The sequence below is a fragment of the Apteryx mantelli genome, unplaced genomic scaffold (genome assembly GCF_036417845.1).
Source record: "Apteryx mantelli isolate bAptMan1 unplaced genomic scaffold, bAptMan1.hap1 HAP1_SCAFFOLD_132, whole genome shotgun sequence".
NCBI classification, from domain to species: domain Eukaryota; kingdom Metazoa; phylum Chordata; class Aves; order Apterygiformes; family Apterygidae; genus Apteryx; species Apteryx mantelli.
The window spans coordinates 122,421-194,509 of NW_027118487.1; the positions used below are offsets into that span (position 1 = coordinate 122,421).

The following is a 72,089-nucleotide window of genomic DNA, read 5'->3' on the forward strand; positions in this document are numbered from 1 at the left end:
ACACTGAACTCTGTGGGAGGCTCTGTAGCATCATGGTTTTGATATGGAAGAACCATTGCTTTCCTGGAGAAAGTCTTATGTAGGCTGTTTGAACAGTGGTCACCAGCTGACTTGTGGAACGGTCACCTGCCAGACTTTTCTGCTGTGACAGCTTAGTACACTATTGTTCAGACTCGTGGGAAGAGCAAAATAGTCTTTTGAATTTGTCCCTAATGGCACAAACTGTTGGGAAGTACAGACATGGTCCCTTCAACAGCGGGGATGTAATATCTCTGAATATTGATTTCAGTCTTCTTTCTCTATATTGTCAGGAGGCAGACACCTGTGGTGCAGGATGAGCACAGGAATAGTGTGCCCCTCTCTACAATCAACTTAGATGTTGCAGATGAAGTTGAATGGGTATGATGTACAAGGCAGCAGCTGAAGCACTTCCTTGAAGCCATCAAGTTAAATTTGACAAAATTTAGGCTCTTGCTTAAAATGCAATCTGTTTCAAGTGTGAAGAGAAATACTTGAATGAGCAGCTGGAATGCATGGAGCTCTCCGTGGGGACAGGTGAGGGACCAGCTGAGAGCTCATGGGTCAGGACTGGGGGGCAGACCAGCATGGGTGACCATGTAATGGGTGTCTGCTGTAGACAATCTCTTCAGGAAGAAGAAACAGGTGAGGCGATGCAGTCATATCAGATACTGTAGATAATTCAACACGAAAAATTGTAATATCTATAAGCATGTCCATTTTTGAGGGGGTTAAATATTAACCCAGGGGACTAATGACAATATAACTACTGGCTCTTAATTATTTCACTTGTTGATATCAGCATGCAAGAGGAAAGACTTGTTTACTAATTTGTTGGGAGGCGTCTTGTTCTGGTGCCCCTGGAGGGTAAATGCTTTTTTTTTTTTTTTTTTTTTTTTTGCCAAAATGTGAGAGAGAACCATCAACAGTTATTCTGTATGCGACCATTTATAACAGTTATATACGAAAGAACTGGAAGAGAAAAAAAAACCATTTCTGAATTAGCATCTTATGCTCAAACTGTTTTGTGAAGAGAAATACATTTATCAAAAATAGCACTGAAGGAAATAATCTTGGTTAGACGTTTTTTCCCAAATTAAACAGTTTTGAAGACTAGATTCAATAGTCCCTTGCCCATGTCCCTTACACTGAAGTACAACAGAAGTGTTTAAAAATGGAAATCAAAACTGATCAATCTATTTCCCTTGTTCATACTGAATAAAATAAAACGAGTAAACAAACAGCATTTACCATGGTCAGCACAGCACTGTTTGTAGGCCCACTGCTTTTGCCAGTGATCAAGGTTTTGGTTACTTTTTAAGAGATGGAAAATAAGGGAAGAATTTTCTTAAGACTAGATGAAAATTTCAGCACTTAGTAGAACTCAGCTTGGGGTACCAAAGCCATCCTAACAACAGAAAAAACATGGAAAATGAGAGAGAGAGAGAGAGAGAGAGAGAGAAATGTAGGTACATTTCTGCAGAATTATCTAGGTTATAGAATCAATTTTCCTAATTTTTGAAAGGAAAGTACATTTGATTTAATTCCCGGGTTCCAAGGAGCACAGCAGGAAGGCCAGGTGCAAAGTGGAAAGAATTAGGATGTCACTAGAAAGCCAAAGACACTCCAGCTTCTATTTTTTACAGAAACAAGCCTTCTGGCTTACAGGCCTAAGCAGTAGAAAAGTTGTTGCTTTCTGCGGGCATGACTTGAATACATTCATGCCCCAAGTCTGTTAACTACTGGCACTGTGGCTATTCCAAGTCTCATTCTGACTGCTCAAAGCATACTCCAGACAGCAATACTGTGCCAAATACCATCCTTCAGACAAGAAATGACAAGCTAAAGGGGAGTCTCAACCCAGCTTCCATTTTAAGCATATATGAATGATAAATTTGCTGCCGAGTCTAACTCTGACTCCATATGCACCTCCAAAGATCATCAGACCATCAAAGATCCTGCACATAATGTTTATGTTCTTTTAATAAAAATCCCTGTAAATAAACAGCAGTACTTTAATAGGCATCTGATCACAACTTTTTGCAAAACTTGTCCCCATTACTGCTTTTTCTTTCAATCCAGCTGCACTCTTTCCTTCCTATCTCAGTTAAGCAATTCCCCTTTCTTTCTGAGTATCTATGTTTGTACCAGTAGGAATTCAAAACTCCTCACTATTCAGATCAAGCACATGAAACTACAAAAATGCTAAGTTCCAAGCTGAGGGAACAAAACAAACCTTTGTCTCCAGTGCATGGTCAATGTTGCAAGACTGTAACACTCACGGCTGACCAAGAAATGCTTATTAAAGGTGGGAGAAGAACAGGCAAAGGAAGACTGGAGAAAATGAAACAGAGTTACTGATATAATGAAGTGGGAAGGTTTTTTGGTTCAGTTAGAACTCCTGATTGCCACAGGCTTCTTATATGAACTTAGAACTATAAGACACAATCGCATTGCACTTCATGTCTCTTTCGTCAAATAGGAATAAATACCACCTTTTTTACGAGGCTTTGAAGAGATGCATCAGCTCCAATATAATGGATTGGTATCAGTGGACAGCAAGGCCTGGCTGCTCTGCAAGGGATGGAGAGCCAGGACCTGAGCGTGCTAACAAGGTAGGCAGCAGTGACCTCATCTCTAAGGAGTTCGGTGCTGAGCCAGCAAGTTCAGGTCAGGATCAGCTCTGGAGACAGTGACCAGGGTCAGTCGTAGCCCAGCGATCACCCAGCAAGTCACAGACGAGACGGGTCTGAGGTCAAGCCAGGAAGCCAAGCCAGTGAGTTCGGATCAGGGCCAGAACCAAGGAGGTAAGAGACTGGGCACAGACATAGCTGCTGCACAGCTAGGATGTAGCACAGCCGAGGGCCAGTGATAAAGCTTCAGCTTAAACAGCAGCTCACAAAAGAAAGACGGTGCAGGCCCCTGCATCTAGCTTTCTTCACAACAGCTCTTAGCAGTGAAGGAGCAGCTAGCTAAACTCCTCAACTCGGCCAACAAAACTGGAAGGGAGGAATGTGCTCAGAGCCCTGTCAGTTGGGGCCAGCTCCAACCATTACGAAAATGGCAGTCCCTCTCAGATTATTGTTTTTAAAAGTCTTAACATTAGTACACACAATTTAATGGATTTTTTCCTAAAGCTGTGGTCATCTGTTTTTCCATTTTGTATGAGACATCATGGATTATATATAAAGGATTAAACATTCATCCTGACACTTCAAATAATCTAGTTTCCCATCAGCTCAAAGAATCTAATAAACAACTAAACATCAGAATTTTATTACATTGTGCAAAAAACTTTCATGGTAAATTATAGATTCACTGTTAATGTAACTTTGCTGATGTATTCACCTATAACTGTAAGTATAATTATTCCCAAGGAACATTACTCCTCACCATTTCAAGGCTTAAAATATTATTTTATTTTGTTGGGTTTAAAAAAAATAATTTTTTTTTACATGACAAGAAGGATGCACAGTTTCTAGTAAACCTATAGGTGTAACTACATACTGATGTATAGAATCAAATTTCTAAAGTATAGAAACATAGCTAGATGTTGACAGAGGAAAGCTCTTAACTTATGTACTTAAATTCAGAGAATTTAAGGACAGACTGAAAATAAGTCTGTGCTTAAATGCTCTACTGAATAAGAATTAAGGAAAATATCCGTTAGCCTTTCAGTTCTTCTGCTTTGAAGTTCAACTTCTGATGGTTATTGACTGTTATCTACCATGTGCAAGACTTCAGGCTTTGCCTTTACCTCTGTACTTAGGAAAGTTAGTGGGAATTTGCAAGTGATGTATTAGGAATAGAAAAGAACATACAGCTTTATTTTGGAGTGGAAGCAATTTCACATAAATTGACTTTTAATCTTTTTATTGTCAGCAAGAGTGGGGCTGCTCTACGACGGGAAGCAATCCAGGAGCCAAGGGTGACCATGCACAGAGAGGGGCAGTGACCTTGCCAACAGGGGTGCAGTCCCACAGCACCGAGGCAGGCAAGCAGAACAGGGCTGGCGACAGTGACAGGTTCTGTTGACAGTCCAGTGATCATCAGAGAAATGAGAGGTGACAAGTCAGGTCCATGGTCAGTCAGGGAAGTCCAGTCAACAACTGCGGGACAGGGCTGAGCACGGGTTCAGGGCTGCCCACAACGTAGGTGAGGACTGGGGGCACAGGCCAGAGCTTAAATAGAGCTCCCTGGTAGAGGTCCCAGACAAAGCTGCTCAGGGTAGTTAAGGCCTACTGGTGCACACAGGGCCCTGGCATTTCTTGATGGATTAACATTAGATTTCACTACTTTGATATTTTAAGAATTCACAGAAAGAAAAATAAATCTCATGTTAGATACAAGAACAAGCCTCAGGCTCTTGTGCAAACATCCTAGTCACAGGAATTTATTGCTTTTAGACAACCATTTCTATTGACATATGCGATATATATGTTTACAAAGGATCTTAGAAAGAACGCAAATTACTTAGTGAAAGGAAGAGAAGAAATGGTTAACAAACAGGAAAGAGCAATGGCTTAGTGTTCTGTCAACAATTCTTTTTCACAGATTTCAAAGTGCTTCTCAAAGAAGCTGAAGAAACTGAAACAGAGCAAATCAAGGAACTGTGACTAAGCCACCCAGTAGATCAAGATCAGAGAACACAGATCTCTTGAATTTACAGTGGATCACAATCTGAACAAGAATCAACAATATTGTGCTGTTGCCAAAAAAAAATCATATTGGTATGTCAATTTTATATCAAATATACCCCTTCTTTTTAATGAGGGGATAATCACAGAAAAACAGGGCTGTTAAGACATCTAGCAAGGTCACCTCATCCATCGCCGTAACCCAAAGTAGGATCAAATAGATCAGGTAAATGCTCCAGATTACAGTTAACTCTGAGATGATAATTGTAGTGTGAATCAGTTTTCTCATACAGACAACCACATAGCCCCAGAAAAGCTTATGCTAGCAAAGGCGGTGTGAGAGAAAATGAGTAGCAAGGGGAAGAGGAAAGGCACTGATGGTTTATACCAGCTGACTTATACGAGTATGAAGTGCTGAACTAGGATGCAACTTGTTCTTATTGAATATGTTCCTTGTTATTTTCTTAAACAGCATTTTTCAAAATTGTAAAGACTATTTTAAAATTTAATTCTGTTACCCTCAGCTTTGTGTCACCTACAAGATTAATAACCATATTCTCGATTCCATCATCTACATTGTTAATAAAAAATACCAACCAGAACCAGACTAAACACAAACTCTAGGAATCCAGCAATATAGTCTTCCTTTCTGAGGGTGAACTACTGCTGGCTATCCAGCCAGTTCTGTATAGCCCTTATAATAGATTTATCTAGACCGTATTTCTTTAATGTTTTAATGAAAATGTCAGTTTAATTAGTTTTTTGACACTCACATGACAACAGGTCATCTGCTTCTGTCCTTTCCCTAAATTCTCTTCTTTATTGGAGGAAAAAAATCAAGTTATCTGGCACGATTTATGACATGTCCACGCTGATTGCTCTCGTTCCCTGGTTATCATCTAGGTGCTAATAATAGTTTCTATGATTAATTGTTCCAGAATTTTTCTGGGGATTGAAGTTAATTAAATTGACCAATCTGTATTTCTCAGCTCCTGCCTCCCTCTTTAATAAGAGCAATTTACAGCTGCTTCTTCTGTTTTTCAGCATCTCATTCATCCTCCTAGAGCTATTAGATATAATTGTTTATGGTTCTGATATTAATTCAGTCAATTCTTTAATTATCCTTGGATCATATTGATCAGACTCAGATAAATCAGATGTTTTCAAACGGTCTGAGTGCTCCTAATCTGTTCTTTCCCCATTCTGGGCTAAGATTTTGGCATCACCTGTCCTAACTATCTGCTTGCAGGTGATCTTTTTATGAAGTCTGATAAAACAAAGGCAACAATTACTTAGCTTTCTTTATCATTTGTTGACAGATTTTCTTCTCTATTGAGTAGGGTATTAATCCTCTCCTCTGTCTTTCTCTTACTACTAATACAGAATAATTCTTGTTATCTTTGATGTCTCCTGACAGTTTAATCCTCTCATGACATCTTTTTAGTCTTTTAGTCTTTATACTTAGTAGTCTGACCCATCTTGATTTATATTTTCTTCTCATGCTTAATGTCAATAGTGAGCTCATGTCATGGTCAAGCTAACCTTACTATTATCCCTATTCTACTCAAAATTGGGATAAATGTGCCCTTAGAATTATTTTTCTGAGGAACTGTCCCTCTTCTTAGCTCCTTATTTCCTAAGACTTCCTTCCTATGAGATCTTAGCCATTAATTCCCTAAGTTTTTTGAAGCTTTCCTGAAGTCTAACTGGTTTTTTTTAGCTGTCATCTTTCCTTCCTTTTCTATGGACAACAAACTCTCTCATTTGCAAATGCTCTCACACAAAACACTGCCCACTTTCACATTCTCAGCCGGTTCTTCCTCACTGGTTAGAACTGAACTAAGAGCCTTATTTCTAGTTGTTTTCTGCATTCTCTGTAACAAAACCAAGCAAATTGACCAATTCGCCGTATTCTTGTGGCTAGTCCATGCTCTTTTCCCAATAGATGTCCAAGTAGTTAAAATGCCTTATTACTACTAAGTTTTTCATTTCAGCTAGTTGATCTTAAAATAACCATCCACCTTGTTATCTTGGGTTTCATGGTCTGACTGTAAGCTCACCTTGCTGTGATGTGCTTCTCTCCTTTCATTATTATCATGTATATTGTCGCAAGTCTAATTTACGACATATTCTGCACCCCAAAACAATGTATGTTTTCTTGCTATACAAAGCAAAACAAAACATCCTCCCTTTTCCTATCCTTATTTGAATAAGGATATATTAATATCCTCATATTAATATTCTAGTTTTCGGTTAAATTATACATTAATTATATGGAACTATTCATGCTAATGAAGTCATCATTTTGATCTTATTTTAAGACTTCCAATGTCTCTTATTCTCCCTGAATTAGTACACCAATATCTAAAAGAATTAGTTCCTTGTCTTGCCTATTATTCTATTATTAATAACTTTTTTTTTTAGTTTTTATGCCTTGTTACATAAGAATGTGCATTCATCCACAGAACAAAATCCTCTGATTTGTTAACAAAGCATCATGCATATCAATGGTAGAGAGATTCAAAGCTCTTTTGAAGCTGAGGAAGCAGAATAGAGCTATCATACTCTAAGATTCTGAAACTTGACAATGTTTGTGTGCTTTCAAAGGAGGCCATGTTCAGTTAACTAGTGAACTTACTACATTATATTTTTAAATGTTAATATTTATTTTGGGAGACCATCAACTTGCTGACTACACACTTTAACTGAAACCCAACTGGTGTTTCTGTGTATTCAGGTAGAAATAATCCATACAGTGATAAATCCTTCTGGCAACACACTTGCTGAAATCATCTATGTCTAGAAAAGACTCTTGGTTTTAGGAAGCCTCTTATGTATCCATATGGATACAGTGTAAGACAAGCCCTTAGCAAACTCAAAGTTTGGCTGATAGAACTAAATTCATTATTATTATAAAATCCTCTTTATACCTGTTAAGAAACATAGGCTATTTTGCCACTGCTGTTAAATTTTCACTTATTAAATTTTGAAAGAGGCTATAGCAGTCTCTTGTAGTTTCACTTTCCTGTTCTAATGGATTCCTCATTAATCCACTGGTAAGATTAAGATCTAAGCTATTCTCATCTAAATGACAATAACAAATTGAGTGATCAATAATTAAGTGGATCGGTCTTGAACATTTGAATGTGTTTCAGCTGCTTCTTATGTGCTGTGATTGTAATTTGTTTCCTTTCTTTACTTTATGATTTTGAATATTATATAAATAACATTTTTACTTTTATATATTAAATATATATTCTTTCTCCAAAGATTTATTGCAACCTTTATTGCAAAGTTTCTATATTTAACAATAGTAACAAGATCCCCCCCCGCAAGAAATAGCACTAACACCAATAGTTCGGCAGTTCTTTTCTTTCCCTATTTCTAAAACATAACAATACTGCTCATAAAGACAAGCACAGATTATCTTCCCTCGTGGGGTCTACCAACTGGATCATCTGCTGCTCTGGACAACCTGGAACAGATCCATCTCTTTCCACTTCCTTAACCCCATACAGTAGAACAGCTACTGCTGCTAAAAGCCATGGCAGACAGACTTGTATCTTGCGTCTGTGTGTCATCTTGTCTCTCACCTTTTGCAGCCTCTGAGGTCTGCTTCTGGGAATTCTCATCCCCTGAACTCCTCTTCTGTGAGGTGAAAGTGACCTGTAACCAGAAGAGCAATACATTGTCAGGCAGTCTTACCTCAGATGCAGCAATTTCCTTAGATTGCTTTCACAAGGAAATGAGTCCTATGCACTCAGGCTCTACCAACCCTGTTCCTCATAACTGGGTATATGCAAGAGATCTAAATGTGTGAGCAAGTGAGGAAAAGGCCAGAACATGAGCACAACAATGATCTGTTTTGATGGGCTAGTGACAAGCCCATGGGTGCATTTGTATTTTTGAACTAGCCTGAGCTGGAATGCTGGTTTGGAGTAGCCAGTAGTTTCTCAAAACACACAGAAGTATGAGGTGTTGTTATCCCCTACACTGCTGAGCTACTAGACCTCTTCACTTTTGAGAGGGGTCTGGTAAGAAAACTTAAAATTTAGAAGGCCCCTGCAGACAGGAAGGAAGCTTGGAGGCAGGGGATTGTTGGGACATTCCTTAGGCTTTGAGGCCTCCGATGCTGATAACGCTTAGAGGTACAAAAAGGAATCAGGCAGGAGTTGGGGTTGTGTGGGGAGAAGTGTGGATAAGGTGGGAGTTGGGGCTGTGTGGGGAGAATCAGGGAACTGCGAATATTGAGGTAGGAGAATGTAGAATATATATCTGTAGGAAAAAATGAGTTTTGCTGCTCATAAACGTTCTTTTCCTTCAGACACGAATTTCACTTCTCATATCATCCTTGCAACATAGGCATTATTATCACCATTTGACAATTGTGACATTTTGGCAAGAAATTGGATTACTTGCCTACACGCAATAAAAATCATAGTCAGTGCTGAAATTCAAGAGTCCATATAATATAAATGTCTCTGGAATAGAAACTGTTCCAGAAGATATATCAGTGTAGTATCAGTGTAGTTAGTGTAGACAGTCCTCAGAATATCCTTGACAACTGATAGTATAACAATAACCGGAAACATACAATAGCTATAGTCTTTGAAACATGGTCTATTTTTTCATTAAATCTATGTAAAGAAGTCTGTCTGATTTCCCCACTTGTAATAATGCAAGCTCCCAAAATAAAATGCATGCGCTTCTGATAAACTGAGCACTCTAGATTCACTGTTACACTATAATAATTGTCACGCACAGGCTGTAACGAAACAGTAATACAAACTGTTCCCAGTACAACACGCATTATACAGTACCCTACCGAACATGAAATGACTAGTTGCACCCAGGCAATGGGCAGACTCTCTGAAGCAAAATCTATAAAGTGAGACAGCTGTCAGGGTGTATTCACTTACAGTTCTAACTACCTTGACAATATCTCTTTTATCCACTATTCTACCTACATCTCCATCTGCCTTTGTCCTTCAGATAGAAACAGAACTGCATATTTGCAGTATAATTACTTCACAAAACCATAAACCAGTCGACTCTAAGAACCAAACCTGGCCTCTGTTTGCAAAGACTCAGTTTTGCAGGTATGTGTGTAAATCACTTATGCATGCATATAAGCGGTGTCTCTACTGTACATATTGCATGACCACAATTTCCACATATAACTGACTGCATATACTTACCATGCGTGCAGGCAGGGACTAAGCTGAGGCCCCTCTGAAGTTTGCCCTTCCATGGTGTGCCGGAAGGAAGCAGACCACTGCAATTTCTTGGCTGACTAATGCTGCAATGGCACTTGCAAAACTTGTTTATCAAGTTAATGCTGCTTGTTGAATCAGTTCAGCAAACAGCACTGTGATGATGAGCACCCAGCTCCACAAAAGGCAGCAGTGCAGCAGCCAGAGCCCGAGGAGCACAGAAAGAACTATTCTTGGCTCTTTTACTTTCTCTCTGCCGAGTGTAGAGGGGAGCCGGGTCGAGGGAGGACCCGGAACAACCCTCGGGTGTCTCATGGAGGCTGGTTTCGAGAGGGAGGAGGAGGAAAGGGAGGCAGCTAAGGGAGAGCAGAGGAAGGAGAAAAGAAGAGAGAAAGGCGAGCGAGAGGCACCTAGCAGAGGACGAAGAGGAAGAAGCAGCAGCGAAGGAGAGCGGCGGGGGAGGCAGCCGCGAGAGGCGGGAGCAGCCGCGGCGGAGGGAGGAGCGGGCGGGCGAGCGCAGCCAATCCAGGGGGCTCGTCCATTTTTCGGTGCGAGTCAGGCACGTCAGCGGGGTGATGCTACGGCACTGGGAAGGGGCTGGGAGAGCCGCGGGACGCGGTAGCGGTGGGCACAGCCCGGCCGCTCGGGCTTGTAGGCGCCGCCGCTGAGGGGAACACTGCTTCCTCCTTCCCCGCCCGCCAGGGCCAGCCCCGGGGCGGGGGGCGCCGGGCCCGCCTCTGAGCCGCGCTCGCTAACGGAGCCGCTATCCGCCCCCGCTGCCGCTGCCCTGAGGGCGCCGACCGCGGCGCGCGGGCGAGGGGCCGTTGGGCGCGCGGGCAGCGGCCGTTGGGCGCGCGGGCGAGGGGCCGCTCGGCGTCCAATCAGCGGGCGCTCGGCGGACAATCGCGGGCGTTCGGCGTCCAGTCAGCGGCCGCCGCTGGCCGCGCAGGGCTGCCGAGGGGCGGGGGGCGCAGGTGGGGGAGGCCGAGGCCGAGGCCGAGGCCGAGGGGAGCGAGCCGAGCAGGACGGCGTTGGGGCCGGGTAAGGGGAGAGAGGCGGCCGCGGGGCGGGGCGCGTGGTGGTGCCGGCCGGGGAGAAGGGCAGTCCTGTAACGTTCAGGCGGGGGAGAGCGAGGGGCGTTAGCGGGGGTGGGAGGGTAGTGGGTCTGGGGGCGAGGGGCTGGCGGCGCCGTTCAGTGACCCCCTTCATCTGTAACTCCTCTCCCCTTGCAGGCTGTTGCTTGCAGTTACCGTCCTGGCGTCAAGAGGAAACCCCCAAATTTAGCCCTGCTCTGAGCTGGGCTGCTGGCTTCTGAAGCTCGGGAGGGAAGGAGTTTACAGAGGGGACGTCCTTACCTTTCATGTTTCGTCAGCCCGACAGCATTTTGGCTTTGATTCCATCTTGCTCCTACCTGTTGCCAGATAGTGACGGGGAGGAGAAGAGGCGCTATCCCACCATGTCCCGTTACAGCCTCCGTAACCTCCTGGGCTGGCTGTACGGGGGGGTGGACCCCAACTTTGCTGGCAATGGAGGGCCAGAGTGTGCTGCCTTTCTCTCCGGGCAGCAGCGTCTGCTGGAGAGCTTGGTCTTCCTCAGTGTGGGTTTTGTGGAGATCCTTCTGTCCTTGTGGAAGCTGAGGCAGCTGCATTTCAGGGAGCTGGAGGGTCATCTGCTACAGCAGCCCCAGGCTAAGCAGGAGAGCTTGGGCAAAAGTCTGCTACTGGTGGCTCTCTGTCTTGTCTTTGGGCTGGAGGTGGGGTTCAAGTTTGCTACCAAGACTGTCATTTACCTGCTGAATCCATGTCACGTGGTCACTATGATGCAGGTAAGGCCCATGTGTGATTACCAGGAAGTTTGCTTTAGCTTTATACTTGCAAAGCAGTATTTTTATATAGTCAGTTGTGGACCAAAAGTGCATAGCAAGGGTACAAATGTCAAGAATTGATATAAACATTTTAATACTGATTTAGTTTTTAACTGGCTGAACTGAAATCTCTGAAGAAACAAAAGTCAAATGAAAATACTAATGTCAGACTTCCTGCTTGGAAAGGCAAAAGATAAAAACTCTCATTAGTTACCTTTACCTGATTATTGCTTCAAAAATAGAAAATGCTGTTTCCAGTGACAGTAGTGGTAAAATTTACCAATTTACCAATTCACCAAACTTAATGAAAGCAGGCTATTGCTAAAGGACCTATGTAGTTCACAGGTAAGTTTTTCAGGTAAGCTTTTTTCAGGGATGCAAATGTGTTTTGTGAAGTTGTTGAAGAAATGAATTACTGCTTGTGCAGAATTTTGATTTTGACTTTCTAATTTTAAAAGCCGAATGGTAAGGAAATCAGTGTTACCTGTGTCACATTTGTCTGTGGGATGAAATAACCGGGCTGGCTGAGTACCTGTGGATACACTGTGTAACTTAATGACTTGTGTCTAGCTTGCAGATGCACTTTAATATACAGTTTGTGTAGCTGTTGGAATAATGGAAATACTCATAAACAATTATTGAACTGTGATATCTGTGATACGAGCTATATTTTCCAATAGTCCTGTACATGTATCTAGAAGTCACCTTCACTGAGACTAATTATTTTTGACATCTCCCAAACTCCTTTATTATTCTGTTTAATTTCTCTACTGCTCTAGCCTCAACACTGGACAATTTACAAAATTTAAGCTCAAAAATTAATAAAAGAATGTCAAAAAGACTTTCATAAAAGCTGCCATAATAAAAACATCTGTCTAATAGCAATAACAAATAAAAATCAAACCAATGTAGTTCTTACTCTCAGTCTCCCTTTGCAGAAGGCAAAGGATCTGAGGCAACTGATCTAGGCTATATCAGATCAAGCCAGTTCTTACTTTCACTCCTGGAGAGTATTTCCTGAAAAAGGAACGGTAACATTTTTTCTTGTTGTACCAGAGGTCTAAGGAAGACGGGTATCCTTTTAAGAGGGGAAAACCAAGCTCCTTACAGAAATATTCAAGACATTTACAGCGATTAACTTGCTGTTCCAGAACTTAATTAGTAGGGTATGTAAATTCCTTAGCAGTGATGCAACGTTAGCTCATAGGACTATAGGACGCTTGCTGCCCATAAAGTGGTAACAAGAGCTGTGCAATCAATTAGTCAGTATTGGTAATGAAGTGGATGTTAGAGAATATTGGACTGAAGCTGTCTAGAATTAATTGCTTAGCATAACTTGCTTAGCATTAGTAGCTAAATTTGCTGAAGCCTTAGGCCTCGGGCTGTGAATTTTTACCTAGATAAGTAAAAGGGGGCCCCAGAGCCGGTTCAAGCTGGAGGGATAAAGAAGTTACATGGACAGCAGGAGTAGCCAACCTTGAAGATAAGAAAAGAAACAGCCTGCCTAGAGACAATGAAGGGGCCCAAGGAAGAAGGGGAAGAACCCAGACCTAACTATTACTATTGGTCCAAACTATCTCTTAAGGGGTGGGGAATTTAGATTGTAAGGGTATAATTGCCCAGAGATTTCTTTGTTCGGGGTCCCTCTTCAGAGGCCCCCAGCTCGAGCTGTAATTACCGCACGTGTATCACTAAATTTTATTTCTCTCCAGTCTGACTTCGAACTTCTGCCTCAGCAGGAACCTTGGGTCGGACCCTGTTATGGAGGCCAGCGAGCCTAATAGTTTCCATAACATGGAAAACATAAGTTATGCAAGAGCTGCAGAAATAAAGTAGTAAATTTTAGCTACTCTAGGTAGTAGCCCGGCAACATATTGGGACATTTACATCTTGAAGTTTGAGTTTCTCTCAACATCTGAGTATGCTGGGGTTGTAATAATGCTGATTTAGGAAAATCTGCTTGCATCATGGCCTTTTTTTTCCCCCTCCACCAAAAGTGATTCATAGCAAATGTACTAAAGAGGCACCGCTGGATTAAAAAACAAACAAACAAACAAATAACCTCCCCCCCCCGCCCCCCAATTCCTTTCCTTTCTTACCATGTCCAATCTGGCAATACAGTTAAATGGAAAATAGAAAACTAGGTGTGTCTGACTGTGTTCTTCACCTCTTTCCAACTCATACTGGTGCGCTTGCGCATTGCTGAAGTCTAGATTTGCAAACTGTGAAAGATTGTTTGAATAAAATTATTTCTGTATGAACTGGAAAAATCAAATAATGGAAACCTCTGATATCTCAAAATTGATCTGATAATTGCAGCATAAGTAATGCTTTAAAGTGCAAGAAGTGAAAATACTATTAGGGGTTACCATAGTGCATGCAGATTAGAAAATTAGTTCGTATTAAGTGAGCTGTCAGGTTAATGTTAACATAGTTCATTGTGGTTTCATAAAGTTGCGGTCTTCTGTGAATTTTAGGTGTTTGTTCCAATATTAGATTTTTTTTCACACTTCTGAGATGTGGATGCATTTTAATATTTTTGCCCCTAGGAAAACTGATAGAATCAATCAAAGCCCCTAAACCTGCTGCAAGATACCACTTTATTTCAGTGGATATCTAGCCTTTTTTCCATGAATGTTATTTTTGACTTCTACCTAGAGATATTATTGCAATGTCAAGGAGTAATTTTTTTGTAAATTCTGACCTCTAAAAATGAATTTATAAAACAAAATACCTGTTTTTCCCAGTTCCTTATTTCCTTTGAGTGGTTATGCTTGCTTCCAGTGATTAAAAGGGAAGGAACTTAGCAGGAATTTGTGGAGGGCAAATGTAATACTTTGTGATAGCTACATATCGCTATCTTGCCAATGCTGCCAGGAAATTAAAGGTAGGGAAGGCATACTTTGCAAAATATTCCTTTTGGATTAGTTGACAAATGAAGAGTTGAAAGTAATTTTGAAGTCCTACAGAATGCCTCCTCTCATACATTACCATAGGAATAGTGAAGACTGCCTTTCATCTCTCTGTGCTTTTTGCATGGGAGGAGAGGATTGATACACAAGGGAAAGAAATGTTCCATTGACCTCACTTAACAGTGGTGTGAATCCTTATAGACTTTGTTCTGTTTACTTCGTAGAGAGAACAGTGCATCTAAGTCCAAACGAAGAAACGTTTTGCTCTAGGTCATGATGTTTCTGTCTTTTGATCCCTGTGCAGCTCTGTAGTCTCTCATGTGATCCTGTTTGTGATTACAGGAGTTTTCCTGAATGAACTCATGCAATATTATCTTGATATGGTCTTCAGAATAGTCCTTTTACATACAGGCTCTACTACCTACCACAGTAATGCAGATGACTAATAAATTAGATTTAAGAAAATAATGATCTCTGATGTTTAAGGAACTCAGACATGGTATTTCTTGGAAACTCCATCAAATACTGAATGACTGGATCACGTACATGTTCACTCTAGAAAATTTTTAAGCATATTAGTGCAGGGGGGAAAATATCCTTTTCCTTCTTTGCAGTGTGTCCCAGACCTACAGATATCACTTGGAGCTTTCTCCTCTTTCTTGGTGCATGGCTCAAGAAATGAAATGTGGAATAGGCTGATTCTTGGGTTGGTTCAATGCAACCATGAGTTTAGTCTCTTTCAGGTCTCCTCTCAGTAGACGAATAGTTAGGCAGTGCAATCTGCCTCTTCCTTACAGTCTACAACTTATAACAGCCCTGCTGACCCATCATGTGTTCTGGTGTGACCTTTGTATTTGGGCTTGTGCAGAGGGAGTGCTGGTCGTGCAGTTCTTCATGCCAGAAATATTTCCCATGGGGATGGACGATATTTATGGCCTTGCAGAGCAACTAGGAATTTGACTGGCTTTCTGACTTCTGTTTTATTCTGGGTCCTCAGGCTTGAAGTGAACTTCAGTTTGCAGATTTACCAGTGTTTTGAATTTCTTTGTAGTTTATTACTTGAAAAGAATCTCAGAATCTCCTGATCCTGTGCTGGTGAAAGATTGAAACGCTGCTTTCTGTCTCTCAAGCATCCTGACTCGCAGTGCTGTGCCCGCATTAAGGAAACGCGCGGATAACAAGTCCTAAGACCACACACGATTTTGTATCTTCTCTTTCTCTCACTCCCATCACCCAAAATCTTTTTCAGGTTGAAGATTCTTGATGTGTTAAGTTGATCCATGTATAGAAGCTATTCAATATATTTTGATCGTTCTTGTTGACTTCTGTAACCCTTTCCCAAATCTGCTGTGTTTTCAGTGGCGTGTGTATAGAAGTGAGAGGGAAGGGAATGACTAGAACTGTGCCCAGAATTCAGCATGTCAAACAATGGATGTTTTATAGCTTATTTTTCCTCTCTAAAATGTTACTTTGTACATTTTGGGCTTCCAGTTAATTCTTTTGTCCTTCTTTTCCTTTGTAACATGCGAAAATGTAATGGGTAACACATCTGGCAAAATGAGGAGGGATATTGAGGTTGTTTCTTTAGCTTTTTTCTAAATTGAAAGTTTAGCTATTCTGCCTTGAATGTATGCAATGATGATCAGATAAAAACGTGTGTGGAAGAGCCTCCTTCAGTGTACTTTAAAAGAGATGTTGTCTTGTGTCTGCAACGTATCAGCTAGGATGGGGGCTATTGTCTCTGCTAGTCTGAGCAAGTAAAACCTTCAGAGTTTCACCAGGAAAACAGAAGCTGGGTACTCTTCACAGCCATGTCACTAACTTAATATGATATTGTTCAGTTTATAAGACTTGGCTGTTTTCTACCTAAAGGCTAAGGATGGTGTTTCCAGTATGAAAGTGAAACGTAATATTATTACGGGATGAGTATGTGAACACTCAATATGTTAGAGCTTATGAGTGTCTGCTGTGAACGAGATATTTTCAGGCTGCTAATTACTATGTGAGCTGAATGATAATGCTCTCTAATGTTTAAATGTACTCTGTGAAATAATCTTTTGTAAATCTGATACAAGGGGTCTGTAAAGCGTTCCTTTTAAGAGGTGGTGAGGTTTATTTATCATGGAAAGTAGGTATTTAGAGAGAGAGTGCTTGATATTAAATTGCTAAAGCTGAAACATTTGAAGATCTATTCCACTGTCTTTAAGTTTTAACATAAACATTCTAGTTAAATTCCCTGCTATCCTTTCCAAAAATGGAAGTCAAGCACATTTTTCTGAAAGATCCCTCATAACAGAGGGACTTGCATGCTCAAAATAGTAAATATTTCTTTTGCCATCACAAATCCTGAAACTGTGTGTGTTGCTGTAGAGCTGACCTGAAAATGAGCAGCTGTGAATCCTTTTCTCTTTTTTGCCTGTCTCTGAGGCAGTAAAGTATTTTTGATTAGGCTGATGTGTTCGTCTCAATCTTTGTAACTATTACGACCATACTTTTTAAATACTTGCTATTGTTTCACCACAATGGTGAGATTCAGCTGGTACACTAAGATTCAGCTGGTACATAGAGTTGTACTCTAGTTTTTCCTCTGCTGTTCAGTAATTGGAGTGCTCTGCAGTCAGAAAAATAAATGACTGGTGTGATTAAGACACATTTCTGTTTTGATTATTTTGTGTACACAGAGAAAAAAAAATATATATTTTTTAAGATGTAGGAGATAAAAAGAAAAAATAAAATATGTACTGGAGGAGTAGAATTTTCTTCATTTAAGTATGAACAGTGCTTCTAATGTAACACCTCTCTTCTGTCATACTTATGAATGTAAGGAAATCATAAGATACCTGAATTTAAAGCTTCAAATAAACTAGTAGGACTCTAAGTGCCTTATCTCATGGAATGTTTAAAAAGTTTGACTAATATATACAAAGAGCATGGGAAAAACTAGGTATTATAAAAGACCTGTAGAAAACTTTTATGGTCCCCACAGAAGGGAAAATTTTATGGTCCACCACAGAAGGGATATACTCCACAGCTGAAGGAACTTTAGTCTAGTTAGTAGACAGTCTGTTGCAAAAATATCAAACGATGGAATAATGAAATGTAATTAGTAAGTGCTGGACACTTTTCCCAGAAGCCATATGGGCCTTAATGTGTAAGGTGATATATAGACCTCACATAAGATTTTGTGGTATATACTTTTTTTTTTTTTGCCTTTGCAAAGAAAGCCTCAACTAGCAGATTGTCATCATGCATCCATTGTGTTCGCTTACTCTTTAACCTTCCTTGATGAGTTGAAATGCCTTGCTTTTTGAATAGAAGACTGTAGAGTTCTGTACGACTAAGGAAAAAGATTTTTTTTTTCCTGTGAGTGTGTGTACATTCTAAACTGTTATTGAGACTGATGGACTTGAATTAAAACATACAAGTTGATTAGAGAAATAAATGGCTGTATATTAGGAACCTGCACTGGAAATAAAATATTTGAAATGTGCACATTTATTCATATGGTAATAACAGGCCCTTTTAGACACAAGGGCTGAATAGAATGATCCAGGCTTCAACCTTTCTATTGTTGCTGTAGCAAGTACATGACCTGATAGTAATTAATTTGAACATCTATCAGTTACCTGGCCAGGTAGGCCCTGTAGCACTTCAAAGAAATATGTTTGTTGAATTTATCCAACTTGTCCCCAAAGCAGATATGTTCTTCAGATATTCTCACTTGAAGGGATTTAATGATTTGACTAGTAGCCTGACAATGAAATAATCTATTGTGCACTTCTTTTAGAAACAAAGAAAAAAGCATGATCCATTTTTCACTGAAATACTTTCTCTCACAGAGCAGACTAAACTAGGTAGGATTTTCCCCCCCACCCTTTCCTCCCAGTAGTGGGCAATATTAAAGAAAAATGGTGGGGGGAGGGGGGGAGGATTTAGCACTGAACACTTGCACATTTTTTTTCTTTGTATTCTGAGTAAAACTTGCTGATATGAAGTGTTTTAAGTTGCTGTGAGAGGTTTGGACAACAGTATCAAAGGATGACGGTTATCCTTGAAAGTTGGATGGGAGACTGTTGCTAATCAACAATATTTTATTACATAAAGATTTAAACCAGGTTGTATTTATGACAGGAGTCTGGCCTATAAAAAGAAACAGATATATGCTGCTCACACTGCATTATGTTACTTTTCATCTTAGGAAATAGCTAGTTAATTACTGGTGAAATTTAAACAGTACTTCAAAAATACTCTATGGAAATAAGGCAACAGGCGTATTTAAAGATGACTACTAAGGTTATCCATAGAACGGATACTGAGATATCCTCCGGTCATGATAAGGTCCCTGCTGTGCTGAATACCAAGCATTTATGATGACAAAGCTCTCCTTTGCCTCAGCAGTGCAGGACCCAGCTCTTGAAGATCTAAGTGATTGGTAATACAGTAATCTGCTTTACAAAAAGCCCTGAGAGAGAGTTAGATATATCTATATCTAAATATATATATATATATTTAATAATGACAGAATTTCAAATGGACTAGAGTTTGACTTGCTTCTTAGGAACTGGCAGAAGCTGAATCCTAGATGCTGCTCATACTGCTTAAATCCTTGTATATGTAGGTAATGTTAGACCTTTTAATTTGTTCATGATTTTTAGTCTTTTGCAGCTCTGCTGTAAAACAGTCCTTCTAGTTAGAAATGATCTGTGACATACAAAACTGGGGAAGAAAGATGTACAAAATAGAGTTTAAATAAGATTGTATCATTAATTTCTTTCTTTTTTTTTTTTTTCCTAATGTTTCAGATTTTTTTTCTTGCCTGTCCTCCGTGCCGGGTTGCAATGATTCTTCTCAGGTAATGCCTTGTCCTTGCTACATTTCTGTCTACTTGCATGATGTGCTTTAGAAGTTGATCATGGCTTAAGTCATAAAATATTAAGATATGCATCCAGCCCTTAGTTAGAAAGACATACTGGTTGGACTGAAAGATGAGACCTTGAAAAGGATCATGGCTTCAATTGTGGGTGCTGAGTCCACTTACCCTTGTTTCTTTTGTACTGGTGGTGGCTTTGGTCTCACTAACAACATCCATTAGTTGATGAGAGCACAGGTGTCCTTCTGCAGATTAACCTATGGGCTTGTTTAATTTATGTCATGTGCCTTGTACTTTCTGATTATCTTCACTGAAAACTAGTAGCTGATCTTCATGGAAGGCCATATGTACAGTATGGGTCTATTTTTTAAAATGTGGAGATAAGTTAAATAGTTAAAGCAAATTCTTACTGATTTGGCTATTTCTCAAATGTGTGCAATCTTTTCTATAATATTGCTTATCGTTACTAATTTTAGGAAGTGGTCTAATGGACTAGTGCAGTAGAGTCCAGTAAACAGCCCATACTTTTAATAGGTTTGTGCCTATAGGGTCTTAGAGTTCTTGTTCTCAAAGGCCCTCTCTCACGTGCATTGCATGATAGGGGTACCACTAGTCATGTTGTGGGGAGGGTCATGGGACTTCCCAGACAGAATGATAATCAGGAATGGCTGTAGTTGCCACCATGACAGTTCACTCGTCTCTTTCTTGTCTTGGTCTAGGCAGTGCCTGGAAAATATGATGCTGGGGGCATGCCTCATGAATTGTTTTGGAGGTGCTACTGTCTGGCTGCAACGTTTCCCTGCTGCTCCTTATTTGGGCAGGGAGTAGGCTGAATACAGAGATACAGTACTAGTGCCTCTTCATCTCAGAGAGCGTGCAAAGTAAGTCTGGTGTCTAGGAAATCCTGGAGTTACTATGCATTTGCAAAGGCCTGGTTGCAGGGCAGAGGCTGCAGTATTTGTTCTTCTTCAGAATGAGCCTTTCTGTTTTCTGAGGTCCTAATGTGTAAATGACATTTGAAGAACTGTTTTGAAATTGTAATACCTTTTTTCTTCCCCCCCCCCCCCAAGTTACTTACAAACTTTGTAATTTTTAATAGAGTTTATGACAGGCAGTGGTTGTATAATGAATTTTATGCCTTACTTTCTCTCTTATATAAAGTAAACTTAAACAGTTCTGACCTTACTTCTGTGTGCACCTGATGCAACAGTGGTTCAGGGAGAGAGGACTGAAAGCTGTACGAAATACAGCACTGTAAGTTAAATACTACTTTCTTTCCCTGTTCTTCTCTTGGGATTCACTGTTGCATCTTGACAAATATAATTCTTCTTTTATTTAAGTGACTCAAAAATCAGACTTCTTCCAAATTCCTGAAGCTTTAGTTTGATGTCACGTACGTTTATGGAGTTGGATGGAAGTAAAAACTTCGTCAAATATCTATTTTAAGCTCTGAAAGCAAAATGAACAGCACAATTTCAACCATTTAGCAGCCTGGACCATGAACAGGATTAATATGAACAGGCAGTCCAAACCTTCTAGGAATCCAAAGTTCATTCTAGAAAGCAGTCCTACTTCAGGAAATTATTTAAATGTTTATTTAAAGAGAGTTTTTATCCTGGTTATTGCAGTTAACAGTGGCTTTATTCAAATTCAAGCCAGCAGAATTTTCTCAGATCTCTTGCTACCGTTTATGAAAGACATACTACATAAAATACTACATAACTATACATAACATATACATATGACATACTACATAAAAAAGTTTGCATTTCATTTCCAATCTGTGAAAATAATGTCTCATCTCTCTTCTAAGGTTACAGATGCATATGTTAAATGGGGCCCTCTTGGCATTGCTGTTTCCTGTTGTTAACACGCGTCTGGTGAGTGTACTATACCTTTCCTTCTCTTGTGTGTGTTTCTACAATGCTTTCTCTAGAAACGTGCTTGACCCTTGCTTGAGCTGTCTTTAGAGGTGGCTAAATGACACAGATTTGGTTTAGGAGGTATACTTCTAAAATACTAAGCAAGTTCTGACAGTTAAAATTTCTTGCTGCATGTAAATTCACTGGCCATGGAAAACTTCTTTATTCCCATATCTTTGTTTCTGCAAATATTTCCTCCCTCTTAATTAAATTCAGCAGGATACATACTGTTTGCATAATGAATCTGAGTGATCTATAAATACCTGCTGGATTTGTGTATTGAAGAGATATCTAAGACACTGAGAAAACGATGGGATGAGAGTGTTTCACTCAAAGCAGGTAAGTTAGCTCTTTTGCTAAGATCTTTCTGAAGTACTAGATTATCACTGAGTTGCTTCTTTTACTATGAAGAACTTGCCACTTTGAATATGGTAGTCAGATTACTAACACTTGCAAGTAGCTGCCTTTCTTCATCCCAGTCCTTTTTGTAAAGCTATCTAAAAGGTGTTTCTTCTACATTGCTGGAGCAAACAAACTGCTTTCTGAAATGCAATTTTTTCTTTGTAAGTATTTTGACGGTGTTTGAGACAACGGTATTGAATGCCTGAAACTGAAGAACTAGTTTCTTTTCAAGCAGGTGCATGTAAAACTATAAATAAAACTTAAGTGTAAAAAGAAGGTTAGACTGTAGAATGGCTAAGTTGTGAGATGGAGCTGTCAAGCGTGACTTCTTTTGGAGGTCGGTTGCTACACTGCCCTACCTTTTGTCCTTGTGTTTTACAGGGTAAATTGATTATGGGGGAAAAAAAGTTAATGAAAAAAAGTAGTTTATATCTTTCACATGATTAGGTTAATTCAAAAGTCTAAGCTCTTTTGTAGGGTGGCAGCAGTGCATTCAGGAATGTAGCCGTGGCATCGTATCGTAACCAGGGTAGGTTTAATCTAGGAAACTTTGGCAAGCAAGACCAGTGAAGATGTGGCAATGCAGTTTGTGTAGGCTGCTAATACAAGGGCATATTCAGGGTTCGAGTTGTATAGTTGGTGCTGAAATCTCTGCTGCCAAAGTTTTGATATTATTGGTACTGAAGCAGGCTAGATTGTTAGTAGATGTATGCCTGTCAGCATCATTTAAGCCTTTGAATATGCTATAGATATGGTCTTTTATTTCAGCCTGGTGGGAGCTATTAGTCCTACAGATGATAGTTTGAATTAGATTTTTTGCTTCAAGTTATTTACCTCAATCAATAAGCTTTTTTCCTGAGTGAAGTCACGTAACAGCCCTCCTACGATCAAAGTGAATGCTAAGTAAATATATTTGGTTTTAGGAAAATTCACAGTCCACTTTACCAGCCTGTAAATTCCTGGTACAGGTCACTAGAATGGATCCAAAATACTAGTCTTGGAATTTTTTGTGATTGTGCTTATAAATCAATGTGGAGAGTTAATAACGTGGAGAGTGGAAGTGTGGAACAAAGTTCTTTGTCGGTTCCACCTTGATCTTTAAACTGACAGTGAACATGATGGCTTTGAAAGCAGCTTCAAGGAAAGCATGTGGCCCATGGTTAAAATGCTGTAGTGGGAGACTAAAACAACTAGAAATGGGTACACGTGAGTATGGGAGATTCCTCAGGCCTGGAAAATGCCCAGTGTTGTTGGTGTCTGTCACCTGCTCTCCCCCCAAATTAGGCACAGCAGGGTTTCTTCCTCCAAGTTTTCAAAACTGCCACAAAATTCCTGTCTTCTGGAAGAAAAATTAGCCTGTTGGTGTCCTTAGTAATACTCAAACCTATCAAGAATTAATGCTAAGAAAAGTTGTCCTGAATCTGAGCCGGATAAAATATTTCTAAGGATTATTTTTAAGAGCTGTTATGCATGCACATATGGGCACGTATGTATGTATGTACACATGCTTGCTCATTTTTTTTCAAGTAAAGATACCTTTGACTTCTTTGCAAGAATTTTTTTTGTTGCAGTTATTTAAATGTTTCTTCTAAGATAGTGTTCACTCTTAACTTTACCTGCTTACATATATATGGTGTCTGGATAAAATGTTCATATCTGTATCTGTATAGCATATGAATTAATTATATTATTAGCAAGATTATTACTTATCTGTATTACTGGAGTCTGAAGTTGCCATTGCAGATCTTACAAGTGGTTGTCCATTTGCAAATCTTGACAGTCTTAGTAGGATTAAGTATAAAAATCTGCTTCCATATTGAATTTTATGGATGATATGTTGATTGGCCACACTGGTAGCTAGGAGACCTGAAAACTGAAGATTTTATTATGGATTTGTACATGGTCTCTTCCTTCCCTTCTTTAAGACTATGAAACTTTGCACTGAGACATGGTTTAGTTACCAGAGAAAGGATATTAATGGCATTCATCTGTAGGCTTTTGCACGTTAGAAATAATCTTCCATACAGCATAAGACACACATGCACAGAAGGCTTGATCATCGTTCTCAGATTTCAGTGTATTCAGTAGCGTAAGCCTAGAGTTTCTTCAAGATTTAGGTTGTCCTTCCTAATCTGGTAACTACACATATTCTTTTTCATACTAGAAATGCTTATTTTCAGTTTGCAATTGTTTTTCCTAAAACTAGTTACTGCTGAATAGAAAGGGCATTAAATGAAAAATTCAAATATGATTTCTTGATAATCGAATACTTCTCATTTCATATTTCAAATTAGGTAGCTTTCTGATTTCTATCGGATTTTTAGGAGTAACCTTTTAAGGTTAAAATACTAATGTTGAAATGTTTTAATAAATCATTAGCTTGTATTTTCTCTGATATTATAGTAGATCTCATTTATATTTGGGCAGTAGTGATTGAACAGGAAAAATACAGACTACTTATATAAAATTCTGCCCTTAACTAGAGGTAGAGGAGCCAAAGGACTATGTCCAAGAGAAAATATTTTTGGAATAAATACAGCTCTAAGATATTTTTGGCTTAACAGCTGCTTGCTAGGCCGGTCTCTTTTCTGTGTGTCTTCTGGCACAAGATAATATGGGTGATGTTTTATAGCACTGCAGCTTTGGCCCAAATTATCTCTTGGTAGACACGCATTCTGCTCTATAACTGTCATTGCAATTGTCTGCAATGACATTTTCCTGAAAGCACTGAATAACTCTTAACACTTAGTCGGAAGTTCGAAAAAAAGTGCAATAAATTTGTCCATGCTCTCTGCTCCTCTGCTCTGATTTGTAATGCCTTCCTGAAAAGCTTTTGACTCAGTCAGGAATGGTCATCATTTTATGCCTCAACTTTTTATTTCAGTTTTGTGATATTTTAAGACATATATTTTACTGTATACATGGTTGATATAAAAAATTTGTATAGCTAGTTACATCTGTAAAGAGTTGTAATAGATAGTGTCTGGCAGAAAGTAAGAGCATGAGAAGCTGGACACCTGACCCAACTACTCATTTAAAAGTGGGGGAGGGAGATCATGCTTCTGGGCAGGTAGGTGGGAGAGAGTTCTGAGATCAGTGAGATCAAGGAAACAGGAGACTGTTGCTTCCCATCACCTTGAGAGATTGTACCAAACTGACATCTTCTATCTTGGACTCAGTTCTACAGATGCCTGATTGTGTCCCTAGAGTCATTACATGTAAGCTGGTTTGTACGATCAGATTGAGTGACCAGGAGACTGGGATGCCTTTTTATGAGATACAATAAACATCAAATCTAGCACTGGTCAAATAAGGAAAACACTAATAAAAGTTAAAATAAACGCATACCGTTGAGCTCAGCAGTGCATTGAACAACTGCATTTTCCTAACTTTCTTGGTCAGCTTCATCCTCTGTAGTGACAGGCCAAGAAAAAAATTCCCTCTCAAGTTAGCAGCGTTTGGGTATGTCATGAGTTGGAATCCTGGGGGTTTGCCCTAGCTGGATTTTCTGGCATTTGTATACTAGTAAAAATATAGTTGTTGTTCTTGTTTTGTTATGTTTCTGATCCCCTCCATCCCTGTAGCAAGGTGTTTTTCCTAGTCCTGTGTTCCACCATGTCTTAACTCTACTAATCTTCAGCACAAACAGATTCTCTTTATAAATCTCATGACTGTGCTTGTGCATGCTAACACTTCCCTTTGGTAGCAGATGCAGATTCTGATTCTCTCCCTCTGTGTATATATGCCCACCCTCATAGGATTAATTGAAAATGAGAACTAGATAAAACTGGATAGAACTGATCAATTAATGCTACCTTAAGGGATTATATTATAATTCTCTCTACTGACTGGATTGTGTAGACGATGGCAGATGCCTACTTGAAATTGAGATTAGGGTTTTTTGGGTGGGGGGGATGACACTCGTCAATATGTATTTGTATCAGTTACAGACAAGCAGGTGTATGGCAGGAAATCTGAATGCAACAAGCTGCCCCTAAAATATAAGAAAAGGAATTGTTGCAAATAAAATCTGGGGAAACTGGTTGAGACCTTAGCACAGATGTCACACGGATGGGTGCCCGATACTTAGCTACAGCCCTGTTACTCACTTATTTTAAGTGGCTTTGCTGTTGACATTAATGCCAACATTAGCATATCTTTATTTTTGCCTCACTCAGGTATGTGGGAATCCCTTATCTGATCTATGCCAGGTGGACAAACTGGTGCCTGAGCTGTAAATTGGCTGAATAGTGTAACAGTAACTTGAGCCCTGGTCAACTTCTTGGCTACTTGCCAGTTTGGATGTCTGCTTGAGAAATGAGTCCTAGCAGGACTGGAAATAATCTGTTTTCTGAAGGCCACTTGTGTTTTTGTTTTGGATTTTTTTTTTCTTTTTAAAGACTTCCATGTCTGTCCTTAGACCATTCTCCTAAACTTCTCTGGCAGCTGTCTCTCCTCTGCCAAGTAAGTTATTTGCTATCCTGAGTATGTTGAGAAGTAACCAACATCTGTTACATGGGCCTAGTAGCTGTTTGCCCCATGATTTCTGCATTGTACAGCTATACACACACACACACACACACACACGCGCGCGCGCGCGCACACAGCCCCTATCTCCCATTTCCCATATACTGTGGTTTGCTTTTCAGGTTAAATTTAAAAATCTGCTTGTGGTTTATTTGTGGATTACTGACCCTGTCTAGGAAACTAGTCCTTAATTATAAGTTATGAATCTGGGTTACTGACTGTGTCTAGGAAAGCTACTGGTACAGAATGCCAGTTGATGTTTCCTGCAGACACCTAGCCTTCCTGCTGGGTGTGCTATAGAAAAGGGCAGAGTTGGATGACTTTTGTCCCTTTTTCTGTCATACCCTGCAGTCTTTGTAGGGGATGGTGGAGGGAGAGTTCTTGCACAACACGGTGCTTGAGCTGTTGTTGCAAATATAAAACCAAGGAATAAATAATTAACAGAGGGAGGAGTACTGCTTTCAGAAAATAGAGCAAAGTAGCAACCTCCTATTCCACTGAAAACCAACTGCTGAGTTGAAGTGGGTTTACACTAGTTGCCACACTTTGCAGGGCAGGGAGGAACTCGCATCTAAATATCAGCACTTCGAATAGAGTTCAGCCCAGAAGCCTATAGTTTTGAAGAGCTTTTTCTAAATCTTAGTGCAGTCAATGGAAAGACCTAATTGTTTCCTTAGGGCAATAGCTGGTTTAAGTTAGGGCATCCCTTACGTGCTCAGAGGACTGCTGTTGATGGCTGTGACTTTTCTTGCTCAGATAAAAGACAGAGACGAGTTCTAATCCTTCATCACATAGTTTCTCTTTTCTGCAGTCTCACAAGCAGTAGAAGTGGCTGCTAAGAGTTTAGCTAGACCACTGAACGTAACTTACCTGTTCCTGGGATGAAAACTTACTGCCTGCTCACTATTTATTCTTGGTACGTCTCCAGTGAGCCCTTAGCAAGTCTCCTGGGAATGTGGCACTTCTGAATCTGCACCATACTGGGCTGATGTGGGGGCAAGCAGCAGATGTGGCTACTTTGAGCCGAACTCTTCCTGGAAAAACAAAACACCGTATATATCTTCTAACAAAAATTTCATCAGAAAACGTAAAAACTGAATAGTCTGAATGTTTATTTCAAAATATGCTAACATAGTACTCTGGATATGGTATGCCTGTTTGAAGAATTGTGTATGTCAGTATTAGGTTGTGTTTTGAACATAGCACGATTTTATACCAATGTTAAAACCAGTGACTGGACAATGAACAGATTTTTCTTCGAGTAGGAACCTTTAAAGGAAAAGAACCTATTATCTTGAGTAACAGGGCAGCCTGTACTCTGTGTTCATTTAGACTGTTAAGAGCCTAGAATATGAGTTAGTAGAAGAAATGGATGATTTGTCATTTTGTCTTGTACCTTTATTTGTTTTAATGCCCTGAGAAGGGAAACAAGGTGAAATGCAGGAAGAGTGATGCTAGCAGCCTGCAAGGGAGAGAGGAGTTTAGGGCAAACAGTCAGCAAACAGATTGAAAATTAATATACAGATTTCAGAGTGGTCCATCTTGGTAATGAACATTCAGTGTTTCTGACTGTGGGGACAGGTGTGGATAAAGAAATATACCATCAAGACATTGGTCTGTTACTAGGGAATTCCTTGTTGCTCTTGAGAGTGGCTGCTGTGTTCCACCAAAGGCATCTGATGGGAGAAGACACGTCTGTTGGGGCCTGTGGCAAGGGTCTACTTTAGTTTGTTGGAGTCTGGATTTAGATCCTCATGGCCTTTGCAGCTGCATACCATCAAATGAATTGATGATGAATTAACTCAGGAGGCAGTATTCTGAGCTCCTTTGTGTTCTGTGAATAAGTGTTGCTTTGATTTTTGGATATCTCAAACTTGATCACATTCTAAACTGCTGATTTGTTTTCATGAAGAGGTTTTTAAAATCCTGGATTGACGGGTGATCCTTTCTGTGTTGTCTCCACTTGCAAATTCTTGTTGCACATTCAAGATACCTATCTGCTATCTGTGAATGAGTGTTTATTGATAAAACAATTTACACACCAGACCTTTAGAGCCGGATGAGTCAGTTGTTCTGTACCACTTTACAGTTAATCTTTTGTGTTTGTTCTTTTCTCTTTATTGTAGCCTGGCTGTACAGCTTGAGTGCCTGGCTGTACAGAGAAGTCTGCGTTGTCAGTTCCATACCAGGAAATGCACTTGCATAATTAGCCGGGCTTCAGAACAATCAATCTTTCACAGCAAAAAAATGTAGTTTTGTTTTACACAAAAAGTTACTGTCCACACTACTGCGGCAAAATAACTGTTACTCTGTTCTCAGAAGTGTCCTGAGTGTGATGTTTGTGTAACTGACCCTCACAACTCGGCGAGTGCAGAAGCCCTTATGAAACCACAGGATCCTAGAGAAGGCTCCTTGGCAGGGACTGAGTGCCTCGTGTTGTATTGTTTCTATTAGGAGCTATTGTTTCTGAAGTGTGCGTATTCCAGCTGGGAGAGGTACAGGGATTTTTTTCCATTACTAAAGCTGCGTTAGCCTCTTTTCAAATCTTCTTGTTTGATTTCCTTATTTTGCCCTAGGTGTCTTTCAACAGGTAATACAGGAGACAAAAGAAAGATTAATATTGAAGAAACTTCAGGATTTCTGTGAAGTTCTTGCTTTTGCATACTATTATCTTGGTTGGTTTTATGTTTTGATACAGAATACTTGGAGCAAGTTAACCCAACAGCTTGTATGGAAGATCCTTTAGCTTACTCTCCCAAGAGTTGGCTGAACATGTTGGAGTTTGCAATCAGGACACTGATAGTGTTTAAAGTATTCAGCTGGGGGATGCCAGGACTAATGGAATCCAGCTGTTGGGTTTAACAGCTTTTACATTCAAAATTGGATTTAAAAAAATTGTAGACTTTAAAACATCACTGTAGTATTTACCTGCTCTTTATTGACTTATTTAGGAAGAAAATTGAACTGTTTCCATCTCTGACTTCTGCTGATGCAGATTTTTTTTTTGTGGGGGTTTTGGGTTTTTTTTTTTTTTTTTTTTGAACAGACAAGCCATGATAGTAATACTTGCATCCGGAGTCACTTTAGCATTTTAGCATTTAAAATGAGCCTGCGTTTAAACCAAAGCTAATGATTTGGCTTTGCATTATTCCTGTGAGATTTCAGACTCAAGTAAGGGTATTGTCCAATTTTCACATCTGAAATATATTAGAAAAGTATGTCTTTTCAGCCTTTTAAGTGAACTGCAACAACAACTTGGATTCTGAAGTTTGAATTTGAATTTTTCCTGCCATTGTTCAATTTTAAATGTGTTATGGTCTAGTTTGAACCTTTTTTTTTTTTTTTTGTAACAAATGGATATAGACAAAAACACTTACAGGAGATGGGAATAACTTTCAGATATAGTGTATTACTTTTTCTAACTCGTACAGAGCTAGAATTAGAATTAGTTGGGCTCTGGTTCAGGTTAATTTTAGAACAGTATTATTTTAGCACAGTCTGTCTGACCTCTCCTGTGAGAGGTAACATGAATTCAACTAAACAGACAAATGTCTAACAGTAATTTCTCAAAAGTTGTTAGTGGTAAATCAGGTATTGCTCATCTGCTAACAGGTAACTTGTTTATATGCATTCTTCTGCAGCTTGAAGATTGACTGGTATTCGTCTATTTTGAATTTTGTTGGTTTTAAGAGAAGCGCAGTAGTTTTGCACATGTGTGCAGTTTGCTAAATCAGGTCTTTTGAAAATTTTTGCACAGGCTCTCCCAGCAATAACTTATTTTTCATTACAATGATTTTAAAATATCTGCTTTATAGCCTTCTATCACTTGCAAGCTAGCAGTTAACTTTTTTTGTAAATAGGCTGCTGCCATGTGGGGGGGTGTTTGATTACTTTGCTTTTTTGCATTGTTGTTGGTAATTTATGCTAACTAGGAAAAGGAAGAGAGCAAGCTTATGTTATCTTATGTTATTCCTCCTTTATTGTGCTGCTGGCTAATTTTGCGAATTCTCTGCTAGAAGCACTGTATTGTGTTAGCGGCAAGGAGGATGGGACGGGTACAGATAGCTGCGTTTTCAAAGCACTGACCATTAATGTCTGTCATCACTTTGTTAATATACACAGGTGACAGAAGAACTTAAATGAAGGGATTCTTGTGGGGCATGAGGAGCAGTTTTCCTTCTTAAAAATGGTTCCTTGTGACTCAGGTGTTAATAATGAAAAATATTTACAAATGTTTTCCTTATTCCTCAGCTCCCATTTGAAATGGAAATTTACTACATCCAGCATGTGATGCTCTATGTTGTGCCCATCTATCTGCTGCGGAAAGGAGGTAGGTTGGCACTTTGCCCTTTGTATGTTGAATTCGTCCCACCCAATGGAACAAGATGTGCCTAATGGCTACCACAAATTTTGCTCTTTTTCTTGAAGTATATATTACTCTTTTGTATGTTGTTACTTAATAGCTTCTGGTGATATGTTGGAGTTCCATCCTGGATAACAGCGTCAGGCCCTGAATTAGGGGAATAAAAAGATGGTCTTTTGCCCAAAGGCTTATGTTGTTTTCAAGACTTTTGCCTTCTTGGATGTTTCTTGGGAAGTACTGCACCTTAAACTGAGCTGAAAAGATCTCTTTTTATCATTAGATCCCAGGTAAATATTAATCAGCTAGTTAGATAATTTCTTGGAATTTTGAAGCTCTAATGAATTGTAGTGGCACACATTAGTAAAATAGGCTAGCTTGCTTGTTGTCTGCTCAAACAGGATTACTATCTTGCATTCACTTTACTGTACTGTTGCAGTAAGTGTGGGAATCCTAAACCATTGCGCCGACAGGGGGTTTTCTAATCATCACCCCGAGAAGGTAATGTAGAACGTGTTCCTCAAGCGCGATGCTTTGTCCCCCTCTAGTGTTGATGTGCCCTCAGCCGCATTGTCCAGCAGAGCTGCATTGTTTCATTTAGGAAATAGAAGCTCATAATGCATGGTCTGGATGTTCAGTAGCTTCAATTGACAACCTAGGGATGTGATGCCAAGCAGTGGGATACAATTTAGCACATGCTCAGAACAAATTCAGCCTGTTTCATTCTGGTGAATCTCTTGTGTTTTACAGCAGCAGCCGCCACTTATAATCCTTTGCGCTTACTATACTATAAGTTTGTAACCTTCTTTTTGTTCTTGACTATTGAGTGAAGTGAAGTAAAAAATGATCCAAAGAAAAAGTGAAGTACGGTAATTCAGAGATCATTCTGTTTGTCTCTTGTTAGTGAAATATGCCAGCCACATATTTGTGCTGTGAGCAAATGGTATCATTCCACAATGGTATGGAATAAGAGTTAATATGTGGCTACTCCTTAGCAGTAGAGTTCAGGTGATAATCCTTCTTACAGTTTGAGATCTCCAGCATATGGAGCAATCTGATGTGTGAACAGATGTACCTGAAGTTCCAGGAATATCCTTTATGCTTAGTCAGAGGCCTCTGTATCAGTGTCACTTCAGTGTCAAACAGCGTCGTTGTATGGTTCAGACATATTAGACTGCAGGGGGAGCTAAGTCTCCAGCATCCTCTTTGTTAAGATGGGTGTGCAAAATTCACAATTCAAACCCAGGTTGTCCACACTGTGGAGAGAGTAAACTGATTTGGTTGTATTTTGGGCAGGGGAAAAAAATAAATCTCCGCTTGCAATCAAAAGAAGAGTAATTTTCTACTACCTTATGCTTAGATGGAAATACAAAAGAGTATTAGTTTCTGTTAAATTCTGTAAAGATTTTCACAAGCCTATTTTTTGAGAAGTTTGAATAAAAATAAATAATTAGTAAGGACACTAGAACTAGCACAAGACTTCATGGGGGAAAAAGTATAAAAGAAATGTAGTCTCTGTTCCTTGTTGATCTTTAGATTTTAAAGCCACACTTCCATTGCCTAGATGACAAAATTAACTATTTGACTTGTCCAAGGTCACATGAGTTCTTATTGCAGAAGCAGATGATGAACCCAAATCTCCTGAATCCATATTAAGTCCTTCCCAACAGCGCTACTGAAATAATAAAGTTTAAACTGAAATATCCATTACCATGTATTTCAACACAAGAGCAAATATACAGCCTACTTGGATGCCCCTGATCTGGAATGGTCTCAACTGTCTGGGGCATGAGCGTTTCTGAGAATGAGATTAGTGCCAGACTGGCAGTCGGATTAAACTTTTTTGAATGTGCTTAACATACCGTATAAGAACTGCTTGTGATTCGTAGTGAATAGAGAGATGGCGAAGCTCACCGCTACATATCGAAATTGATTTCCCATGTGAGCAGCAAATAGCTTGTGACAAACCCACCGCAGGCCGTTCAAACAACCTCTCAGTTGGATCTCAGTTTTCCTTTTTGTATGCCATTGTTAACAGACTGTGTGCTAAGGAAAGTAGATCACCCTGGCCTGTTAAACAGTCATCTGTTGAATAGCACTGTTGCAGAGAGGTAGAATCTGTAGCGATTATTTATCTAATGAGAAATGTTCACAGAATATCCCAGATATGAATTTAAAATTAGTATCCCAAAACACATGTGGGAATCCAGATCGCTCTGAAATGTTTCTGTGTGGAGGTCGTTGTTTCCTTTTTGTCCCTCGATGTCTGGATAATGACACTGCTGAATATCATACTATTGTTTTCAGGATTGTGAAGTCTAGCAAGCGAGGGGGATTTTCTATTATTTGGTGAGATCAGAAGTCTGTGGAGTGTGAGAGTAACTTTTTTTTTTTTTTAATTTTGCAAGAAAAAAAAGAGGATGTAGTAGTGCAAAATTCTTAGCTGGAAGAACCTGAACAGCTCTCCTAAGTGTCTGCTGAAACATGATTCTCTGACTAGATTGTTCGAGCTGGATACGAGAAACATGGGTTCAAAGCCAAACTATGCCATTGCTCTGCTTTGTAATCTTGGGCAATTTACTTAATCTCTTAAAGACTGCCTTCTTCCTCCAAGCCTGTTTCATAGCTAGGACCGCTTGTCTATTTTAGAGTTTTACACGTTGCCTAGTGAAACAATGTAGGCCCCTAAGTTGTCCCCCAAATATCAAGGTCTCTGAATCCTAGCTTTTCTGAATGTTTACCTCTTTAGTCTAGTACCATCTGTTCTCAGGCTTTATAGAATACTTCTGAAATAACATAAGTAAATGTCAACCAGGTGAGTTCATGTGAAAACAAATATGGTATAGCACTACTCTGCCAGTTCCTGGGAGCTGTTTTAGATAGCTTAACTTATTTAAGTATTATTTTGTATATTGCATCTAGGTTAAAAATGCACCTAAAACTGCAAAGACAACACTAAAAACTTTGCAAGTCAAATGACATTTTCTTTACAGCTGGGGAGGCAGCACAAAAGTTTATGTATAGCTTGACCAGGTCACTTAAAGTTGGTACTTTGGTAATAGAGCTGTGGTCGCTTAAGCTCTGACACCAAAGCTACTTGCTTCCTCCCTCACTATCTGTAATGAAAAACCATACATCAGGTGGTATCATGTATCTGCCATCTTACCGACGTTTTCAGGTAGCAGAGTTTAATTAATATCATTGCTATTTAAGTAAAGCTTTCTGTACTAGTTTGTAAACAGGATACCCCCCAGCTCTTAGATCATACTTGCTAAGTATGTTAGAAGTATTAGACGAGTCTGAATTTTCTCCCTTTAACTACAGAGGACTCCGTTATTCATATCAAGTTCACTTTTAACTTTGGATTTTGCTTGTAGTTCAGACACTTCCTCTGACCTTCATCCGCCCGCTGGAAAAGAACTCTTATAAGCTGCCTTATGCTTTCAAAGTAGCTTCCCTGCTCCTCTTTGTCATGGCTGCATCAAATCACAGCAATGGTATGCAATTGTATTTTGGGTAAAATTACAATAATGTTGTTGTTTATTAAAGTCACAGTGAGAGCGATTGATATATGGGGTGCATACGTGTGCTGTCATTCAAGTATACAACCAACTTCTTGCTCTTTCCTGACTAGGAACGGAGCCGCTGTGTTATTTTCAGTGGACAATGGATAGCTCTACTGCTTTAGAATGTAAAGTGCAGGTAATTTTGGGAAGAATATTGTAACTTTCAGAAATTTCTCTTTAAATTACATTGATTTTGCTGTAGCTACCTGGCATGACAGCCAAAATTACAGAAAAATAAACGCAGGAAAGGATTGTAAAAGGGCAATAAGGATGGAGAAAGCAGTCCTCTGGTGGTTTTAAAACAGAGAGCATGCATGACTGAATGGTGATGCGGTGAAGCAAGGAAAAGGAGTTATTTGCCTTTTCCTTCATAAGATACCGTACATAGGCATACTCATACCAGCTTTAGTGTAGTGAGTAGTCATAGCTACCTACACATGTGCATAGTTATTCTCAGTCCCCAGTAGGCTTGTACAGCCTATGCTGAAGTCTATTGAATCTTTATGGTTATTGCGGAATGTGCTAGCTAGTGAAGGGTAATATGAATATGCCCATCTCTGCTACAAGGCATCGAGTAATGAATATACATATCAACATTTGATAATATCTAACAGGGCAGAGAGCAGGCAAAGGCAGATAAAAATGACAGTGTATTTTTATAGTTGTCTGAAAGTCTACAGCTTTTTACAGAGTCTGAACAGCATGACAGTGTGCATCTTTTTTGTGTGTGTGTCCCTAGGTTATTAAAGTCATAAGGAAAGTAATATTTTCCCCACATCTTATTAACGTGTCTGTTAGTAAGACTGACAACTCTGTAAGCTGTTTCTGTTCTCGCTATATGTGTGACTATTTAATTCTAAAAATAGTCTTGCATCTGAAGGTACTTTTATTTAGAGTATTCTTACTTCTTTGGTAAACTCTAGATCATGTGACATTGTGTTTTTTTCACTAAATTGCCAAAACTCATTTTCAGGAGGAGAGGCCCAAAATACTATGGTACCTGCTGCTTCATTTGAGGGGGACAAATACTTTACAGCATCTGTGATATCTACTGAACATAAAATTGTTTATAGGGTATATTTGAGAGTATCTCCACAGCAATTTTCACTTAAGAGCATGGTCTGTCACTAATGGATTGACTACTTTATAAAGGTTTTCTGTTCCTATGCATTATTGGTGCAAATTACTTGAATAGATGTCAACCAACAATAAAATAGGAAATGGCTATCAAGCCACGCTCCAGTACAGGACTGCGCAGTAATTGCCACTACCTGGGTTAGTTCTGTGCATGCTAAAGTCATAGCTCCCATAACGAGCAGGTGTCTGAGTACGATTAACAACCTGCTTTTAGATACATTTAGTACTTCTGTGTTAGAAGGAAAAATTAGGTAAATGAGGTGAAAATCACTGGTGTTGGTGGAAAATAGGCAAGCTTAATGAGCTAATATACTGTACGTTTTAATGTTGGAGCAGAAGGAGGGAAGAAACTGATCCAGATGCTCCAGGTAAGAAGTAAGGTTCTCAAATATTAATTACTATAACAGTAGTCACTAGGTTATCAGCTAAAACCAGATACCCCAACATCTAGAGGAGAAAAGAGGATTTTCCATGAGTGTTTGGACACAGTAATTCAGCTGAATACTAATGTATTCCTTTCTTTTCAAGGCATCGACACTCCAGAACCACTCTCCAATTTCTGGTGGGCTCTTCTGTCTACTGGGCTTATGTTCGTATATCATTTTAGCATCTTGCAGATTCTGGGATTGGTAAGTAAATGTGCATTAGTACATGGATAGTTTGCAGGTACATTCAAAGTAAAAACACTCACTAGTTTTTCAAAGTGTTCAGATTCCCATGGATAAAATTACTTGAATACAAACTTTTAATTGCACATCCTAATGGCCATTTGTATCTCATGTTTCACAAGTAGTGGCAAAACCTTGTATAAATCAGCTATGCACGTGTATAAATCCATCTCTTAAATGCACAACTGCCTTCAGATCTGCTTTCCTTCTGAAAGCTGGCCTACTGATGGTGAGCAAAGGATTGCCAGCTAAACACTTTTGATTACTCTGGTAATTTGAAAATTACCATTTTAGGCGTCTGAATCAGTGCAACACAAAATGTTACTAATTTATAAATCTGTTGTCCATTTCCTAGGTCACAGAAGTGAATTTGAACGACATGTTATGCCCAGCCATCTCGGACCCTTTTTATGGGCGCTGGTATCGAATCTGGGCATCTGGACATCAGACTGTCATGACTATGACTCATGGGAAACTTGTAATGCTACTGTTTTACAGCGCCGTCCCCATCTTTAAATGTAGCGTGGACTTGTTTAGATTCCCCACTAAGAAAACAGACTGAAATTTCTCCTCGGGGAATAGGTACATACAGGAAGCAGAGACACCTATACTCCTACTGGAAAAGAAAGAGGAGGGATGAGAGGACTGTGTGTTTATACTTCTTCCCACAGTTTATTGCCTCAAAAACACCTCTGTAATCAAGTGAGTGTTTTAACTGCTGTTTCTCACTGTTAATTGCCAATGGCAAAATTAGTGGCCTTATTCTGGAAATGGTCCGTGTTTTATACATTTTGTGTAGATTACAGTAGAATCTTGCGAAGCCACCCTTTAAAATTAGGCCCAGGATCTGTCCACATTCCAGCAAAGAGAGTGTCAGTGCTGCCTCGTTTTATGACTTTTTTTCTACTAAATATCAGTACACTTACATCCCGGAATAGGAGATAAAGCTGAATTATAACTCATCACTGATAAGAACAGAGCATATCTTGAAGTACATCATCCTAGCTTAACTCTTAGTGCTTGAATGTTGTCAAATGGTCACAGTGAAGAAATGTACACTGAATCTCCCAGTGACAAGTGTGAAACAATGAGGTTCTACTGTATTTTCATTAAGCTGGTTGAAAATATGGGAGAATAACAACAATAACTTGTTGCAACAATATTTGTAACAACAAAAATTGTTGCAAACAAAAACTATGTTTTAATCGGCTACTTTATTTATAAGCTGCTGTAGATTAATATCCAACTAGGTCCCATTTGTCTTAAAGCTTTGGAGATGTTTTTGAGTGACTGGAAAAACACCAGGTTGAAACTATTTCAAAAAGCCGTGTAACATCTAGGCTAAAATAGGTATTTCATCCACTGTTCTGACCTGCCTTTGAACAAGATGGTTATTGACATTTAGCTTAGATTGGAGCGGGAGTAGAGATACAAAGTGCAATGTGAACATCCAATTTTTTTTTTTAAACTTACTAGCTTTTGAAACATTCCTGCTCTGTGCTCTGCACTGACCTCAGTAGAGTGGTTAGTGAGGGAACAAAATTAAATTATTTTCTCTCTACAGCTCTGATATGCTCTGTATACAGATTTAGAAGTATAGGTATAAAAAGCAGAGTTAAATCAGTCCACCCTCTACTGGAGAGGCAGTGTTCCAGTTTACTAGTATGATTGCATTTATATGAAGAGATAGCACTAAATTTCTTGTTGACACGTTTTGGAGTAGAATGGGATGCAAGTAGAGAGCATTATAAACAGTCAGCTGGTGAACCTCTTCAGCTCTGCCACGTCCGGAGGGGGAAAGGGCTGCGCAGCAAGATGGGAACTCGTGACCTGTAGCTATTCCGATAGTTAGTTTTAAGGCCATTGTTTGTGCAGACTGTTGTATTTCAGGGCTGCAGGAATTTTGTTGTACAGACGTTTGTTGCAATTTATAGATTCTTTTCATTGCATTGTCATGGCTGTGACTTGTAAGATAAAACAAAACCACCATACCTCCTCCTTCAGCTCAGTCACCTGAAGATATATTCTGGAGTTAAGGTACAGTCACGCATACCTCAAGAAGAAAAGTAAGAATGATAAGCGTGGTGGGTTTTTTTTTCTTTCCTGTTTTAAAAGAGCAAAATTTTCATTGGAGAGAGAGCAAATGACTTCTCCAAATATTTTAACTCCACTTGATTTAAAAAAAAACCAGAAAACCCCAAACTTGAATTGGGAGTGCTTTGCCCCATGTTCTAATTTACAAACTGCTTTCTGGCTTGCTTCCGTGCCTGGCTGTAAAATACAGGCACACACACACACACTCTGCCCTCCCCCCAGCTACTGTTAAGTTTATCTTGTTTTATTTATTTACTTAAGAAATTTGCAAAATGCCTTGAATTGGATTAAATCCGGTTTAGGAAGAATGTTTGGCGTTGCATCAAATTTTGCAGCATTGGCATTTATTGATTTTTTTTTTTTAATTTTAGTTACTATTATTTGAAGAACCATTCCTGTTTCCTCATCTGTTCTAAAAAATACTGTAGCTACTGAAAAAATTTGAGCAACAAAAAGAGAAGCGGCCTCCCCCCCTTCGCCTCTCCCCCCCTCTACTCCCTCCACCCCCTTCCCTCCTTTCTTCCCTTCTTTCCTTCCTTCCTTCCTTCCTTCCTTCCTTCCTTTCTTCCTTCCTCCCTTCCCTCCCTTCCTCCCTTCCTCCCTTCCTCCCTTCCTCCCTTCCTCCCTTCCTCCCTTCCTCCCTTCCCTCTTCCCCTTCCCTCTTCCCCCTTCCCTCTTCCCCCTTCCCTCTCTCCCCCTTCCCTTCTTCCCCCTTCCCTCTCTTCCCCTTCCCTTCTTTCTTTCTTTCTTTCGCACACACGCACGCACACATGCACACCCTCTTTCTCGCGCGCGGGCCATTGCTCTCTCGCAGCGCGCTGGCTCTTGCCCCCTCTCTCTCGCGCGCGCTGGCTCTTGCCCCCTCTCTCTCGCGCGCGCTGGCTCTTGCCCCCTCTCTCTCGCGCGCGCCAGCTTTTGCCCCCTCTCTCTCTCGCACGCATGCCGGCTCTTGCCCCCCCCCCCCCCCCTCTCGCGCGTGCCGGCTCTTGCCCCTCTCTCTCTCGCGCACGCGCTGGCTCTTGCCCCTCTCTCTCTCTCTCCACGCGCGCCGGCTCTTGACCCTCTCTCTCTCTCGCGCGCACAGCCGGCTCTTGCCCCCTCTCTCTCTCTCGTGCGCGCCGGCTCTTGCCCCCTCTCTCTCTCTCTTCTCGTGCCCCGGCTCTTGCCCCTCTCTCTCTCTCGCGCGCACGCCAGCTCTTTCCCCCCCTCTCTCTCTCTGTCTCGCGCCGGCTCTTGCCCCCCCTCTCTCTCTCTCTCGTGCCCCGGCTCTTGCCCCCTCTCTCTCTCTCGCGCGCACGCCAGCTCTTGCCCCCCCCCCTCTCTCTCTCTCTCGCGCCAGCTCTTGCCCCCTCTCTCTCGTCGCGCGCGTGCCGGCTCTTGCCCCCCCCCTCTCTCTCTCTAACGCGCGCCGGCTCTTGCCCCCCCTCTCTCTCTCGCGCGCGCGCCGGCTCTTGCCCCCCCTCTCTCTGTCTAACGCGCGCCAGCTCTTGCCCCCCCCCCTCTCTCTCTCGCAGCGATGGCTCTTGCCCCCTCTCTCTCTCTCTCTCGCGCGCGCCGGGTTCTTTGCCCCTCTTTCTCGCGCGCACGCCCCCCCGGCTCTTGCCCCCTGTTTCTCCCACACATGCCCTCTCCTTGCCCCTCACCCTCTCGCATGCGCCCCTCTCTCGCGCGCTCACTTTCTCGCATGCGTTCTCTCTCGTGCACTCACTCTCTCTCCCTCTCTCTCTCTCTCTCCCTCCCCTTTTCTCCCTCTCCCCCCTCCTCCCCTTTTTTCCCTCCCCCTTCTCCCCTTCTCCCCCTTCCCCTCCCCCTTCCCCTCCCCCTTCCCCTCCCCCCTTCCCCCTCCCCCCTTCCCCCACCCCCTTCCCCCACCCCCCCTTCCCCCTCCCCCCTTCCCTTCTTCCTTTCTTTCTTTTCTTTCTTTCGCACAACACGCACGCACGCACACCCTCTTTCTCGCGCGCGGGCCCTTGCTCTCCTCGCAGCGCGCGTGCGCCAGCTCTTGCCCCCTCTCTCTCTCTCTCTCTCTCTCATGCGCTCGCCAGCTTTTGTCCCCTGTCTCTCCTCTCACGCGCCCCAGCCTCTTACCCCCTCTCTCTCTCTCGCGCTGCGTGCCGGCTCTTACCCCCTCTCTCTCTCTCGCGTGCGCACGCTGGCTCTTGTCCCCTCTCTCTCTCCGCGCGCCGGCCTCTTGCCCCCTCTCTCTCTCTCACACGTGCGCCCCGGCTCTTGCCCCCTCTCTCTTTCTTGCACGCGCCGGCTCCTTGCCCCCCTCCTTTCTCGCACGTGCGCCTTCCTTCTCTCTCTCTCTCTTTCTCGCGCGCGGGCTCTTGCCCCCTCTCTCTCTCCCCACACCCTGCCCTCTCTTGCCCCCTCACCCTCTCGCATGCGCCCTCTCTCGTGCGCTCAACTTTCCTCGCATGCGTTCTCTCTCGTGCACTCACTCTCTCTCCCTCTCTCTCTCTCCCTCCCCCCTTTCTCCCTCTCCCCCCTCTCCCTCCCCCTTTTCTCCCTCTCCCCCCCTCCCTCCCCTTTTTTCCCTCCCCCTTCTCCCCCTTCTCCCCCTTCTCCCCTTCTCCCCCTTCTCCCCCTTCTCCCCCTTCTCCCCCTTCTCCCCCTTCCCCCTCCCCCTTCCACTCCCCCTCCCCCTTCCCCCTCCCCCTTCCCCCTCCCCCTTCCCCTCCCCCCTTCCCCCTCCCTCCCTCCCTCCCCTTCCCCCTTCCCTCCCCCTCTCCCTCCCCCCTCTGCCCTCCCCCCTCTCCCTTCCCCCCTTTCCCCTCCCCCCCTTTCCCCCCCTCCCCCTTTCCCCTCCCCCCTTTCCCCTCCCCCCTTCCTTCTTCCTTTCTTTCTTTTCTTTCTTTCGCACACACGCACGCACGCACGCACACTCTCTTTCTCATGCGCGGGCCCTTGCTCTCTCTCTCACGCGCGTGCGCCGGCTCTTGCCCCCTCTCTCTCTCTCTCTCTCTCTCACGCGCCCCAGCTCTTACCACCCCCTTCTCTCTCTCTCTCTCGCGCGCACTGGCTCTTGCCCCCGCTCTCTCTCTCTCGCGCACCTCGGCTCTTGCCCCTCTCTATCTCCTCGCAGCGCGCGCCGGCTCTTGCCCCCCCTCTCTCTCTCGCGAGCGCGCCGGCTCTTTGCCCCCCCCCTCTCTCTCTCGCGCGCACTGGCTCTTGCCCCCGCTCTCATCTCTCTCGCGCACCTCGGCTCTTGCCCCCTCTCTCTCTCGCGCGCTGCGCCGCTCTTGCCCCCTCTCTCTCTCGCGCGCGCGCCGGCTCTTGCCCCCTCTCTCTCTCGCGCGCGCGCCGGCTCTTGCCCCCCCTCTCTCTCTCTCTCGCGCGCGCCGGCTCTTGCCCCCTCTCTCTCTCGCGCGCGCCGGCTCTTGCCCCCTCTTTCTCGTGCGCTGTTGCCAGCTCTTGCCCCCCCCCCCCAACGCGTGCCGGGTCTTGCCCCCTCTTTCTCGCGCGTGCCCCGGCTCTTGCCCCCTCTCTTTCTCCTACACCTGCCCCCTCTTGCCCCCCTCACCCTCTCGCATGCGCCCTCTCTCGTGCGCTCACTTTCTCGCATGCGTTCTCTCTCGTGCACTCACTCTCTCTCCCTCTCTCCCTCTCTCTCCCTCCTCCTTTCTCCCTCTCCCCCCTCTCCCTCCCCTTTCTCCCTCTCCCCCCTCCCTCCCCTTTTTTCCCTCCCCCCTTCTCCCCCTTCTCCCCCCTTCTCCCCCTTCTCCCCCTTCCCTTCTCCCCCTTCTCCCCCTTCTCCCCCTTCTCCCCTCTCCCCCTTCTCCCCCTTCTCCCCCTTCTCCCCCTTCTCCCCCTTCTCCCCCTTCCCCTCCCCCCTTCCCCTTCCCCCTTCCCCCTCCCCCTCCCCCTTCCCCCCTCCCCCTTCCCCTTCCCCCTTCCCCTTCCCCTTCCCCTCCCCCTCCCCCCTCCCCTCTCCCCTCCCCCCTTCCCTCCCCCCTTCCCCTTCCCTCCCCCCTTCCCCTCCCCCTCCCCTCCCCCTCTCCCCTCCCCCTCTCCCCTCCCCCTCTCCCCTCCCCTCTCCCTCCCCTCCCCCTCTCCCCTCCCCCTCTCCCCCCCTCCCCTCCCCTCTCCCCTCCCCCTCTCCCCTCCCCCTCTCCCCTCCCCTCTCCCCTCCCCCTCTCCCTCCCCCTCTCCCTCCCCCTCTCCCTCCCCCTCTCCCTCCCCCTCCCCCTCCCCCTCCCCCTCCCCCTCCCCCCTCCCCCTCCCCCCTCCCCCTCCCCCCTCCCCCTCCCCCTCCCCCTCCCCCCTCCCCCTCCTCCCTCCCCCCTCCCCCCTTTCCCCTCCCCCTTTCCCCTCCCCCTTTCCCCTCCCCCCTTTCCCCTCCCCCTTTCCCCTCCCCCTTTCCCCCTCCCCCTTTCCCCTCCCCCTTTCCCCTCCCCCTTTCCCCTCCCCCCTTCCCCTCCCCCCTTTCCCCTCCCCCCTTTCCCCTCCCCCCTTTCCCCTCCCCCCTTTCCCCTCCCCCTTTCCCCTCCCCCTTTCCCCTCCCCCTTTCCCCTCCCCCTTTCCCCTCCCCCTTTCCCCTCCCCCTTTCCCCTCCCCTTTCCCCTCCCCCTTTCCCCCCCCCTTTCCCCCCCCCTTTCCCCCCCCCTTTCCCCCTCCCCCCTTTCCCCTCCCCCCTTTCCCCTCCCCCTTTCCCCTCCCCCTTTCCCCTCCCCCCTCCCCCTCCCCCTTCCCCCTCCCCTTCCCCCTCCCCCTTCCCCCTCCCCCTTCCCCCTCCCCCTTCCCCCTCCCCCCTTCCCCCTCCCCCCTTCCCCCTCCCCCCTTCCCCCTCCCCCCTTCCCCCCCCTCTCCCCTCTCCCCTCCCCCTCTCCCCTCCCCCCCTTTCCCCTACCCTCTCTCCCCTACCCTCTCTCATTTCCTTCCTTCCTTCCTTCCTTCCTTCCTTCCTTCCTTCCTCCTCCTTCCTTCCTTCTTCCCTTCCTTTCTTCCTTCCTTTCTTCCTTCCTTTCTTCCTTCCTTTCTTCCTTCCTTTCTTCCTTCCTTCCTTCCTTCCTTCCTTCCTTCCTTCCTTCCTTCCTTCCTTCCTTCCTTCCTCCTCTTTTCTCTCTCTCCCTTCCACTACCCCATTTCCCCTCTGCACTTGTGCTTCCAGGCACTGCAAACCTCTCGACAAACAGCCGCTGTCTCTCTGCCCCCGTTGCCTTCCTCCGGCCTCCTGGCCCGCCCTGCCTCCTCTGCGGGAGCTGCAGTATCTCCCCCCCTCCCCTTTGGAAGGGTAGTTTTCCAACTTCCAAGTTAAAGCCAAGGTGGTTTTAAAATTGATTTTATTTTTCTTCAGGGTCAATTTCGTACTTTTTAAAAGATCATTTCTGCATTTACCATGTCATTATCTCAGTGCTGCAGAGGACGTAGCAGGCAGAACAGTGAGCGTGCCCCCACCGCTCTCGCCAACCGGCCTGTGCCAGGGAGCTGGCGCTGCTCGTGCACTGGGCTGAGGCACAACGCTGTCTTCGGAAACTGGCAGTTCCGCTTGCCCAGCTCTCTCGTTCAAGCATCACGTTATGCAGGCACAGGATGGAATGGCAGGGACAAGGGTTGGTGTGGGGAGGCTGAACTGCCGCATGTGCTGTTAGTTCTGAATAATCTGTAAGAGTGTTCTACATTTAGTAAACTTTGTAATGTGCTAAAACTTGGTTATGAGGTAACATTTGCAAAGAAGGGGTAATCTGTGTATTTGTTTTTGTAATTATTTGGTCCAATTGTTTTTTGTTGCGCCCTAAGTCCAGCTCACTGGGCAAATAATTGTTAAATCTTTATATTAAAACAAATAAATGCATTTTAAGGGATACTGTACAGTTTGTTTCATTCTAGACATACCAGACACTGTGTCTTGCTTATGACTTTTTAAAACTAGGTAGGAAAACTGAACTTGGCTTTCCACTTCAAGTTGTAACACTAACAGATTCCTAGAGGGCCTTGAATATTTGACAGCTAATCATCAATCCAAAAGATGGATTTGGATTTGGTACCGCTACCAAATCTGTAAAATGCTAAAATGACAAGGTAAGCTATTTACTTGAGGAGCTTTTCCCTGCAGAGTTAATTTTTATTTTCCACATCGAGGCTTCAAGCAAGCGGAGTAATGTCTGTATCAGTCCTCGACATCTAAAGGTTACGTGGATTTTTTAGTTATTTATTTTTTAGGAATTTGCATCTATGGACAGGAGACACAAGTCTTAGATTAGTCAAAGACAAAAACACTTGCAGAGGCATGTTAAAAATTTCTTGCTTTGTCTCAATAATTATCCTACAGAGGGAGTATGTTCCCTTTCACTCCTACGCAATAGAAAATGCCTCTCAGCACAATAGGCATTTAATTCAGGAAACACGGCTTTAAAAGTCAGTTTTACCTCTGTCTGGGACTGTGTTTTGTCATCAGCACAGCGGGATGGGGGCTTTGTTGCCTCGCAGGGACACACGCCTTCCTCGCCTTCCTCGCTCCTCAAACGAACATCCCTTCCCTTCCCTTCCCTTCCCTTCCCTTCCCTTCCCTTCCCTTCCCTTCCCTTCCCTTCCCTTCCCTTCCCTTCCCTTCCCTTCCCTTCCCTTCCCTTCCCTTCCCTTCCCTTCCCTTCCCTTCCCTTCGGCAGGAGCCCAGCCACCCGCCCGCCCCCCCGGGGGAAGGTGCGCCCAGCCTTCCTCCCCTCCTGCCGGGCGCCCCAGCAAGCTCTGCCCCCAAGCCCCTTGCTGCTGCGGGGACACCGAAAGCCCCTGCTGAGAGTTACAGCTGTTGAACTCTAGTGGTTCTGGTACGCTGTTCTCACTGGCTCTCCTTCCCAGGTTAAAACTTAAAAAGGGCCATACTGCTTTAGACTAAGAGTTTTGGGGTGAAATAAACCACTCATGGCAATGCAAACCTTGATATTCTTTAAAATTACACCTTCTACTGTGAGAGTAATATAAAGAAAGTATACTGAAATTATTTACTTGAAGATATTATTTGATATAAGTTTTGCTGCATGAATTCATTTTTCAACTTAACACTATTTATCCTGTTGAATAATGTTCCTATTGTACTGCAGGGAAGCGTGTTGGTCACACCAGTATAACTGGTTCTGCAGCCAAGCCGTGTTTTAAAAAAGTTCCGAGAGAGTAAAAGGCCCAATGCTGGACACAATTCAGTGCTTAAAGTTAGACATAAAAAGTACAGAACTGGACCTGAAATGCTGATATAAGTTGGAGTGTTCAGTGACTCACTTCTGAATTAGACTGCAAGCTGCACCTGTCCAATTTGTTCCTACAGTAGGCAAAATGAAGACTGAGTTAATCACAGGGAAATATTTCCTAACATCATTAGCATCTAGAATTAGCATTAATTTTAAATGTTCCAGTAAAAAAAAAAACAAAAAAAACCCTGACCAAGCCACACAATTAAGGAGAGAAACATAAAAAGAAATGGTGATTCTTCTTCCATATTTTATTGGATAAATGATTTAAAAGGTAATAACAATAGTGTTAAAACTACTACAATATCTTTCCACAGCCATATCTCGCAGACCCACAGATAACCTTCTATATAATTTTTTTTGCTTTTCCTCATTTTTATCTTTTTAAGCCATACTTATATTAAAATGCCCATTTCAACAGTTTCTTCACACTAATAGCAATTAAATGTGGAAGGAAGGAGGATCTAGTTATAAAGGAAGGGGTTTCGGGTAATCTGTGATATTACTGTAATCAATCAAGTTACTAAGGAAGGAAGGAAAAGAGAGAGGCCTTACAAGCTACTCCAGGTAGCTTTGAGCCTACTGTGTCACCATTGCATTACAGATAACTCAAGATGCTGGTGAACAATTCAAAGTAATTTTCTGAAACATATAAAACACTCAAATAACTTAGAAACTAGATCCAAATATTTTGAAAGAATCAACTTTGATATACAAAAACAGTCATAAGTTGTTACAAAAGTTTCAAACAAAAGTTTGTTTTCTCAGTGCGTTTATGTACCAGCGCAATTACTGGGTCCAGAGCAAAGAAAGAGGTTTTTATCCTTTATTTTTTTCTTTAACAGTAATAAAAAAAGAGGAAAACATATCTTTGTATATAAAGAATCATTGCTGGTCTTAAGAATAAATGTAACCAGAAACCCTTAAATCTGAGAGGCACACTTTGTGTTTCCTTTTCTTTTTTTTTTTTTCCCCCCCCAACATAAAAGGAAAGTCACCAGTTTATTTAAATGGAGTAGATACTCAGACCTCCCCAAATAAACTTAATTCAATTAACATCACTAGCAAAAATCAGTTAGAAACTGCACAAAAATAAAAAAGTTAATACATTTAATCCTGCAGGGATTTTGCAAGGACTGGAAGGCAGGCTTTAGGAGCAGCATTTGGGCACGGCTGGAGGCTTCTTTGGTTCGATCTAACACACGCAAGAGATGTAACCTACTCCAGACAACAATTTTAAAAACCCGCACATTTGAAGACAAGTAAGGAGGTCCATATGCAAACGCCAGGGTGTGCCAGTGGATTTGACTCTTGGTTAAATAGTAGCATATCCGAGGTCGGAGCGCGAGCGGGCCCTCGCCCCGCCACGAGCAGCGCTGGGGTGAGGTGGTGAAGCGGCCGTGCTGCAGCAGCCTGGGCGGCAGGAAGGCCGCTCGAAGCACGACCGAGCAAGAGCTGCACGTCAGCTCTAGGGGTCTGCCGTCTAACTCGGTTTATAGAACGTGGGTTTTAGGAACGTTAAGCAAAAGAATTGAAAGAAAACCCTTTCAATAGAATAAGGCAAACTGATTAGTTCTCAGTGGAAGTTAGCGTTCCAGCGTAAAAACAGTGAAACAGGCTACTTGGTTGTACCTTAACTACTCATAAAGTACCCCAAATAATAAAAAAAAGTCTGCATCTAAAACCAGCAATATATCTGAAAGGGCAATAAACATAATTACGAGGGAATGACATTTATGAAAGTGTTTCTTGATCAGCTTTAAGCAAACAGACCTATTCTGTCCCAGTGCATGTCCCAGTGAACTGCGCATTTTGTACAAATAAACCCACAATTACACAGAAACAATCTGTAGCATTCTCAGCACTTGCATGCTGAGGAGGTAGGTGCCCTAGAAACACTGTAGATAGACTGATTATTCTAAGCATTTTTATAAAATATCATACAAATCTGATTGACCATAGACTTTGTAACAGTTTTTTAATTAGTGATACAAAACTCTGGTCCAGAAGGGTCTGGCATTAACTCATTTTAAAAGCACACCTTTACAGTTTGTATAACACCCTTTGAACTATATTTTTAAGCAGCAGCTACTGAGAGATAGACAAAAATGCGTTGTGCATGATGCTGTATACAAAAAGGAGACAAAACTATCCTTTTTTCCCCCCAAGCCATGGTGGGAAGTATTGCTGACCTTGTCCTTAAAACCTGCAGGATTGTTTATTCATCAGTATATCATTATTACACTGGTAAGAAATTCTGTATAACATCTGCATATATCGAAGATTTTTTAAAAAATCTGATATGATTTTAGATCCGCATGACCAGTCATGTGACCTGCTTGAGGTTGATTAGCACCTTTCAATACATATATATTTTTATATATAATAGATCTTTTTAAAAAACTTCTAACAATGAGCTCATACAGAAGCATGAGCTTGCTGTAACGAGATGACAGATAAAGATGGGGTTGGATGACTTTTTTTGCAGCAGACAATATGATTCAGTTTGTGCTCTGTTTCCCTAGAAGGGCAAGGAAAAAAAAACAACAAAAAACAAACAAACCTCTGTCAGGTAGCCACTTGTTCACAATTTCCACTTGAAGACTAATCCATTTAAAAATGTTCCCCAAGTAGAAACACAACAGTATCATCCAAAATAGCCTCTATATAAACATCTATTAATTTTTGCAGCGTCTGCCTGGCACCTCTTGGCTCCTGAATTTTCAGGCCCTCTGTTTACTTATAAATTAAGGCATCACAACTGAAAATGTTAATATTTGGACATCAAATGCTGTGGATGAAGGAATACCGAAGACCTTCTATAAGAACCTCTATAAAAATTAAGTAGCAAAGCTAATCTCACATAAGGGATGAGCATAATTTATCCAAATCTTTTTGAAACATTGAAACATTTTACAATTAGTCTGACATTTGTTACATCTTAACTCAATTTATCTATTTGAATTATATATATATATTTATATTTTTTTTTAACAAACATTTGTTATTTGAAATATCTGTAATTTCTGCTTACTGTAGTTTACTCATCCATATTAGAAAGGTCTTTTCTATAATAGATGGGATGTGTTGTCCCTTAGAATACGCACTGAACTATATCAGGTATTAGTGGTAGTTCTGCAGGCACACGAGCAAGGAGCTAGCTCCCAGCATGTCCTGGGCTTGCGGCTATACCACACATACCTCTTACTAAATCCTATTTTTACAGCTGTAAAAAGTTCCAATTGGTTTTCTTTCTTCTAACTTGTGGAGAGTTATCAGAATTACCACACAGTACTTAGAGCTCTCAAGTACTATTCCTGCAATACATGAAGACATGTAAAATTATGGCATACTTGTCCTGTGCTCTTTCATAACACAATCATATATTTTTTAAAAGACAGTAGTTAACTTTTATCTAACTATGACTTGATATAACTCAGTAAGTCCAAAAGAAAAATGAACAAAACGGGGGGGAGGGGGGGAGGAGAGGGGAGGTGTCTTTTCCAAAACAGGCTTGCTCAAAACAAACAAACTAAATATCCCCCACCACTTAAAAAAAAAGAAAAAGAAAAAGAAAAAAAAAAGAAACCTGATGCCAGATCAGCAGAGAACTCAATATATTTTGCTAGAACATCTGGCGCATTTGCTATATTTTTTCTATGAATTTTATATATAAGTATATAGTTATGTCATAGTCAAAGGCACCAAAATCTAAATCCATTTTCTTCCTAATATGACATCTGCTACTCACCAACCTGTTTTTACAAACCAAAGTGACTCCTAATTTGAGATCATGAGAAAGGCATCGTCCCATTATAAATGCACTACTATGACTAGTCCTGACAGGGCTAAAGCGCCCTCGGCTCCCAGAGTGGAACGGGAGACAAAGGCATCTAGCAGCCTGATGGATTTTGTCATGCCTTAGCAGTTAGACCACTTGATTCTGAAAATGCTTCCATATTAACATTACCTCTCGCTGTAGATACAACAGCTTCTCTTCATCCAAAATAAAGCTTTTTATATGTCATCCTTCAAATTTTGGCTGTATGTGCTGGGTCTGAAGATCATGTATATAGCTACATGAAATCTTTACCGCAGGGGTGAGATAGCATACGCATGACACTATTAAGAAGGTAATGAAGATGCAATTCATTGTCTAGTTTAATACCTGAATCTGATATGTTTCATTCCCTGCTACAGCTATTAATGTAAAAGCCATAAATGCCTTTTTTTCTGAACAAAGAATGCCTAACTGTAACCCTTAAACTCTTTCCTTCCATCCAGTCACAGAAAGTCTTGACTGATATAATTCAGTGTTAATGAAGTAGAAATTTAAAATTTCATAAAAAACCCAAGGGCTATATATGCTGCAAAAAAATCTGCAGTGACTCAATAAAAAAAAGGTATGGGATCTTTGTAACAATGCAGTTTTCCCACCCGTTGCCACGATGAGCTTAGCCGACTAAGGAGAAGCCTCAACATGGCAACGGAAACTATCATCATCAAATGGGACAGTAATAGAGATAGCTAGACCAAGAAGGGGCAGGGTCTCCTGGGAAGAGGTCTGCAGAGAGGTCCAGTGACTGATCATGCGGCTCAGTGTCAGGAATAATGGTTGCACGGTGGAAGGGGGTGCCCAATGCCATTTTGGAAGTGATGATGCTGACGATGGGCAAGGTACTCTGTGTAGCTCATGGTCATCTTCTCACTACGGTACCTAGAAAGGAGCAAAGAAGCGAATTCAACAAGTTTTACCAGGAAGTTACGAGTAGCAGTAGAAGTATAGCACTAGTTGTATGTTTAACAATGATAACAACTTTGTACTTCTCATGTTAGGGATAAGACTAACCTCAGTTGCACAAGGGTGGGGAGATTACCACTGGTTTTCAGGGTAGTTATTCTTGAATCATACTTAGACAAATCATAACCTAAGTGCTCATATAAAGATATTTAAAAATACAGAACTCTTATAAATGGTTACCTACAACATTACTTGAGGTAGAAGGAATAGAAACTGATGGTGACTTATTGAGAATGTCCCATAACCTCAGCCAACTCTCTACACAAAGCCTAGGAGAAAAAACCCTGGAAAAAAACACCACAAATCTCTGGATTCTTAAAATAATAAATATCAATTGTCTACCAAATTCTGCTTTTAAAATAATCACAGCTACATCAAGTGGACTTGCATCCTCTTTAGACTATATGCGACTAAATCAGAAACCTGGTCCCAACAACAAATATTTTGGTTAAACTTAGCATCAGTACTTTCAACAGCGTGGAACATATTGCCACATCTACACTCATCTGTAAAACTGTAAATCATGTATCTACACAAAACAATGCTATTCTGTATTTCCACAAATATCACCTAGAAAGACCTTGCATAAGAGATTTGACAGATGTGGTGAATCCAGCTTACAGCGGTTCAAAATGTTGCCACCTCCCGTTTATTGTATGTCTTTTCTGGAGTCGTTCCCATCGTCTCCTCCCCTTTCAGGGCTGAAAAAATACAACAGATGCCTCCGCCACTTGCACTCGCAACCCAACACAAAAGTTTAAACTACTGTTGGGTTACCAGTTGCAGCAGCTGAGGTGGCAAACACATTTGCTTCCGCTGCCTCTGCTAGGGGAAACCATCTTTGTCAGCAGAACAGAGCAAAGCACCTTAGGCAGGTGCAGCCTTTTGCTTTGGTGCATGCGTTCCCGAGCACCAGGGAGCCTACGCTTACTTGATACAACAATGTTTGTTCATAATGTACTAATTTAACAAATGGCCAGTGGCTCTGGCTGAGAGTTTAGCTTCAGCTCCTCTTGAGCTGATATGAATGGAGCGGGGCACTCGCTGCACTCGATGCGTAAGCTGGTCTGTGCATGAAATCCCCTGCCACTATCAAACTAAACTGTAAGCTTGGCAGTTAATGAAGCTGGGTGTAAATGGGTCAAAGCAGGCCAAGGGCAGCCTGACCAGAATCACAGCTGCTCACTTAAGGAGATGGGAAAGAAAATGCAGTTATCCTAGACCTTAGATATTCTGCACATTTCTTTCAGCTCTGTTATTTGCATTTATTTTAGCTCTATTCTTCAAAACATGGCCAGAACTACTGGCCATCAACTTGAAGTGAGGAAAATTAGCAATAGAGTAGTTTTCATCAACTGAAAGCTTTATTCATACACAGGACAGTTCTTGACAAGTGAAGGAGCTAGAAAGAACCAAAAATCTCAGATCTTTGCCCTATAACAGTGAGCAAACAATCAGGAGAATGCAAATATTTTTAAATCTCTAAAGTGAATTGGATTGGGTTTTAATTATGGACCAGGAAGTCAAGTCTGACTTACACCTAGCTGCACTGAGAAGGAAAGAATTCCCAAGGAAATCAGGACACAGAAGAAAAGACAATATATATAAAAAAAATTAAAAATAATCTTGTGATCCTATGAGCCCCTAAAAACTGATGGAACATAGGACAAAGCATTCTAACTACTAAGTTTGTTACCTGTATTAATAGTACGTCAAGTGCGGCCTCCCTGAAGAGATAAAAGGAACACGATGGGTGAAGAGTTAATACTTCCTTATGACATAAGATTTATAAAATTCTTAGTTCTCCAAGAATGGAATAGATTACAGTATAAAATGTCTGAGCTCTAGTTTTCTCATAAAAATACGTATTTTTAGAGGCTTTCTTATAGGCACCTACTCCTCCATCCTTCACCACAACTTTATGGGCAGGGTATCTGCCAGTAATTCTAAAATATTTTAGCCCTCACCCACCAAGAAGCCTTCAAGAACATATTTGATTAAACCAACACTACAACCAGCACTGCAAATCAAAGCACGCTAGTGTGCGAGAGCGAGAGTATGAAAGCAAGTACTGGATCCATGGCTTTGCTACTGAGAATACGCTGCCACAGCCAAACGGGCCCCCTGACTGTCAGATGGGGCACCTCGCCGGCGCACCTAGCGCTGGTATAGCAGCCAGGTATAGCTCTATAGAGGCATACCTATAGGTGTAGCTGTTCTAGCTGGGATAGCAGGGGAAGCCGTTGCGCCACAAGAGCTAAAAAGAGGCGATGCTTTCTCAGGGACCAGACTGCTGGTACCGAGGGGCCGCCGGGACCTCACAGCAGCGGGCCCACAGTGCACCGTACGCTCAGATACGGGCTGACAACAGCAAGGGATCCCTGTTAACCACAGCCCCCGGAGATCCATCACAGCCAACAGACAAACTGGAAAAACCAAGATCTAAGGCACTGCTAAGATTTTTCAAAGTTGTGATGTTAAAGCGATAGTATGAAACGAAACATGCAGGCAGCCTGACACATCTGCAGCCTGATATTTAATGGCAGCCTGTTCTCTTCCTTGTTTAGCGCCAGTAACCCCTGTTAGGCTTAATGCAAGACACAGATATTCTCAGAAATCCACACTGCTATTGCGGAAAGAAAGAAATTAATATAAACAAGAATGCTTACCGTTAATGTCCGAAACAGCCACCTACCACAAATGAACATATCACGGTATTACAAAAACAATTTATCTGTAGTACCCCGTGATACATACCTGGTTAGCTTTATGGTTTTCCTGAATTCATTAGTAACTGGAGCTTTGTAGCCTCCTTTTCTCAGTAAGGAATCTATGGTCTGAATGTGGTCCCATCCTGTTGAATTTTATAGCAATAAAAGTTAGTGAAAAATATAGTGATAAAAGTAGATGCTGCAAAAATACAGTACAGCATGTAAGTGCTTGGTTGAAGTTCACTATAAAACATCTCCATTTAAGAAAAGACAGTTGAAGGAAATATGATGCATAGGATTTCTTTCTACATTAAGTTTGCTGTACAAACACACACCTTTCTTTTGCAGTTGAAATATTTTAAAAATGGACCCGCTATAACCCAGGTTTCCTGGATTGGGGGTTACATACAAAATTACACTCTTCTGAAATGTTAAGTTATGATCATGTATCACTCTCACTTTATTATACATTATAAATGGATACAGCAGTATGAAAAGTTAAATTTCTATCTGAAATACAATTTAAAAGATTAGCTAAACATGTGCAAAGGACTTAGAGATTGGACTCCGCCATAAATATTGCTGTCAACTTTGCAATGATGCTTCTCATTTCAGAACTACTAGATCATGTTATGGGTGTCTGGTTAATAAAAATTATAGATTAAAAATCCAGATAGAATTTAGGTTCATTATTGCTCTCAAAGTCTTTTTGCTATTCAAAATTCTTATGTATTGATTTAAGAAAGCCTAATATTTCAAGGGAGCGGTTAGACATGTTATTTCCAAAGGCACACTATGCTTAGATTAGTCATATCATTGCAATAGAAAGAAAGAAAAGGAAAAAACAGAGGAGTTTTGGGTGCCATGAAGAATCAGATCATTATGTATGGTCTATTAAGAATATTTAAAAATTTTTACCTAAATAAACTCCTGAATTTTATGAAACCTCCTGTAAGTGATCATCAAGGGTCTTGAAAAAACACTTCTCTAACTGGCAGATCTTTAATTACCAAAAAAAAAAAAAAAAAAAAAAGCCTTGGCAATCTAAACTTTTAAGTGACTGGTTAGAGACAGAATTATTTATTAAAGATGATCTTTAGTGAAGGTTTCATTGTATTCTTTAGTACACCAAATCTGAACATAAAGAGGTGAAATTAAAAAAAAAAAAAACCAACCCACCAAACACCAACAATGCAAAATTTAAAAGACTGAGACATCCTGTCAAGCCTGGAAGAGAAAAACCATTAGTGAGTAGTCCGAGTTAGCTGCTTAGCACAACAGACTGCTATCCAACAAAACTACCGTACGTAGTTCTTTCAATTCACAGGCTTCAGTCTGTGCCTCTGTTATAAGGGACACTTTTATAATGACATTATTTGGGCTTTCATTATGAAACCAATTCCCTTCTGTCTATCCAAAAAACCCCAGGAAGCCAGTGCTTTTAAAAGGGATTAAATACCAGCAGTGAGTAGTACATAACTGAAGAAAACTTTAGCACTGCAAGTTTAGGGATAAATCAGCTGTTAAAATCTCTGACCAGACATCCCATCGCTTAATTAGGAGAGTTTCTGCAAGCCACCGATAGCACAACATGACAAACGTGAAAGTCGGTAGCTTTTACAAACTGTAAAGATGGTCAATAGCACTGTACCACCCACTCCATATTTCATTCCACATATAGCTATACTGCATTTAGGACTTGCTTTAAAAACAAAACAGAAACAAAACACTGCTACAATTTACTGAAATCCCTATAAGGGGATCAATTTTATACAGACATGTAATTTGCATTTTATAGAAGAGTCTTTTCTTACAATTAAATATTGCTCCATCATCTGACATCAGTGCAAGGTCAAATATTGCATTTTAGATTTATATGTATGTTTAAATTCTTCACCAGATCATATGAAATAAAGTGCAACAATGACCTTGCTCCTTTGCAACCTCCGGTAAGTAGGTAGCGGTGCGTTTTGATCCTTTTTCATTGATGAATTCTATTCTAATGCCATGTACACCCACCTGCAAGAAACTGGCAGTTTTATTAGTACATTAAAAGGAAGGAAAAAAAAAAAAGAAAAGAAAAGAAAAAGAAATTTCTAATGCAATAAAGCCCAGAACGCGAACCTTTCAGTGGTTAATCCCCTCTTAGGATAATAGTTTCAAAGGACAGTACGGAGGTGAATTTAGTCCAACCGACAGCTTTCAAGGTCGCCCGCCGCACAAGCCTCCTCGCCACCCGCCCCAGGGAGCCCCAGTTCTGGCCCGAGGGGGGCGGCCGCGGGGCTCCTGCGTCCCCCACCCTGGCAGCAGCACTGCTGCTCACAAGACCCCCCCCCGGCCACCAGAGTGACTTGAGACCACCAGCTGTCTTGCAGGCCGCCCAACAGCCGGCAAATCTAACGATGCTTCAATTACGAGCCACAGTCTCATCCGAAGCGAAAGACTGGTCACGCCGCCAGCCCCACCTGGAGCCCTCAAAGTTTCTGCACACGTGCAAAGAGGAGCAGGAGGTGTTCCAAAGCATCAGCAAGACGGTCAGCTTCAAATTCCTGCTGCCGTAGCAGTAAGTACTTGAGAATGACACGAACCGTCAATACGGGACCCAAAGTACCTGATCCCACGGAGTGAAATGGATGCGAAGCCTAACTGCCAAAAGGAAAGAGGCCGGGCACCCCTTCCAGGCAGCGATCAAGGGCTCCAGTGCCAAGGCACAAGGAGGCTGCTGCGAGCACCCGTGCGGGCTTCAAGCACGCCATGGAAGATCTTCCACTGACAGGCAATCTGCAACTGCTTTCGAGTTATGTGCATAAATACATTAGTAGACTCACATTTTTTATTCTCAAGGCCACCTAACTCAGATTTTATTTCTATTTAAATCCTGAAGTTCCCAAGTGCATGTGGAAATGAATCACTTATGTTTAAAAGAGTATAATGTTATTTAGTTATGGCACTTGTTTTTGAGCACAAAATTAATTGATTGCCTCAAAAATGCTGTAATAATTTTTCCATTGACAACCTGTTTTACCATAACTGCATGACAGTCGGAAAGCAGGTAAGGCATGTTTACAAAGCTCTACACAACCACTTGCTCAGTTGTCATAATTGTTTATATTAAGATTTTTTTTTTAATTAAAACTTCGCAATCTTCCAAATGATGAGAGCATGGTGAAATGGGAGGAAGTCTCTCTGGTGGCCATGACCTTGACAGTTCTCCCCAGGAACCTAATATTTCTCAAAGAGAAAAAGTTACTTAGAGACTGAGATATTTGATTCACTGCTAATATTCCTAATACTCACCTAATACTGCTAAATCTAACTGTCAAGACATGAATATATAGCCACTATAGAGATCAAATCTATACGCTCAGATGATGTGCTTACAAACCTAAAGGGCCTGAAACTAGAAAAAAAATAGTGTTAGAAGCTGCAATGAGCCTGCCTAGTTTATTCCTAGAATAAGGACAGGATGCTTTTGGAGCTCAAAGAACACTGCAAATGAAGATCAGAACTTAAGACCCAAATATCTCACATTAACAATATTCCTTTGCACGTGTTTGCTCATGTGAATTTTACAAGGCTTTATCAGAACACAGAAAAAGAAGTACAGACGGAATTAAAGGAACATTGTAACTTCAGACTGCCCTAAAATATAGCTTCCCTCCAACTTACCTACGTATATGAAGCACATTCTGTTTTTATTTTCCTAAAAAGTATCAGTCAGTCAGTCTTCCAAAGCTCACCAGCTTCTGGGTCTGGCATACTGTGAAGTATGAATAGGTGAGAGCTGGGGCGTCCTGATGTATAAGATCGGTACTGCTGGGAATAGCTCAGAGCCTAATTTAAGCAGCAAGCACTAAGCAGCAGAAAGGGGAAAGATCCAGTAGTGGTTATGAAGGTAAGACATAGTTAAATAGGCTAGCTAATGTATGCTTTATTATTCTATTCTATTTTAGATCTCACCAAAAAAACAAAAAAAACCAACAAAACCCAACAACATAAAAACTGTATCTACTTACAAATTCTAGAAATAATTTAATGTAGCCTTTTCATAGGATCATTTTCAGGCTATTAAACTTTTATAGATTTCCAATCTGCTTCTATTAAGTAATTCTCAGAAAGCCACCCATTTTTGTTAAGGCAACATCCTATGAGAATACTGACATTTTTGGTTTGCAAACTGTCAGAATGACAACACTTCATTGATTTTACCCCCTTCCCTGAACAAAAGAAGATGTAGAAGAAAAAGATTCATCAATAAGTCCAGCAATTTGGTGGTGGACCAAAACACTTTCCATCAACACTGAAACTCATTTTTCTATTACCATGCACCGGGGGGAGGGGGGGGGAGATCTGACAGGGTGTAATTGAAACCTATCAACTAATGCACAAATCACTAAGTTTATATATAAATTTTGTAGGTAAAGTAGGTTATGCTGCACTGAAAAAAATATTACTGTAGGTAACGGTTGGAAAATTGGATTTACTTGGAAAAATGAAAAACTGAATTATTTATTCTTGTGACAGCAACATCACATCGGGTTGTTATGTATTTGCTAATTTTGTAACTATGTACATTCAACTACCTAAGCACTAAAACTGAATACTTAGTCCTTGCACATCTTCAAGTCCTGTGAAGTATTAAAGATTCTAACTTCCTGCACAAGATTTTTGCATAATAGCGCCCACATAGTATTCGTGAGAAATTAAGCAGGGGCACCACTCATGTATTAAACATGATGCAGCTGTCGGGCTGTAGGTAATTGCATTGCACTAGATGTTTCCCATTCACCATTTTAACAGCCTTGTCCATGCAAGAAAAAGATTTAGAGCAGAACAAGTAAGGCAGCACGATCGCACCCACAATTTCTCTGTGTTGGGAAAGTTTCACAGCATTCTGCGGAGCACAAATTCCAGCGGCTTAGCTAAGCACGACTCTTAGTCCAGTCCAAATGGCTTTTCCTTGTTTAGCTCCAGTTAAACAAAAACAGGCCTAAATTAAACTAAAGGGAGCCACAGATAAGCAAAATAAGAATGGTCCACACTAGGATTGGCATGGGCTCAGTTACAGCAATTTAAATGTACTTATTTGGACTTCCTCAAGAGCCCCGCTTTCCTGCATAGACTCCTGTGAAATTCCCGACAATATTCCCCTCTCCGGCAGGAAGTGCGGGGTGGTGACATGTTCAAAAGGCATCACCTGGACTGGAACTGGCCTGCCTGCCAGGCTTCGCCCAGAACTTAACCTACGCAAAGCCTGTGGCGTACTTCTCAAATTAAATAAAATTATTGATTTAGTATGTACTGCACGTCAGACAAGTCTGTGTGGAATAACAACGTCTGTGCAGGGCAGCAAAACAAGCCAGACAATATTCCTCTGCAGACGGAGTTTCAGTTCTACCTTGTCCGTTACCATCTAGCGGGGAAACGACCACTCGGAGACCCTGCTGCACTGCAGGGTACAGTACAGCTGTAAGAGCCGTATACGTTTTCTGGTATCCGCCTCCCAAACGAACAGGGCATCTGTTTCCAGGAGTTGGCTATCGGGAGAGGGAAGTCAAACAAGGAGAGTGACCTGAAAAGGCATCAGCCAGCCTGTTCCGACAGAAATATCTCTGCATGGTTTTATAGTATGGAGTAATACTGTTGGATATAAACTTCTTGTCCTGGTGCGTAAGTAGCCAGAGTCTACTTAAACCTAGGTCCAGAGACTACAGTGAATTCGAACACACAGACCTTTCACTAAATCTGAGGATTGTATGAAACTATGTTTTTTATTTTACTTCTGAAGTGACCTCAACAGAACTTCAGATTTTGCTTTGTATTAAAACAGATAAAGTGCAGGATAATACAGGACTGAAAATTTCCATACTGATCAAGTATTTAGCATTTTTACTTAGCCATTTCTTAAAACTGTTTACAAAAACATTAACACAGACAATTTGATATCAAACACAAAGTTAGCTATTGGCACAGCATGAGGACAGGACCTAAAAATCTAGCGTGTACTATTTTGCCTCAGGATGGGGAAAAGAAACACGCCACATATTTACTGTTTTGCCAACAGCTGATGGATTATTGCTGATAATACGTATCAGGTGGGCCAATAGCAAATTATTCCAAAATCCACGCTGGGACCAAAGTTCAGAAACGCTCCAGCTGTCGAGTGCCTGGTTCTGACTCAAAGCTCCAAGCAGAGTTTACAAACCGGCTCCCCAGCTGGACCCGGAGGAAGAAATCACACCGGTCTCACTAGACTGTCACCTAGGAATTTGAATAAGCATCTAAAACATCAAGCCTTGCTGAAATTTAAGCTTCCAATCCACTGCGAAGTAAATTACTATCAAATAAACATGCTGTTCAGTTTTATCTACTGCACTGAGATCTTTTAAGACACTGGCATATAATTATCACTAATGAGCTTGTAGGACAAATTAATTGTAAACACCTTTCAGAAATACCCGAAGGCAGACAACAACGGGTCCGTTACAAAGGCCCCGATGTGGAATACCAGCCCAGCGCTCCCTGCACTTCCAAATACGTGTCTTCCTGCTCTAAGCTCACTGGGGATTTGCCTTCGCTCGAGCCCAGCAACGCGGCCCAACTCGCGGTGCCGGCACGCTGCTCATGCGGCTTCGCCCGCGCAGGCGGGGGGTAGACGCACCGTGAACCAGCCCCGCGTGCTCTGGGTTAAAGCTAATCCTTTTGCTGACTTACCATTTACAAGCTCAGTTTTTGAACAGCAGCAAGCTGTAAAGATTTTCAAGCAAATAAATTAGTCTGTAACATGTACAGGATTCCTCATGATAACACATGAAATATTATCCTTCCCTTTTATTTACTTCCACTAGTACTATGGAAATAGTGGTACAGAAACTTATCTGGAAATGGAACATTTCAGATTACATGAATATTACTACACATTAGAAGCTGATCCCACTTTTTATTAGCTGAAGTCTGCAGCTTTTTAGCATCGAATTTGTAACAAAGAGGCTGGCTTCATTCTGATCATCTTCAAGAGAGCTTAAATACTTGATTTAATAATGGATGCAAATGGCTGCTCAAGAAAGATGCTCTCCAATTCATGACACCTGTTTTTTTTTCTTAAATGAATCATTTATTTACATATATGGAATCACAGAATACTGCCCAAAGAGTATAAAATACTGAGATCAAGACTATTTCTTCTCTATAAAAGAGAAGAAGCAGTAAAAGTTGCTGCTGCCATTGCACTCATTTTTGGGAGTGGAAGAAGGAAACAAAGTCCCACAACTCTTAAATGTCAACCGTTGTCTGCAACAAAAACAAAAAGCCACCTTTCAGTAAACGTTATTGGCTACAACTATCTAAGCTAATGTTTAAACCAGTGCATACAGGCTAAGGGCCTTTCGTACCACCAGAGTAAGCATGTACAATTTGGTAGATTTATTTTACTGAAGAAAAGCAACTTCAGGGCAAACAGCTCTTTCGAGGTATTTTAAGAAGCAGCAGCTGATCAATTCTAGTTATTTATTACCCCACTGGAATTACAATCATGTTTTCTGAAATGTTTCCTCTTACACTGCCATACAATCGTAATGTTTTATGACACTGTAATAAGAAAATTGGGGTGGGGGGGCGGGGGGGGGGTGTCTGAATCAGCAAGGCAGGCTTTACCTGGTAGCGAAAAAGCATAGGTTCTTAGTGAAATGAGGGAGAAAAGCGATAAAATAGTAACAGGCGCTCATTTACGATAATATGAGCTCAAGCCAGACAGAGAAATCAAAGCAGCACTTTGCTTTGCTTCGGTATTTCTAGAAAAGCGACCGGCAGAGGTACAACGGCACGAATTTGCCCCGCGAGGGTAGGAGCCTCCCGCCGCCTGCCCTCTCGCTCGCCGGGCCTGGAGCCCCGAGGCGGCGCCGCGCCGCCCAGCGGCACGTCAGCACGGCGCCTGCGCCCTTCCGGGAGGCCCGGCCGCTTCTGGCACCCGCACGCGCAGCCCGGCGCTCCTGCTTACCGCCTCGGCCGCCCGCGCTGCGGACCCGAGCTTCGCTAACCAGGCCCAAGTTGGCCTAAAGGACCCGGAGCCATCAAACTTCGCATCGGCCTACGCGAACGTTTCCACACGCCTTCCTTCTCTGGGTGCCGCTAACCACCCGCGCGGCAACCGCCGCGACACGGGCTGCAAGCGTACCCGTGCGGGGAACCGACGGTGAAGTCGAAGGGCCCTGGAGGAAGGAATCCTAATTTGTGCAGGAAAGGGAAGGCTTGGTGGAAGGACGGAGACCGAGCGAGGAGCTTAAGGAGCCTGCGAGGGCGGCTGAGGCCGCGCTCGCGCGGGAACGGACGGCCGCAGGATCGCCGCGGCGGGACACGCGGAGCCTCAGCCCCGACCCGGACACCTGGCGGCTCGTAACGGAGCAGTCCTGTCAAAGCCGCACGCCAGCCCGTCTCCGTGTGGCGGGAAGGCTGTGACGCCCCACACCAGCTGCAGCCAGAGCGCGGCAAAACGACGTCGCGGTTGTGTTTGGCAGCGATGAGCAAACGGCTTGTTTGCCCCCGGGCCGTCTCCCACGGGGCAGCGGCTGCAGCACAGAGCAAGCCATACACAGGCACAGGCAAATCTGGATCCTCGGTTGCGTTTTAGGAAGCGTCTTCCTGAACCACTGCACTGAAACAGTCTTTTGAAAGCAACTAGGAGAAAATACAAACCTTTATAAAAGGTGAAAACAGCAGCAATTTGAAAAATCGTATGGGAGCTAATGGCAGTCAATTCACTCATGCCCCCTTCCACCTGGCTGCTGTGTCTGCTGCAAAGGATCCCTCACTGCTGGGTACAGCTGAAATACCCATTTCTTCGGTTTGGGCAAACAGTTAATCAGAGAAAGGAAGATCTCAGTGCCGCAGGACACAGGAGCCACTCCTGAGCCATGCCTTCAAACGATCTTGTCTCTAAGCCGCCAGAGCGCTACCTGTTGTCTGAATCCGTAATTTTGAATTATTCTGACCTCCGTCAGCAAATTGCTGAATTAGCTCCCACAAGATCATCAGCAGCATACCTACAGAAGTAAGGTCCCCTAACCAGGCTGATGTTTTTCAGGATGATCTGGAAATTAGCATTATACCAGACGGCAGACGAAGAATCTCTCTTCACGCCATATTCTAGCCATCCTGAAATGTCTTTTTGCCATTAACATTGCATAACTGCAGCTCCCTCAAAAGAAACGTGGGTGACATAAGCTCTCTCACTGAGAGGGGCACATCCAGTGGTGAATCATTCTTTTAAGGACTAACAATGACAAATTCTCTCTCTCATATTTACTTATTCCCCCACCTCCCCCTTTTGCGTGGAAACCCTGCGCATTATCTATATATGATACAATCTATATATGATACAATCACTTCAGAAGCATCTTTAATCTGTAGGAAGAAAAAAGAAAGAAGGAAAAATAACCATGAAAAAGCAACCTCTGCCCCCAACATGGGACGTATATTGTAATCACTTCTTAAAATTCCTAGCAATTTGCTAAAGGCTTTAAAAGCCTAGTAATAAAAAGCTTTAAATGAAATAGGAGAGAGTGACCAAGCAAATGGATAACACCGACTATTTTTGATCCCTCCATTCTCCCCCGGTAAGTTTGGCCTCTCCAGTAAGAACAATCATGAGATACCAGAAGGTGACTTTTGCAGAAGTTAACTGAGCAAAACTACGCTTCTGTATTAAGCTCCAGAGACTAAAGTTTCAATTTTTATAAAAACTTGTTTCCTCCTTTGTTGAATTCTGAAGAATTCTGCCATAAGATATAGAAGGTAAAATCCTCTGTTTCCTACAAACATTAAAGTTATGAACTAGGAGAAGGTCTCCAAGGAGCAAAGCTAAGGTCCAGTCTTTTCAAGTGAGAGAGGATTTTCTGAGCTCAGATTTTGGTTTCAGATTTTTAAGGATGAATATTTTGGTCATCTTAAAAGTTTGTTATTGAGAGAATAAAATAGCACCTAATAATAATTTTAGTCCATAGCATGGAAATAGGTAGATATTACTTGGCACATCACACTTCTACAGAGACATTTTCTGAGTGTATGCATAGCCTAATTTTTAATAAATTTAATTAAATGGTTACATCCAAAACATCACTAGGATAAGTACCAAAAGTTAACCTAGTAAACCAGGAAAAATTCTACCAGTTAAAATTTTGACTTCTAGTCTTTAAGTTTAATATTAAAGTCAAACCGTGTTTTGAAGTATTCAAAACTGTAATAAAACATAAAGATACTTTTAGGACCCAGAGACATGATAAATTACTCCCCTGAAGAAAAGCTACTTCTTGTTTAGAACACACACAAAGTTTCAACTAAGACTTATGCTTTTGTCTGACATTAAGTAAAGAGTAATTTTGTTTATGGTGAAAATGCTGATTAATCGCAAAGCAAACATATATTCATCGTATTCTGCAGGAGGCATCAGAAGATAGGAAGCCTCTGTCATGAGTTGAACAGGAAATGCATTTTTATTAGATTTTTCAACTACCGTAGAATTTATACTGCTGAGGTTACGGCTGGAGACCACCACAGTAGGGCCCCTTACCATTTTAACAGTGAACAAAATTTCTATTCAATATGCTTTTGTTGTTGTGTATGCTCAACACCCTAAATATTTAGTAGGACTAAGTCATTATTAAAGGGGAATATTGGAACTTGTGTGGTGTCTCTGGTATTATAACATGCCCCTGCTGTCATATATGACAATTTCAAAAATTTTTTTTACATCTTCTCTAATATAGACTAAGAGTAACACAACAGTTATACTGGCTGAGATAAAAGGTTCATCCAAAGCCCAGTAACTTGTTTTTTTTGCAAGCATCTGAAAACAAATAATAGGGAAAGAGCATAAGAATAGAGAATAACACTTCAGTACACTTTCCCAGAAGTAAGTCTAAAAGCAGCATTTGCTTCTTCATCTGTGACTTTTATGCTGCTGTCCCAAGAGAACGTATGCAGGTTTCCTAGAACCAAGCAAGTAAAATAGATTCTGCTCCATGTGTAATTAGCAAACAAAAATTAAAGCAATGATTTATTGGCCTTACTCTGTAAGGGGTTTGTGGGGGTCTGTGCAGGCCAGTCACTCTGAAAGCACAGGCTTTGGGAAGGATAAATAGCTCACTCCTACAAGCTAGATGAGATAGCTTGGTTAGGCATTTCTTTTTTTGCAGTGCATGTTTCCAGAAGCATACATCAGACTATCAGCTTTCATACCGGTATATCCTCTTTCCAGACTCAAGGGACTGAGCTCTGAGCTCTGAGCTACTTTCAGGGACCAAAAGGGATTATTCTCTAAAGTGCATTCTAACCTGGTGGTGCTGATTTGCTTAAGCTCCTCATAGTGAATGGAGGAAAAAAGGGTTCTGCAAAGGACCCTAATTTAGTCATTCCGAATCAGCCTATAGAGAGACTTATACTGGCTGTTGAAGGAGTTTAGTTAGATTAGCTTCATTAAGCTAAGTTAACCCTTGAAAGCATCACGCAGAGCGTATCAAAAATCACACTAGGTAAAATCAGTACAATGCTGGGACAGAAGATCTCACAAGAGTCTTTCATTCTTCCTTCCTCTGATAGAAGCAATGCTGAGATTTAGAACAATGTGAAATACTACATTAAGTCGTATGTGCAATTTTTTTCCCCTCCATGATAGATAACCTTCCCAGAACTCATTTTTCAGCCCGTGACATTTCATATTTACGTTTCAAAATGTATATACACAAGAGAGTTCTTTTCTCTGCGTGTGGTTACATCTCCCTTCTAAACAAGAATTCAAAGATCATGTGTACTTATAAAAGAAATCATCATTCTGAGCAATATTTCCAGGTATTCTTAAAGACACCCATTTTACAAAGATTGCTGTCAGGGACTTTGTCTACCCTGAGGGCAAACATGCTGCATTATCTGCCTTGTAGTGCCCGAGGTGAACGCTCTGGCCTTGTCCTTAGTGCATGGAAGGCTATCAGCCATGGAGACAATCCTTCAAAATCCTGGAGGATCAGGATTAAGGAATATATCACAGAGTGCACCTATCTCCATGCAACCAAAGCCATGGCAGAAGCTTTGTACTGTGGAGAATTAAATAGCCGTTAAAAAAAAAAACATGACAGAAACTAAACACTTCATAAGCTTAATACTAATGCTATATCTTTCTTGGTTTGTATCCACTTCTGATGTAGAACTCATTATTAATAATGAAAAAATGCTGATGATTCATGTGTCTGTCTTTGTTTTCCCAGGTGTATAAGCTGTATATTGCATATTGGCACCCGACTGATCAACATGGAGAATGTAAGCAGTGTGAAGGAATTCATTCTCCTGGGCCTTTCAAAGAACCAAGGGGTGCAGAAAATATGTTTTGTGGTGTTTTTGTTCTTCTATATTGTTACTGTGGCAGGAAATCTGCTCATCGTTGTCACTGTAATTAGCAGTCAACGTCTGAACTCCCCCATGTATTTCTTTCTCTGCCACCTGTCCATTGCAGATCTTTGCTTCTCTTCTGTCACAGCTCCCAAAATGATTGCTGACTTCCTTGTTGAAAAGAAAACCATTTCCTTTGGGGGTTGCATGGCACAGCTATTCATGGAACATTTCTTTGGCTGCACTGAGATCTTCATCCTCACAGCGATGGCCTGTGATCGCTACTTTGCCATATGCAGACCCCTCCACTACACCACCCTCATGACCAGGCGTGTGTGTGGCTGGATGGCGATGGGTTCATGGGTGGGGGGCTTTGTGCACTCCCTGGTGCAGACCCTCATAACCGTTAGCCTCCCTTTTTGCGGTCCCAACAAAATTGACCACTACTGTTGTGAAGTCCACCCCCTACTACAACTGGCCTGTACCGGCACCTATGTTGCGGGCATCACTGTCGTTGCTGATGGTGGAATGATTTCTGTGGTCTCTTTCTTCATCCTGGTCACATCCTACATTGTCATTTTGTTATCCTTGAAAAGGCGAACGTCCGAAGGGCGGTACAAAGCCCTCTCCACCTGTGGGTCCCACATTACTGTGGTGATTCTCTTCTTTGGGCCATCCACATTCATCTACATACGCCCATCCAGCAGTCTCTCAGAGGACAAGCGGGTAGCTGTGTTTTACACTGTCATCACACCCCTGCTGAACCCACTCATCTACACGCTGAGAAATGAGGAGATGAAAAGTGCCATGAGAAAACTGTGGAATAGAAAAGTCTGGAGTGAAAAGGGTGAGGTGGAGAACTGTGGTAACATTTTCTCAGGAGCTGAGAAAATCAAGTCTCTCTCACTATAATTCCATTTTGGAAAATTCACTGAAAGCTCCCTTTTGAAGAAAAGCTTGGTTTTAGCTGTTGCAGTAATTAGGAAGACACTGAAAGTTCATGTTTTGATTGGAATGGCATTGCAAACTCTGCGACTAGCAGGGATTCCCTTTATGTTCTCTTTTTGAATAGCACAGGCCCAGGACCGGGGCTTCCAAGCACTGCTGAGACACCAGCAAATAAATAAATGAATGCTATCAAAAATACTAAAATGTGTTCCAGGCAGAGCATCCCATTACTCTGAGCTCTCCCAGGTGTAAACTTTCCGTCAGACAAACTCCATCTACTCTGCAGTCTACTCAGCTAAGAAACGATGGCCCAAGGTGTCTGCAAGACCTGGAAGGTCACCTGCTGCTGGAAGCAATTGTGCCAAAGGCTTCTTTCCCCTTTACTTTGGAGTAAATGCCTTCTTAGGAGTACTGCATTGTCGTATGCTGAATCCATGGGTTAGCAAGTAAACTGCTGATATTAGATGCTGGCTGGGTCATTTGCTGATGCAGATGATATGAGGAGAAGCTTCTCCCCTTCCCATTCCAGTGCAACTCTCTGCCTTTCTGCAGTAGTTCACCTATCGCTAATGCCCTCCTTCCTAACCATCCCCTCTGCCCTTCATCTCTGCCTCAGATTTTGCATTTTACTGTTTAGACTAATAGAGAATCAAAGATCCAAGTGGAAGATAAATTGCTCACCATAGGAAATTGTCGCCACCAAAGAAAGCATTGGGGGGCACAATTTTATGTGTCAGTGAAAAAAAAAGAGTTGTTTGGGAATAATTCCTGTACTCAAGGTCTGTACGCCTCCTAGCCCAACAGGGCACATTTACAGGCCCAGCCAAAGGAAGAAACATGTATTCCAAGGCAATAGCTGGAGCAGCTACTACTGCAGGAAGGAAGAGAAGAAATGTGAAGATGGAAGATTAAATCATCTCAGAGCCAGCCACAGCTGCCACAGGGAGGTTAGTTGTAGCAGCTAAGGTTCTCCACAAGGCCAAAGGAGCCACAAGGAGCCACAGGACCCTGACTCCTACCTTTCCAGGAGGAAAAGAGCAAATCAGCTGCGTGAGGGAGAAAGACATCTGCGTAATGCACTCTGAAAGTAACTAAAGCACTTTCTTTTTTCTTCCTTCACTTCACGTTCCCTATAAACACTTGCTTGCACTTGTGTTGCACCTTAACACGGCTTAAGTGTGATTCAAGATAAGAAGGTGTTCCCTGCACAGGAGAGCGGCAGATCTATCGACCAAACCCTGGGACAATGTCGGAAATGCTCTGCTTCCCCGAATGTCCTCTGCTCTATGCAGGGGGTGGCAGAGTGGGTTCCCATTTCACAGGCATGCACCAGTACACTGCGGACGTCTCAGTGTCTTCTCCTCACTGTGGTGGGTTATGTGGATGGCAGCCAGCAGGACAGAACTGGGATAAATCCCGATTCTCAAGGCTTAGAGGGATAGTGTCCCTCAGGCCTGGGCCAGCATGTCCCTCACCCAGCATTCACACTCTGTGGACACAGCTAAAGGTGGGACCATCCCCACCTATTTGTAGCAGTCTAAATTCTTCATGCAATGAAGGACAGTTGTCGAGCTCAGCACCATTGTCAACAGAGAGGGACAGGCGCCTTCAGAGGTTGGTCTGTCTCACCGTAGGTGGGGCAGATAGAAAGACAGATGGGGCCCACTGACCCCCTTCATACTGCAACTGCTGAGGGGTTAGGGCACACGGCCAGTTCAAGCTAAGGCTTATAATTTAAAAACTGTTTGTTTGGGGGTTTTTTTAATGTTTTGGGGAAGAACGCCATGATTTTTCTGATTTCTCTTCCGGGTGCTGGATGCTAGCAGGCAACAGTGGGACCATAGTTTAAGGAAGGCGTCAACAGCAACAACAACATTTGATTCCTCTACACATTGGCCCAGATTCTTATAATGACTTAATATGAGGACTAAACAGCTGCTTCTGTATTTTGCATTGTCTGAGTAAAAATACCTGGCAAGTAGTGAGGCCTGACCACAAACATTTTTAAAGTCTTGAAATAATTTCCTCGTTTACTTCTTGTTTCAAACGTGTACACATCAGATGTCTAAGTAATAACAGTCATATAGCACAGTTATGATATTTATTTATGCTGCAAACATGCAATGGTAAGAGCAAGTTAATAAGAAATAAGAAAGCATATGTGAAATATTGGCTTAGAAGGGAAAAAATATCTGACACGTGTAAGAGTCATCTTTACTCAAAAAATGTTTGATTGCAAGGGCAATGTGAACACAAAATCTTGGAAATGGTCAGCCATGACAATGATTTTAAATAGAAGTGTTTCCAAAAGAAGCACACAGCTAATACTAAACGAAGTCCATTTATCTGGACAGCATTGGAAAGCAAGCAAGAAAGCAAGCAAACCCCCACACAATGTGACATGGTCTGGGTGATCACGCTCCAGAGTCACCCTGTAGAGACTACTCTAATAGCTGTCCAAAATATATATTTTAGCTCCCCGTCCACTGATTCTTTCTGACAAAGAAAACTTCACATGCCTCTGGGATCTCATTGCTTCTGGTAAGCTTGTGCTTCTGCTGTGCAATTTACTTGAAATATTTCTGCCACAACTTCCCCATCTGGAGAGAGAGAGAGAGAGAGAGAGAGAGAGAGAGTTGTTCTTGCAGATGCTCTTGGAAGTTGCTTTTGCAGAATGAGAAATGGAGCTAGGCATTCAGGCTGTCCGTTTCATCCTCTGTAGTTTTCAGCCCTGGCAGAGATGTGGACTGCTCTCGTGACACATAAGAAGCAGTTTGGAGCCGAGAGGTTTTGATGAAACCGCCTAAAGTGGTCCGAGAAGGTCATCAGAGGAGAATAGCAGGAAATCCTGCCTTTGAAAAGAGACATTATTGTTGAGTGACTTTTGTGAGGTACATTTTATGAAGTAGAAAGAACTCCATTTTTTTTACCCTTTGTTTTAATTGGTGTCTTCTTTGCTTATTTTTCAGTTATATGCCATTTCCAGAAATATCTGTCAAAAGGAAGTTTCTGGTGTTACAGAGTCAAGGAGTCAATAGGTAGCTGCAGCACTTCCTATGTACTCAGTCTTAACTTGTCCCCTCTAGCTGTACACATCGTGGCAACAATGCTCTTAACACACACGCTTTGGGCCTCCCCACACTGCTTTCCCTCTGCCCATGGAGTGGCATGGAGATAGGGACGGAGACACGAAAGAATATTTCCTCTGCTGCTAAAGTTGGAGGGTGGAAGAGGCAGAGATCTCGTGAGAAAGAACTGATTGACCTGTGATTGTGGAACAGGATTAAGAGCCCAAAGGACTTGCCAGTATTGTGGACATTGTTATGCAGCTCTTGCCGTCTATCTTTTCAGAGTAGAAACTGAACACTAGTGATACTTGCATACTGCACTGGAGTGCAGCAAAGGTGAATACAAGGGTGTTGGTGAGTAAAGGAGATTCAGCAGCGGTGTATTTATTACCTGGGGTGCATCAGGAAGAGTGTTGCCAGCAGGTCGAGGGAGGTGATCCTCCCCCTCTACTCAGCCCTGGTGAGGCCACATCTGGAGTACTGCATCCAGTTCTGGGCTCCCCAGTACAAGAGGGATGTGGCACTACTGGAGCAAGTCCAGCGAAGGGCTACTAAGATGATTAGGGGACTGGAGCATCTCTCTTATGAGGAAAGGCTGAGAGAGCTGGGCCTGTTTAATCTGGAGAAGAGAAGGCTGAGAGGAGATCTTATCAATGTGTACAAGTATCTGAAGGGAGGGTGTCGAGAGGATGGAGCCAGAGTCTTTTCAGTGGTGCCCAGCGACAGGACGCGAGGCGATGGGCACAAACTGAAACACAGACAGTTCCGTCCGAACATGAGGAAAAACTTCTTCACTGTGAGGGTGACAGAGCACTGGAACAGGTTGCCCAGAGAGGTTGTGGAGTCTCTATTTCTGGAGATATTCAAAACATGCCTGGACGTAATCCTGTGAAACATGCTCTAGGAGACCCTGCTTAAGCAGGGGGTGTTGGACTAAATGATCTCCAGAGGTCCCTTCCAACCTCAGCGATTCTGTGATTCTGTGATTACCCCAGTGGCATCACAGGTGTGTTTATGGGGATTTCCATAGTCCAGAACTTGGCTGAGGTGTACAAAAACCTTACTAACACATCGTTAATGCAGATTATCTCCAGTATTCACCCACGTACTGTAGGAAAGGTGGTCTGAGGAAATACAAGCCTGCTCTTTTGGAGACTGAGGTCGCAACCCAGAAACTCATGAGCAATAACTGGCACCAATCCACACAAGATGTAGCCCAGTACAGCACATATAGGACAATGACTCTCCTGCTTCAGGTTTCCTGGCATCCCTTGAACATGGTCTGATTTCACTTAGGGCGCCTTAAAGACAGTTTGTGCCTAAAGGCACATCTCTGCTAAACAGACATGAGGTAGGTGTCCACTTTACCTCCTCCAGAAGGATCTACGCTGATAGTTGAAGTGATGTTAATTAGCCAGCTGCCTTGTGTCATGATGTGAATACTGATGGTTGCACAAAAATGCATGGACATTCTGCCAGAGTCAGAGAGCAATAGTAAGGACTAGTTCTGTTGAATTCCTTCAGAGGGTTGAAAAAGAAGGTACGTTCACTGCTTGAGCAGAATTCCTTAGGGCATGACTAACGTGTTGAGACTCAAATGGTAACATGCACTATCCTTCTCAGTCAGTTTTTCATTTCCAAATCAACACTTCAAAAGTGGATGTTTAGGCAACCTAGTGACTAGTCTTCCTTTTTAAAAGGGGCAAAGATCAGAAATATGAATCTGGAGGATATTTCCACCAACTCCCTCAAGCAAATAAACGGAGCTTGCTATTACACACTTCAGTAATACATTCTGAGTTAGACATCAACTGTCACTCCTTGAGAGAAGCATTGACTTTGAAAGGAAACTTTCCCCAAAAGGCATAAAAGGGAATACATTGATATTGAACATACCAGTGATCGATATGGATGTGTACTGATAACACTGTGTTTCTAATGCCATCACAGGTGGCTTTATTCTGTGCTTCAGGTCCTGTCTACGTGACGTATATGAAGAACAAAAAAAATGTGATGGAGTTTATCTTCCAGGGACTCACACAAGATGATGCATTAGCAAAAGTATGCTTCACATTCTTCTTAGTCTTCTATGCCACTATTATTCTTGGAAACCTGCTTATCATCATCACTATACAGAACAGTCAACAGCTGGACTCTCCCATGTACTTCTTCCTGAGCTACTTGTCCTTTGTAGATATCAGTTACTCTGCTGTCACAGTTCCCAAACTCATTTATGACCTTCTTGCTGAAAAGAAGACCATCTCTTTTGTGGGCTGCATAGCACAGCTCTTTGGGGTCCATCTCAACCATGGGGAGGCAAAGAGAAGTGTTCAGGAGGGACTTTTCAGGAATGTTGTTCTATTTTTAGCATGGCTGTTCAGAATGGAACTGAAACTAAATTCAAAGTTTCATGTAGCTCTCATCTTTCTTTGGAAATTGTCAGTCAAAAGGATGTGAAGATATTGTCACCAGTCAAACCTGAGCATTTGGGGTGGTATTGTGGCTTTTACCTTTAGACACCTTAGAGCTGTGTAAGTCTCAGTTCCAGGCTTCTCCTGGCATTAGGAGGAATAACTAGGTATTTTGAGAGGTTATGCTTTCCCACTAGCTCCTACGAGCTTCAGAGAGTGGTGTCTGCTCACATTTCTACACAAAAAAAGTGATGGTGGTGCTAAGCTTCCAAGAGAAAGCAAATCCTTCAGGATGGCACAGCACAAGCAGGTTTCATCTCACATATATTGGTGTGCTGACATGAGGTGCCTCAACTTGAGAGAGCTGCTGAAGACAGCAATAACCTTTGAAGGGACTG

The 72,089-nt window shown here is 42.2% G+C and overlaps 1 protein-coding gene across 1 annotated transcript; it reads left to right on the plus strand.

Moving 5' to 3' along the window:
- The first annotated feature begins 11,041 nt into the window (after positions 1–11,041).
- LOC136995606 (transmembrane protein 164-like) lies at positions 11,042–37,881 on the plus strand. The gene is made up of 6 exons (XM_067316824.1): positions 11,042–11,693; positions 19,447–19,496; positions 21,328–21,394; positions 30,617–30,695; positions 35,957–36,057; positions 36,452–37,881. Exons 1-6 carry the CDS (start codon positions 11,229–11,231, stop codon positions 36,656–36,658), a joined length of 969 nt encoding a protein of 322 aa, XP_067172925.1. The 5' UTR covers positions 11,042–11,228; the 3' UTR covers positions 36,659–37,881.
- Positions 37,882–72,089: the final 34,208 nt, after the last annotated feature.

Bases quoted from the DNA above. Each gene is read 5' to 3' on its own strand.
- LOC136995606 (XM_067316824.1), top strand. From the start codon at position 11,229: ATGTTTCGTCAGCCCGACAGCATTTTGGCTTTGATTCCATCTTGCTCC. The intron at 19,497-21,327 runs GTAATGCCTTGT...CTCTCTTCTAAG, and splicing joins GTTGCAATGATTCTTCTCAG to GTTACAGATGCATATGTTAA. The intron at 21,395-30,616 runs GTGAGTGTACTA...CTTATTCCTCAG, and splicing joins CTGTTGTTAACACGCGTCTG to CTCCCATTTGAAATGGAAAT.